Source organism: Malania oleifera, chromosome 5 (assembly GCF_029873635.1).
Source record: "Malania oleifera isolate guangnan ecotype guangnan chromosome 5, ASM2987363v1, whole genome shotgun sequence".
NCBI classification, from domain to species: Eukaryota; Viridiplantae; Streptophyta; class Magnoliopsida; order Santalales; family Ximeniaceae; genus Malania; species Malania oleifera.
In genome coordinates, this window is record NC_080421.1 from 28539523 (window position 1) to 28611611 (window position 72089).

General features: G+C 35.2%; 2 protein-coding genes across 9 annotated transcripts; one reads left to right on the top strand and one right to left on the bottom strand.

The window, feature by feature from the left end:
• Nucleotides 1-15890: 15890 nt before the first annotated feature.
• On the bottom strand, nt 15891-49072 carry LOC131156670 (protein LPA3). Of its 8 annotated transcripts, none has more exons than XM_058110526.1 (10): nt 48897-49057; nt 48276-48449; nt 46649-46696; nt 46504-46543; nt 46291-46391; nt 35330-35522; nt 35156-35254; nt 34681-34798; nt 34399-34539; nt 15891-16088 (listed from the first exon to the last, which is right to left on the bottom strand). In XM_058110526.1, the coding sequence occupies exons 1-9, from the start codon at nt 48963-48965 to the stop codon at nt 34407-34409; spliced, it is 975 nt and encodes a 324-aa protein (XP_057966509.1). In that variant the 5' UTR covers nt 48966-49057; the 3' UTR covers nt 15891-16088; nt 34399-34406. The 8 variants fall into 8 exon arrangements, with proteins under 8 accessions (XP_057966509.1, XP_057966512.1, XP_057966510.1 ...); XM_058110529.1 differs by lacking the exon at nt 15891-16088 and adding an exon at nt 28017-28124; XM_058110527.1 differs by lacking the exon at nt 15891-16088 and adding an exon at nt 31064-31428 and having other exon boundaries at nt 48897-49072.
• LOC131155898 (uncharacterized) lies at nt 25978-26494 on the top strand. The gene is made up of 2 exons (XM_058109347.1): nt 25978-26274; nt 26363-26494. The coding sequence occupies exons 1-2, from the start codon at nt 25978-25980 to the stop codon at nt 26492-26494; spliced, it is 429 nt and encodes a 142-aa protein (XP_057965330.1).
• Nucleotides 49073-72089: the final 23017 nt, after the last annotated feature.

Sequence of the window (72089 nt, forward strand, 5' to 3'; positions counted from 1 at the left end):
AAATAGACATCTAGCCTTGATTCCAACTTATCTACTTTCCTTTTTAGCACGTGTTATGGACTACCCCATATCTGAACATGCCATAAACTAGGTTTGCGCCCAGTCAATAATTCTATGGGTGTAGTAGGTACTGGCTTAGATGTGACTAAGTTTAGAATATAGACTGTTGTTTCTAGTGCGTGCCCCCGAAACGAATTAGGCAATTCTGAATAACTCATCATAAATTTGACCATGTCCATAAGAGTTATATTCCTTCTTTGTGCTACACCATTTTGTTGTGGCATACCAAGTGCAGACAACTGGGATTCAATCTCATCTTCTGATAAGTAATCAACAAATTCTCTTAAGAGGTACTCGCCACCACGATCACATCGCAGTGTCTTGATACATTTAGCCTGACACTTCTCTGCTTCTGCCTAAAATACCTTGAATTTCTCAAAGCATTCGGACTTATGGCGCATCAAATAAGTATACTCATACATTGAGTAATCATGAATGAATGTAATAATATACTCAAATCCACCTCTAGCCTAGATATTCATGGGGCCACACAAATTAGAGTGAACCAGTTCTAATGTCTCTATTGCTCTATAGGCTTTGGCCGAAAAGGTTGCTTGGTCATCTGACCTCCTAAGCAGAATTCACAAACTGGTAGTGCCTCCACTTCTAATGATCCCAATGACCCATTTTGAACTAGCCTTGAAACCCATCTCAGATTAATATGGCCTGGGCATAAGTGCTAAAGATAAGTTTGGTTCAATTCAGAAGGTTTCTTTCTCTTACATGGTTGTTTATTAGTGTTATTCAATTCATTTAGTTGCATTGTAGGAGAAGCATGATTAATAATATAAAGACCATCCACAAATGTACCCGAATAGATTTTTTTAACTTAATAACAACTAAGTTATTAAAATAAACGGAATATCCATTATTTACCAACTTGGAAACTGAAATCAAATTCCTTCTAATGGAAGGTACATAAAGAGAGTCTTTCAATATTAAAATCCTATCTTTATCAAAAGAAATGTGAATATCTCCTACTGCAAGTACTGACACTCTCATGCCATCTCCCAAAAATACGTAAATCTCCCCATCACTTAGGTGGCGGGTTTGCTAGAACCCCTGCAAAGAAATGCAAACATGATTAGTGGCTCCCGTATCTACACACCAGGTACTGGTAGATATCACCACTAAACATGTTTCAACTACTAGTGAATGAGATATACGTGTTGGGTGGTCCAGGGACTTTTCAACCCCAAACACTTCTTTGAGGTTTTGCATTATATCATAGGCAGAAGGCATAGAATGATGCTGATGTTGCAGAACATTCGACATAGAAGCCAAAATGTAACACCGCGCCATCTCCTCAGCCTTACTCCACTTCTGGCAAGCTTGGGTTTCCTCATTAGTTGCCCCTTCACCAGGTTTCTGTGGACATACCTTTGTAAGCACATAATTGTACTCCTCTGCAGTCAGTACAGTATCTAAGTTCCTTTTTCAGTCAATATAATTAGGTCCAACCAGTTTGTTTTCTTTGAGAATAACAGCCAAGGGATTAAAAGTCATTTTAATCCTAAGAATCACATATTACAACAAAATATGGTGAGCAATAATAAACTTTTAATTCCATTAAAAGAATATGGTTCGCTTTACCAATACTTTTCTTTTAAAGAATCTTTCAGCAACTTAGCACACCATGAGTAATATGCCTTGATGGGAAGATTGTCTATTACTCAATATTTGTGTAGACAGGTGAGGACCTATTAATTTTACTATCTAGGCAAGTGACTATGTCAAGAAAAATTAAACTGCTGACTTTGCTTTGGTCTTATAAACAATAACAGTGACTTAGACGGTGAGAATACTATTATTCATAACTAAGTGTATACCATCACATAACACTAAACCTATTGTCTCATAGTGAATCCCCCAGATGGAGAGGTGACACAATTCTAACAATTACTAGAGTTTATCCTTGGGTGAGTCTATAATTAATTCCATCCGATAGGAAGGAAGATACTAATATCAACTCATAAAATTAATTACATCACTTATAAACTAGTGATGGAGACCATGGGATTTATACGTAATAAATTCCCTCACCCACTTAGTTATTTAATTCATGAGGGATGCAAATTTGCACATGTTTAATATTCCAATAAATTTAATATTTCAATATTGGTAACTACAATACACGCAACAAATAAAATTCCAAATTCCCTTAAATTATTTTAAAAAAAATTATAACTTGGGAATTAATTTTATTCTCTAGTTGCACATGCATAAACCAATATTGAAATATTAAATCTTACATGCTAATGACATAACATAAGAACAAAAAACATGTCAAGCAAGCATATATAAACAAGAAATATGATATCATAAAAATCTCGGTTATTATGGTCCAGCAGCTTGCATCATAAAACCGTGATTCCTTGCTTGCCATTACGGAGTGCCGGCGATCGACGGGGTCCTACCCGTAGACTGTGACTACAAGTCTATTTATAAACTCTCCATTTAAATTCAAATTTAAAATCAATTTAAAATTCAAATTCAATTTCAAATTACAACTTCAAATTTAAATTCAAATTCAAATTCAAACTGCAACAATGTTCTAGGGTTTTTCTTCTTTTCCGCCACCACTATGTGTCGCAACAACTGTGACTGTGTCTCGAATGAACTTGCAACAGATTACAGAATCCTATGCCTCCATGACTAGAGTTCACATGCTACGAATCTTATCACAAACAATCGTAATTGGATTACAAAATCCTATGCCTCCATAATCCATAGTTCACATGCTACGAATTTTTAAACAATTGCAATCATAAACCATACATTCGTGTGACCATAATAATCGGACAGAACGCTGCAAAACAGAAGTTAGCACATCCACACGTTATACCCTATGCATGCACTAATTTGAAAACTGGAGAAGATGGTATTATTATCCGTATATAGTATCAGTCGAGGCTCTGATACCAATTGATGGGGCCTGCTGCAGAATAGCCCTAAGATCTGGCTGAAGTGCATACAGATAAAAAAAAAAAAAAATCTTGCATACCCGAGTTAAACAAAAATTCGATCTTTAAAACCTATATCATAATAAAAATTCAATCTTGCAAATCCTAATTACGTGATTAGGATCATACCTACGAGATCTCTCTAGTTTGATCTCAAATCTACAAGCACGAAGAAGAACTCCCGGATCTGCGAGATCGAAGAAGAACTCTTGATGACAACTAGGGATCTTCTACTATATTCCTCGAACACGCCTTGCTCCTCAGAGAGTGGGCTCGTCAGCGACGGCTAGGGTTTGCTTCATACAAAGATGTCTACCTCTATGTGTGTGTTTTCATCTAACCCTCGCCGTTGAATGGAGTGCGTGTATATAGGCTACAGCAAGGACCTCTGGGCAAATATAACTAGGGCTTCCGACGTAATTAAGAATTTCTAACCCGACCCGGATTAATCCTTAATAACGTTAATTACAATTCATACCCCTAAAGAATTATAATTGTACTCTTTGTCATATTCAAAATTAAATTTTGAGTTCCTATTATTAAATGCTTATTTATCTCCCCACGTAAAGATTATAGATACCCATCAATTAAATTAAATTACTCACAATTTAATTAATTGACATATTAATTCTCTGAGACTTTCCATTTAACTTATTTGATGTGTCGAATTCAAAATTTACCTGCAGGGTTTGACACAATTAAAACTTATAAGCTCCCTCAATGGGGGTATCATCAATCCCGATACCAGGACGTGGATTCCATCAATAATTAATGTTTACCATACACATAATGCCATTACCCAACTCACTAAATTTATTGACCCATAAAGAATCTCACTCTTCTATGAATCAAAGTAATAAACACTACATGCACGTGTCCAATAATCATATCAGGATTAAGAGCATAAACACTCATAATAATCATGAAATATTAATTGTTTTATATAGTCAGTATTAAAACAATTACCTCAATATGGTCATATTCAATACACACAAAGTGTACTAGCACAAGGAGTTGGAACTATACCATTCCCCATAGTCGAGACAGACCTATTAAAACCTTGTGCTACAGTCCTACCAATGGTGTGTCCAATTCCATTTAAGACTGTGAATAATAAATTTATATTCTATAATAACTAATGATCTAATCTTTTGTGTGTAAGTCGTACTCTACATACTAGATCACCTACTATATAGAATAAAAGACATACATGCATAATCATTAAATAGATAATGTTAGACAAACATTACTCACAAAGATTCTCATTAAAATGGAATAACTAAAGTTATTAATAAACAATAAAACTGATTACATAAAACATGTTTTTCAGTATAAATCTCTAACATAGGGTACCCAGCTATAGGACGCTCGAGTTCTTCTTCTTCCTCCTTCTTTGCTCTTAGCTCTTTTGATGGTCGTAACCTCCTTCTCACCTTCTTAATTTTTCTTCTTCCTCTTTTATTTCTATCTCCCCCTAATCATAAAAACAAAACATAAGTTAGCTTGATAATAATAGAAAAATGATTACCTTTGACAAGCCAAGCGTCGAGCAGCCTCTACTCTTGGAGCTGCTACTGCAATGAGGTTGTTGTCCAAGGCACAAAAAGAATGTTGTAAAGTTACAAATAATAATCCAATTGGATAGAAATATGAATACTGCGTCATGAACAACTTGGTAAATATTCAGCTTCATCGGACAAGAAATAACCATCCGATCGTCTACTTCATGTTGACTGCGCAGGCACCTCCCATCTTGAAGCTTTTGTTGCAGTGAGACTACTGTCTAAGGCACAAAAATAAAGTTGCAAAACTTCAAATAATAATCCAACTACTCCAAATTAAGAAAAATGAGGCATGAACAATCTGTTAAAATTTCAGCTTCATCAGACAAAAGATTGTCATCTGATCGTCTATATCAAGCTGATTGCATAGACACCTCCAATCCTAAAACTGCTGCTGCAATGAGGCTGCTATCCAAGGCATAAAAATAAAATAATGAAACTCCAAATAATAATCTGACCGGTCAGAATTAAGAAAAGTGAGTCATGAACAACCTGTTAGATTACCCTCCATCAGACAAAAAATCACTATCCGATCATCTAGATCAAGTTGACTACATATGCACCTCCAATCCTCTCTCTTTCTCTCCTTGGGAGGTCGTGCTCCCCTTTGTGTGGTTGTGCACTCCCCTTGCAGATGCCTTCTTTTTATGCTAGGTTTTCATCCATCATTAAATAAAATCAAACCATCTAGGGCAAATTTTTTCTTTCTATGCACGTTCTTTCCATTCGTAGAGAGTTTCTATTATAGGTTTCCATAAGATTATTTCTTTCCATGCAAATATCAAGCAAATCAATTGAATTAGGAAACAAAGTATCACTATTTATTGCAAATCATTCAATTTAATTGTAGATCAATCAATTTTTAGGAAAGAAATTTCTTCTTTATTGCTTGATTTTCCTTTAATTTGTGCATGTGTACAAGCACCAGCTGCTCATGCAAACCGAATATTCTAGCATATTCCCATAACAATAAAATAATAATAAAAAATGTCATTTTTTTTATATTGGGCCCCAAATGTATTCTCCATATTTGTATTTCCCGCATGCATACCCCATTGTATTTGTATCCCCTATACTGTGTATTTCCCCTATATCTGTAATAAATACGAGGACTTGCTCCTTTTCTCTTTTCTCTTTTTTTTTTTTTTTTCAATAATTGGCTTAGGGGACCCAGTTGCAAAAGGGATTATCTTAATTCAAGGCAACAAAAGGACTCAATTAAAGGGACTCAATTAAAGGAACCTAAAACAAAAGGACTCGATCCAAGGAATATGGAACGAAAGGACTCAGTTAAAGGAATATAAAACGAAGGAACTTAAAAGAAAAGGACTTGATCCATGGAATATGGAACGAAATGACTAATTTAAAGGAATATAGAACAAAGGAATCTAAAACAAAAGGAGCACGTGAAAGGACCTAGTTGAATGTTGTTAACCGGGCTCCTAAAAAAAATAAATAACATATTTTTCAAAGAGCCTTTAAATTTTTTGAATGTAAAATTGACCCCTATTTTTTGGGTAAAATTACTAAGTTGTTACAAAGGGTCCTATTTCAATTGAAAAAAACGATTACAATAAAAAGGACTAGAATGATAGCTTTAAGGCTTAAAATTTTATATAGGAGTGAACTTGGATATTATGTATAAATTTTCTTGAATGTTTAATATCAAATTTGGTTGTTGCTGTTGCATAATAATTAATGCTTAATTGATTTATAAATTTCATTTATTCTAGATTTTTAACATGGTTATTGTTTTATGATTATAGCACATTATACATCCCGTAGTTGTCATTGATGCATTTTGTTTACCGCATTTTAGTTCTAAATGTTACATTATTACAGATTCTATGGTTTTCATTAAAAATTTCGTGTTTTGCAACTAATTTCCACCATATTTTATGATTGAAATCGCAATAAAATTTTTCATTTTCAATTTCGTACTTTTAAGCCTCAAACTTCTTGTACAAACATGAGAAGGGTTAATCATCACCTGTTATGACGGCAAGTGTTGATCTTGGTGCTTCCTCTAGATATAAGGGATTAGCCATCTCAGCAAGAAGTTTGGAAATAGAGTTTTCCTTAAGCAACGGACAGTGATACAGTTAGACATGTGAAAATAAAAAATAAAAAATGACAGCAAGAACTTCCTCTGTTTTTCATCTGAAAGATGAAAGAAATCATAGGATTCATGAGTCATTTTTTTCCTTCACAATCCATCTTTTAGATTGTTTAAACAGATCATTTGTAGTTTTATTCAAACCAAATATTTTGTTGCTCTTGCTAGAAGTCAAAAATCTTAGAAAGATGTGACTACAAGTTCCTGGTTGGTGTGACGATTCGAGTCTAAGAGGGGAGCTCAGTGTATATAATATGGAACAAGTTGCGAATCCCACAAAACAAAAACATTAATACCATAGTTATGACTACTGCTCTAGCAGAGCAAAACTATTCTCAACAAAACTGAATGGAGAAGATTATTGCCTACTAGCTTTTGCATTTTAGCTCAAATGCAAAGGAATGATATGAATGGCATTGCCCATGTTTTTTTTTTAAGGTTTCGAAATTGCGAATATCAAAGATAGAATTGATTTTAAATTTTCACAAATTTTGTTGAAATTTCAACCAAAATTTTCACTTTCTACCATCCTCAAAATTGAAAAAGGAGGTCAATGACTATCTTATGAAGTTTCTTCCGAAATTTTCACAAATCATCCAAAACTTATCAAAATCTTAAAATTTCAATGAAAGTTGTTGAGAATTTGACCATGAAACAAAATTTATTGAGAATTCCACTTGTGAGTTTATCTCACATTGGAAAAATTGAGTGGATGATGGGTGCTTATATAAAAGGTTAGGCCCAAGACCCACAAGCCCACCCGTGGGCTCCTCCGGTCCTAATAAGTGGTATCAGAGCTGTCGGTTCATAATTCTGGGTGAGTGACATCGTAAAAGTTGAGACATGAAGCTAATTCTCCCGTGGACGTAGGCACATTGTCAAACCACATTAATTTCTTGTGTCATTGTTTATTTGTTTTCCTTATTATGTGTATGTGATTGTGTTTATGTGTTGTTCATCGTTGGTTGTTGCATTGCACAATCCGAACGGTTTTTTTTTTTTTGCTGCGCATTAATTTGCACAACAAATTGGTATCAAAGCTATTGGTTACAATGGTTGGGATTTCTTCTGCAAAGTTCAACATTGTCAAGTTCAACGGATTAGGAAATTTCAGACTTTGACAGAGGAGGGTTAAGAACTTGTTGATACAGCAGGGTATGGTTAAGGCATCATATGGAAGGCAACTAGAAGGAATGGATGACATGAGTTTGAAGGAATTGGAAGCGAAGACTGTGGCAACTATCAGGCTTTGTTTGGCTGATGACGTGATTATCACGTTATGGATAAGGAATCGCCGGAAGCAATTTGGCCAAAACTTAAGAGTCGGTATATGTCCAAGTCATTAACAAACAAGTTGTATCTTAAGCAGAAACTATATGGGCTTAAGATGTTGGAGGATTCTGATTTGAATCAACACATCAACGTATTCAATCAGATCATCAGTGACCTGAAGCGTGTTGATGTGAAGTTCAAAGATGAAGACAAGGCGTTGATGCTACTGAATTCCCTACTTACGTCTCCTACGTATGAAAACTTGGTTACGACTCTAATATGGAGAAAAGAAACTCTGGAATTGGAGGATATCAAGAGTGTTCTTTTGGGTTTTCATAAGAGGAAGAAGGCCAAGGATGAGAATTTACAACGTGAATGGCTTGTGGTGAAGGGTAATTAGGGATGTGAGAGAAGTAAGTTCCGAAGCGGAGCAAGTAACAATAAGGCCCGGTCCAATTCTAGGAAGAGGAATGACGTATGGTGTTTTAAGTGTAGGAAAAAGGGGCACATAAAACTGGATTGTCCAGAGAGGAAGAAGGGGAATGCAAAAAATAAAAAGGGTTCGTCAAAATTGGCGAATATGGTGGAAGAAGGAGACTCAGAGAACGATGATGGTGATATACTTTTACTTTCATTGGGTTTAGATCGTCTCACGGATTCTTGGATCTTAGATTCAGCGTGCTACTATCACATGACACCAAACAAAGAACGGTTCAACACTTATAGATTGGTAAATTTTGGTTCTATTCTGATAGAAAATGATGCTTCATGCAAAATTGTCAAAATAGGGAATATCAGAATCAAAATGTTTGATGGTGTTGTGAGAACGTTATGTAATGTTAGGCATATACCTGAGTTAAGGAAGAATTTGATTTCAGTGGGCACTTTAAATTGTAACGGGTTTAGTTACAAGTTTGTAAATAGGGTAATGAAGTTGAGTAAGGGTGTTCTAACCGTGATGAAGGGGCGGCAATTTCCAGGGAATATCTACACATTGTTAGGTACCATAGTTGTAGGTGGAGCTGCAGTTGTAGAGTCTGAGTTGAATAGTATTGTCTTGTAGCATATGCAGTTAGGACATATGGGTGAGCGTGAGATGATGGAGTTTCATAAGAGAAATCTTTTGAAGGGTGTTAAAACATACAAGTTGAATTTCTATAGGTATTGTGAGGCTAGGAAACAGAATACGGTATAGTTCATGAAAACCACACACAAGACGGAGGGAATTCTTGACTACATTTATTCAAATATTTGGGAGCCGATAAAGGTAGCATCATGAGGAGGACATATGTACTTTGTGAGTTTTATTGATAATCACTCAAGGAAGGTTTAGGCATACTTCATGCGGCACAAATCAAAGACATTTGCCAAGTTCAAATTGTGGAAAGCCGAAGTGGAAAACCAAACCAAGAGAAAGATTAAATGCCTCAAGTCAGACAATGGTATTGAATACACTGATTCAAGGTTCAAGGAGTTGTTCGAGCAACATGGCATTACGAGACATTTCACATTACACAAGACACCACAATAGAATAGTGTGGCAGAAAAGATGAATCGACCTATAGCTGAAAAGGGTCAGTGTCTCAGGTTGAATGCAAGGCTTGCAAAAAACTTCTAGGCAAAGATAGTAACTATAGTGTGTTTCTTGATTAATAGATCACTAAGGGTAGTACTAGATAGGAAAGTTGCAAAGGAGGTGTAGACAGGCAGCGCGGTAGACAACCTTGGGTTGAGAGTGTTTGGATGTCCACCCTATGTGCACATTTCTTGTGAGGAGATATTGAAGCATGATGCAAAGTATAAACATTGCATCTTTCTGGGGTGTTAGAAAGGGATAAAAGGGTTCAAGTTGTGGGATCCGAAGGCAAACAAGGTGGTGATCAGTAAAGATATGGTTTTCGATATATAAAAAAAAAAAAAACCATGTTGTAGGGTACTCAGGAAGAAAAAGAGAAACGGGTACCAAAAAATTGTAGCAGCACTGAGCATGTGGTGCAAGTGGAGCTAGAGACTCAAGGTGGAAATGACAATATTCGGAATGCAGGTCCAGATGCACTATCAGGCCACCCCCCAAGTATGAATTTGAAGATCTTGTTTCTTATGCACTCATTACTAGTAGCAGGAATCCTACTACTTTTCAATAGGCGGTGCACAGCGAAGAGAAAACTAGATGGATGGGTGCTATGGTGGAAGAGATGAAGTCTTTGCATAAGAAACAGACATGAGAGTTGGTGAAACTTCCAAAAGGGAAGCAAGTGATAGGTTGCAAATAGGTGTATAGGAAGAAAGAAGCCGTATAAGAAAAAGAAGGAGAAAAGTTCAAGGCTCGGTTAGTAGCAAAGGATTACTCATAGAGGAAAGTGGTTGATTATGAGGAGATCTTCTCCCCTACGATCAAACACACTTCCATCAGGGCAGTGTTGGATTGGTTGCACATTTCAATATGCATTTGGAGCACATGGACATAAAGACAACATTTCTCCATGGTGATTTAAATGAGATCATTTACATGGTACATTTAGAAGGCTTCGTTCAACCTGGATAAGAACATTTGGTCTATAAACTGAGGAAATCACTTTATGTGCTGAAGTAGTCTCCAAGGCAATGGTACAAGCGGTTTGACTCCTACATGATCCGGATTGGCTACAGGAGATGTGAGTATGATTGTTGCGTGTACGTGAAGAGTTTGGATGATGGTTCACTTATTTTTCTATTGCTTTATGTGGATGACATGCTAATTGCTATGAGGAGTTTGACTGAAGTCAATAATTTGAAAACCTTGTTAAGCAAAGAGTTTGACATGAAAGACTTGGGTGCGGCCAAGAAAATTCTTGGAATGGAGATTCACAAGAACAAAGCTGCAAGGAGATTGTTGTTATCTTAGGATAACTATGTTGAGAAGATGTTAGAGAGATTTAGCATAAACAATGCCAAACCGATAAGTACACAATTGGTGAATCATTTTAGGTTGTCTACCACCTAGTGCCTAAAGACAAATGATGACGTTCGTGACATGTCCAATGTCTCATATTCCAATGCAGTGGGGTGCTTAATGTATGCTATGGTTTGTAAAAGGTCAGATCTAGCACAAGATATTAGTGTGGTGAGCAAGTTTCTTTCAAATATGAGTCGACGACATTGGAATGCAGTCAAGTGGATTTTCAGATACTTAAGGGGTACTACAGATTATGACATCGTGTTCGACAAGCAATAAGGTGATCCTTCAGTGGTATGATATGTGGATGCAGACTATGCAGGGAATTTGAATGAAAGAAGGTCTACCACAGGGTATATATTCACCCTGCTAGGAGGGCCTATTTTTTGGAGGTCCATGGTTCAGTCACTTGTTACACTATCTACTATTGAATCGGAGTATATGGTAGTGGCTGAGGTTGCTAAGGAAGCGTTATGGCTTACAAGATTGGTCAAGGAGCTGGGTATTCAGTAAGGTGGAGTTCAATTGCATTGTGATAGTCAAAGTGTCATTTATTTGGAGAAGAACCAAGTGCATTTGTATCATGCGAGGACCAAGCATATAGATGTGAAGTTTTACAGAAACAGGGAATTAGTTGCTTCTGATGAACTACTGCTTGAGAAAGTTCACACTTCTGAGAATGCAGCAAATATATTGACAAAGTATGTTACCACAGACAAGTTCAAGCATTGCTTGGACTTGATCAACGTCTCCAGTTGCTAGATTAAAGGCATCCCAACCTACTGTCCTAGGTGGAGCTGCGAGTTATGTTTTCATATTTATCCTAAGGGGTGAATATTCTCCGAGGTGGAAATTGTTGGAGTATATGGCTCATATTGAGTGGAACACATGCACAAGAAAAGCTTGCTGAGGAAAAACAAGGAAGTTGGATTGCAAGAAGAAACAGTTAACAGTTTGATCAACTGTTACAACAACGGTTTAGCTTTAGAAGGAAACTGTCGACGTTTTGTCTAAAATCGTCGACGATTTTAGTCTCAGTAAGAAACCGTCGAGGGTTTTGTTCTTTGCTGTTTTTGAATTTTGAATTGAAAAGATCAGTAAGGTTTGGGATTCAGAGGCATAACCTTCGAGGATTGATACAAGGGTAAATGGGGAACTTCCTAATCCCTTTGTACATGTAAGGTTAGCATATAAATGATGTTGTAACCCTAGTCTGATGAGGATAGTGAAAATCAGCCGCTTGCTCCAGTGAATGTAGGCACATTGCCAAACCATGTTAATTTCTTGTATCATTGTTTATTTGATTTCTTTATTATCTACGTGCAATTGTGTTTCTATATTGTTCATCGTTGGTTACTGCATTGCACGATTTGAACAGTTTGTTTTTCCACTACGCATTAATTTGCACAACATTATAATTCCAACCAACATGGAATACAAAAATACATCGCAATTTTGGAAATAATTACTCCTTATATATCCCACATTAGCTGAAATAACATCAACTTTTAATGTGATCATTTGCATTAAAATCATACTCTCTTTTATAAACTATTATATTTCCATTCCTACTACATTATATTATGCAAACCAAACATCAAACATGTCCTTTGAAATCTTATGTAATACTCAACTTATAGACTAACTATACCATTGTATTTAATTTATAATGTCTGATTAATTTGTGGGTTATTACAAACTAATTCATTAATTTGTTAATTAAATTCAAGATATTTATTATGCTCATCATAGTTATTGGCTATTGTGCCTTATACACCACATGCTTGTCATTTATGCCTTTCGTTTACTATATTTTAGTCCTAAAACATGCATTAATCAGACAAAGCTTCCTAAAAATTCCACACTTACTACTACTTTCCATCATTTTTAAAAATTGAAATCAAAATTAAAATTTTCATTCAAATTTTTGGTAATTATGAAGCCTCACAATTTGAGTTTAAAATGGAATTCAAAACATTCAAATTACCATCTATCTCCACATCAACTTCCTCAAATGAAATTGGTTGTAGCACTACAAACCATAATTTATACGCAATTTTTACATTATATTTTGCAATAAACACAAATAGCACATTTGAGCCAACAGAGACTAATCTTCATATATTATTGTTGAATAATTGGGTAAAATGGAAGACCTAATCATAGAGATAGGTCTCTCCATATATTTATAATATATGTCAAAGTACATCCCGATGACCATAATAACCTTACTAACTCTCATTTATTAACATAACACTAACACATTAATAATGCTAAATGACTAAGATAACAATCAACACTCCCCCCTCCCCGGCCTCTAGTTAGAGCATATATATTATGTGCTCCTAACTTGTTACAAATGAATTTAACACGAGCACACCCCAAATCTTTGGTAAATAAATCAGCAAGTTGCAAATCAGAATTCACATGAGTGGTGGTAATAAATTTCTGCACAAGTTTCTCCTAAACAAAGTGGCATTAACTTCAATGTGTTTCATCTGCTCATGGAAGATTGGATTGGAGACAATATGGATCACGGGCTTGATTATAACACATCAACTCCATAGACTGAGAATGTAGAAAACTCAGTTCTTCCAATATGTTATTTATCCAAACAAGTTCACATATGGTGTGAGTCATGGCCCTATACTCTGACTCAACACTTGAATTAGCCACTACAACTTGTTTCTTACTCCTAGAAACCAAATTTTCACCAACAAAATTACAGTACCTGGTTGTGGATATTTGCCAAAAGGTGATTGGCCCACTCTACATCAGTATATCCCTGAATATGAGCATGACCTCAATGTAATATAAAAGACCTCTCCCAGGTGCACCTTTGAGGTATCTCAAGATGCGAATTACTACATCATAATGACTTGTTCTCGAAGAATCAAGAAGCTAACTCACAACACTTGTGCAAGAGATCTATTTGGCCAAGTGACCATGAAATAATTCAGCTTTCCAACAAGTCTCCGATATCGTCCTTGGTTGGGCAACAATCACTCATACCTAGCACTAGCTTACTTTTAGGACCCACATGCATACCAATGAGTTTGGAGCCCAACACTCCAGTGTCATCTAAAAGATCAATATCATACTTCCGCTATGATAAATTGATTCTCATACGAGATTTTTGTATTTCTTTACCCAAGAAGTACTTCAATGATCCCAAATCCTTTGTTTGAAACTTAGTCTGTAGAAAATGTTTTAGGCTCTGGATACCCTAATCATCATCAACAATAATTACAATATCAACCACATATACAATAAGCAGAATCCTTATGGATGGAGTACGACAACAAAATACAAAATGAACTATTGCACACTGTTGAAGGAAAGACACAAGTACTATAGCACTGAATCAACCGAATCGTGCCCTAAGAGACTATTTTAGACCATATAGTAACTTCTTGAGCCACCATACTAAGCCTAGCTACCTTGAGCAATAAACACATGTGGTTGCTCCATACAAGCCTCCTAAAGATCACCATGTAGAAAAACATTCTTTGTGTCTAATTGGTATAAAGGATAGTGATAGGAGGCAACTAAGGAAATGAACAAGTGTACTAAGGCATGTTTGGTGATAGAGGAGAATGTGTCTGAATAGCCCAAGACATACATATGAGTTTATCCCTTAGTAGCAAGATGGGCCTTCAATCAAGCCATGGAACCATCTAAATTAACCTTCATAGTGCACACCTTCTAAATTAACCTTCACAGTGTACACCAAACGACAACCAATCACAAACTTATCAAGAGGAAAAGGTACCAAGTATCATTGTCCTATAGTGCATGCATCTCTTCTATCATTGCATTCCTCCACCTAAAATGGGATAGGGCTTCAAAAATAGACTTTGGATGGTCAACAGAATGTATAGTACTAAACAAAACAATAGTATAAAGGTGACAAGAAATCACAACACACAAAACTAGAGATTGGATGTTGGGTACAAGTGGATTTACCTTTTCAAGCAGCAATAGAAGGATCAACCACTTGGGGAAGAGGGTCATCTGAAGAGGGAACTTTAGGCATAGAAGTGGAAGCTCAAGGAGGCTCACCTCCCTTGGTTTGTGTGTACACTTGCAGATTGGGGCGATCTAAGTGACAAGAAGGACTCAAAGTAGATGAAGATGCAGGAAGAATGGATAGAGGAAATAACTTAGGATCGAGAAGGCTAGGCAAAAAGAGGGACTCATCAAGATCAATAGAACTTAAGGAATCAGAATAATACGATGCAGACTCAAAAAAAGGTGGCATTAGCAAAGACAAAGAATTGATGTAAAGTGGGGCTATAACATCAATAGGGTTTGAGTGACTTCAAGAACATGCCAATTTTTCCGCTCTACAACTCCATTTTGTTATGGAGTGTGGGCACAGGATGACTGATGGATCAAGCCAAAGTTTGTCATATAGGTAGTGAATTGAGTATTGAAGTACTCAGCATTCCCACCATGAAGCATTCAGTCTAGCACATCAAATTGAGTTCTTATTTGAGAATAGAAGATACAAAAGATATTAGACAACTCAAAACAATCTTTATTAAATATAACTAAATCATTTTAAAATAGTCATTGACAAATGTAACAAGGTACCAAAACCTCAACTTTGACGTGAGATTACCAAGACCCCAAATATCATAATAGACCAACATAAAAGGGCTAATGGCTCTTATATTGACTTGGGAGACAAAGGGAACACGATGATGTTTTCCCAATTGACAAGACTCACTATCAAGGTTAGACAAGGAACTCAAGTAGGAACTAGTTGTTTAAACTTGTCTAATGATGGATGACCAAAGCAATAATGGGTTTGATGTTGTAACGACCTGATATTTCATGCATTTTTTTTTTTACATATATATAACTATAAAATTCCTCTACTCTGATACTTTCTAATAAACCAAACCATCATAACAGCCAGATAAGGATCGTGGAAACTGGAACCCAATAAACTACCTAAGCAGCGAAAAGCAAAATATATACAACCATATTAATATATACAATACCAGATTATTAGAATATTTTTCAAAATACGTATACACAACCATTCCAAAAATACCCTCATCTGGACCTAGGGACTACTCAAAAATGACTTCCCAAAATACTCACCCTACAGACAGGGCAGTACTGTAGTCCCCTCTATCTGCGAGTCTAATCTGCTCGCATAACTAGATTACCTGAAAAATGTTAAATCACTGGGATGAGACAATGCTCAGTAAGATGAAATATGCTATTACTTGTGTGTGGTAGGTGAGTTTACATATTTGTAAAAACTGATTTATAAATACCATAAATAACTGAGTCTAAGAAAACATGTATAAATAATGTGCAGTATAGCTCATACCTATGTTATTTAATATAAATTGTTTTTCTAAATTTTCTATTCATAATACTTCTAATATTCATAGGTATGTCTATGATTTCTGTAAATCTAAATATATAAAATAACTGAGAAAATTTCCCTGAATGAATAATTGAAAGTTATGATTTAACCCCTCATGATAGGATTGTGCGGCTCGAAGGCGAGACCTATCCTGTCTGACCTATCAGAATAAGTTAACTGAACTCCAAAAGTCAGATCGGCCTCTTCAACCCTAACTAGCAGGAAGTCTATCCACAACATTGGCATGATCGACTACTGAATATTCACATACTATTTGAATTATGTTGTTACACTCTGAACTGAAAATAGATACGATACCGTACTCTGCTGACTGAATCTAGTCCATCAGGGTCTGATAATATATATATATATATATATATATATATATATATATATATATATATATAACTGATATTTTTAAATTACTGTTTTACCATGATTTTGAAATAATCATAACACTGTAAAACTAATCTGAATAATATGAAAATCTAAATATCTGACTGAATATTTAATATCTGTATAACTGAAAATCTGTCTAAATATCTGAGTATCTGGGTGTTATGGTTCTAAAATCATGATATTCTGAAATTGCTGAAAATACATGTTTCTGTACAAATACTGTAAATCATGCTTTTAAATATACTGTATAATTTCTATATGTATGTATACTGAAAATTCATCATTCTATGAAATATATATATATATATATCTCATTATATTTTCTACTAAAATACTATAAAATATGGTATTTGTAAACTGTATAATTACTGTGCTACACTATTCCTAGTTCATGCCAAACAATTAAATAAATAGGATTCGTATGCTTTGAAATCTGTATTTTCTATTATACTAATTTTACAATCTAAAAAATAATCTAGTAAAACGTATATTTTATACTGAAAATCATGCCAAAATATCCTAACATAGCATATTTCCCTTACCTGACTATTTAAACACTAGCTGCTATTTACAGTCTCACATGTGCAGCATTTATAACTTCAACATCTTAAGATAATACACATAATTTCCCAATCAAACAACTGAATTCACCTAAATAATTATCGCATACATACTTCCCCAAATCCACATATGCTTAATTCCTAAACTATAATTCATATATCATTTTACCTACGTTCCTAAAATACCACCCACTGGGGTCCTCAACTCTTGCCTGTAGGGTCCCAAAACACCTTATTCTAGAAAATATAATACCTTGATTTTACTTCACAAAACTCTAGTATATTAGCATATAATACATAATCTGACCTCAAATGAACTGGGTAATACTGAAAATACTCAAATAATCTACTTATCCTAATTTTGGGATGGTTCTCAAACTTCTCAAATCAACATTTCGCTCCGGCTATGTTGTAGAGAATTTCCCCAAGATCATCATGGTAGCTTCTGATCGTCAAACCGGAGAGAGACTAAGCCAAATTTCTAAAGAGAAGTCAGAAGAACTGTGTAGAGAAAAAAAAACTAATAAAATGAATTTTTCGTCAAAAATCCGTTTTAGAGCTATATATAAAACGATGCCCACGTGGCCTCGTCGACGAGCCACGTCACCTCGTCGACGAGTCCAAGTTGTAATCTCGTCAACAAACGTCTACTCCTCATTGACGAGATTCAGGCCCTAAAAATGGTCCTCTCGGTAACTTCTCGTCGACGAGATGAATGTCCCCGTCGATGAACCCAAGAAGGATGCTCATCGACGAGTGCTCTGTGTTCGTCGATGAGGCCCTCTAAATCTCCTTTAAAAATTTTCCCATTTCTCTTTTTTTTTTTTTTTATTTAACTACTATAATTCTTCGAGTCTCTACAGATGTGGTGTGGTAGTGACACAACAAGCAATTTAAAAAGAGAGAACTCAAAGTAGTAAAGTCCACTAGCCTCGCATCTTGTGCCAATCGTCTTCCTCATCTTCAGATTCTGAATAAGAACAGAATCAAGAAAGTAGCTTACAGAGCAATTTAGTGACTTTGCAATTTAACAAACATGAGATTAAAAGGGGATTTAGAAATGCACTAAATAGAAGAAAGAGGTATGGGGCGAGTAGGATTTACAATTCCTATTTTCTCAATAACAATAGTGGACCCAAGGTAACTTAAGATAGATTCTTAGAATACTAGAGAGCAAAAAAGAAGCTGGTGACATCTGTCATATGGTCACAAGCAGTAGAGTTGATAATCTAGGGACTAGTGGGAGAGATACCAAATAACATATAAACAAGGAGAGTAGAAGAAAGAGATATGGGGAGAGTAGGATTTTGTAAAGACCCAAAAAATAGGAATAATAAGAAAAACAAAGGAAAAGAAGGAATTTGGTTTGGTGTAGATCAAACCATCAACGGTTTGGTGAGGAAGCAGAAAATCGTTGACGATTTTGTAATTATTGCAGCACGGTTAAGGGTAAAATGGTGAAAAAGTTTGGTTAAAAGCCAAATCGTCAATGGTTTTGTCTGGCAGTAGCTTATATGTAAATCCTACAACTCATTTTATGAAAGGAAAAATCAAATTATCCTCTTTCTCTCTCTTAGGGTTGCGGCTCTCCCTCCTCTCCTCAATTTCTCGCTTGATTTCAACCTGAATCAACTGATAAACGTGACTTCGGGATCCCGGCGGCGATTCTCTGCAGTTTAACCAGAATAATTTTGTGAATCAAGCATTTCAAGCACCACTCCAAAACTAGGGTAAAGAGGTTATTTTTAAAAGTTTAACTAGTTATTGGTAATATGTGGGCCTAGGTATGTTAAATGATTGTTATTCTGAACTTAAGTTGATTGAATTAGGGTTTATGGATACAGGCTTTGTGCGGGCGCCGCATGCAAAGTATTGAATTCCCTGCTGGCATAGTTCTAGGAAACAAATAAGGGGATAGATTATGTCAAGTATTTTTAGAAAGTTTACCATTTAAAATATAGTATTTGATTCAGAAATTATATATATGAATTAATGTAAGTTTTTGGGAAATCTAATGTTTGAACTAAGAAAACCCTAGAAATAGATTTATTGTGATTTTTCGAAAAAATATAATTTTCTTAGACAATCAACATATTATAAAATAGCACTCACTTGTATGACATGAATATAAATACTTTATTGCATATATTAGCATGTTAGATTATTTTATGGTTACACAGAACAAGCATGTTTTTATAACAAAATTTTTAGAAAATCTATAAACAGTACAGAACATATGATATTTTCAGTATATCATGATAATTCAGTTAGCCCAGATGTCGTGATAATTCAGTCGGCCCAAATGTCATGATCATTCAGCCGGCCTAGATGTCATGATATTTCAGCCAACCCAGATGTCATGACTAGATATATTTAAAACAGTTTATTCAGAAATATTATTGTGACAAATTTTACACAGGACCATGAAACAGTTATTGTAGAGACCCGAAAAATATATTTATGAAAAAAATTATAAGGAAAGATGAAGGAAAAGAATAAGAAAGGGGGAAAGAAATTTAAAAGGGGCATCAGCAGGGGTTCGTTAATTAACCTAGAGTCTTCGTCGACGAATGTCCTTATAAGTCTAGTACACGTGTCTCGTCGACGAGAAGATACCGAGAGTCAAGGAACTCTCTCTCTCTCTCTCTCTCTCTCTCTCTCTCTCTATTAAAGCCCGTTTTGACGATCAAAACCTATCACAGGATTCGTGGGGAGATTTTCTACAACTTAACCGGAGTGGATTGTTGATTTGAAGTTCTTGGACACCACTCCAAAATCAAGGTAAGTAAGGTATTTTAGGATTTAGGTGTTTATTTGGAGTTATATAGGGCTTAGGATGTGCTAAATGAGAATATTCTGGGGAATGAGTAGATTGATTTGGGAAAAATGTGAAATTCAGGGTTTTGAGTTTCGAACGCTGCGAGCGTAAGATTTAAGTTTTTACGGGCCTCTCAGTAAGTCAGGTAAGGAGAATAAATTATAATAGCTATTTTTGAGAAATGAATTGTTGATTTAAAGCATGTGAAAATGAAATATGATATTTTTCCTTTGGTTATTATGTTATAAATATTAGAAAAAATTGTTAGCCTTAAGAAGTATAAGATAACATGTTTATACTGAAAATGTAATTGAAATTGGGATATATGATTTGCGCTGAGGAAAATGAAATTATGAAATATATATACTGAACTGTTTTATACAAAAATGAAGTTATGGAAATTTAATTATGTTTTATATACATAATTGTGATGAAATGAGATTTTTATATGGAAATGATGAAAAGTGGCATATAAAATGATTTGATAGAAAAATGAAGGAATGTGATATATATATATATATATATGTGTGTGTGTGTGTGTGTGTGTGTGTGTGTGTGTGTGTGTGTGTGTGTGTGTGCAATTTACTAGGAAATAATGAAATGTGGTATTGATATGTTTTTACTGAGAAATGTTGAAAAACGAGAAATGAGATTTATATTATGAGGAGAATGAACAGAAAAATTATGGGAATACCACTAATGTGATGAGATGAATGTGAATATTGAACTATAAATATTGAACTGTGAATACTGAATGTGAATACTAAATTGTGAATACTGAAATGTGAATTCCGAATTAAGAATATTGAAGTATGAATATGGAAATGAGGAAATGAGTACCTTGATGGGGTTGTTGTTGATAGAGAGCACGGTACCGTTGCTAGTGAGGTGATAGTGCAACTACACGGTCTTGTAGAGAATGTGGCAAGATAGTCAAATAGGCCTGTGAAGGGTTGTGATGCCCTCCTTGGGTCCGAACCAGGATTGGGTAGGTCATTCTTACTATAGACAAGTTCCCCCTTGATCTAACTAGGTAGGTCAACCGCGGTTAGGTCCACCCTTTGAGCCGCACAACCCAATCATGGGGGGAAGCATGACGATAAGATGGGAATATCCTCCGAGCAGCCATGAGTTACAGACACGTTGTGGATTTTATACTGGTGGAAACTCATGTGCTGGGTTATGATTACTCATTACAGATGCGATAATGAACAGTCATGGGTTACAAACACGTTAAGATATATATATATAAGGATACCCATGGGCTGAAATGTGAAAATGAAAATGAGAAAGAGAAAGAAAAACTTACGAAAGCTATTGAGATATGTATATGAGAAAGAAAAACTTATGAAAGAAAATGTGAATATGATTTTGAGAAATAAGAAAGTACGTATATGAATATGAAAATGATAAGAGAGTGTTTTAGAAACACGTTTTACATACATATATGATTATGAGTGCATATATATATATATATATATATATTTTCTCCCAGCTGTTATATGTATTAAAATGGAATGTGATATGGTGTAATTGAACTCATACTACCACACACTGAATAATTTATTCCATCTTACTAAGAGGTGTCTCACCCAAATATTTTAATATTTCAAGGAACCATAATAGACCAGGAGATAGAACTCCGAAATAAAGGGGAGTTGGTACCCTGATAGGGAGGGTAAGCATTTTGTGTTGGGAAAATGTGTTTATGTAATTCCCTAAGGTATGTTATGGACATTTGGGGATGTATATGGATGTTTAGAACTCTAATTATTTGTATTCTGGATGGTATGTATATATGGACATCCGCTGTTAGGTATGTTTTTATATGATGGACTGATTACCCGGTATCCCACTTCGGGTCGAGTTGTATTGATATGGTATTAGAGTTGTGACATGACAGGTGTTGGATTAATATTTATTATTTACTGGTGATGAAAAAAAATGGTATGAAAATTAAGGCGTCACAGTTATATTATAGTTATTTATGAAATGTACTATATGATAGCAGAACTCAGATGACTTAGTTTAGTTTTAGAGCACGATACTGTAGCTATCAGTTAATATTAGTGTCACCACACGTATCAGTAATTAATTATGTTACAATTAATTATATACAATATATGTTTATAACACAATAGAACTCATGTGCCACACACTGATGCTAATCTATCACACTTGCTGAGAGGTGTCTCACCCTAGAATTCAAACATTTCAGGAAACCCAAACAAACGAGCAGAGCGAGCTCTGAGATAATGAAAGTTTTAATACTACCCTAACTATAAGGTAAGTGTTTAAGTTGAAAGAGGGATTTTGTGTGAGTCCCTAGAATATTTGTATGGATTTTTGGGGACGTATATATATAATTATGATGTTAGTAGGACTTTGGTATTGTGTATAAGGTTCAAGTATATCATGTTTTCTGCTGCATAGTTAATATGTATTTATGAATAAGTATATCCCCAGTACTCCACTTTGGGTCTGGGTTGACTTTGTTTATAGTTTGTAGTATCGGAGTTTATTAAGTAAAATGGAAAAAAAAAAAAATATATAGCCAGAATTTTCGGAAGTTATATTGTGGTATCAGAGCTTAGATTATTAGGTTCTGTAAACTTTAGTCCACAGCGGAAAACAATACCAGAGTGTAGGAATATATCTTGAAGAAGACAGGAAATGAGTAGATCAAGATTTTAGTGAGTCAATGTTGGAAGTTAAGATGAAAATTTAGGGTTTTATTCCGCAGTCTGGAGGCAGGAACTTCGTGGTGGTTTCTGTAATTTTCCTGGAATGACGATTTCAGGAAAACTATGATAAATTATCATTGGGTTTTGTTTTTAAATTGTAAGATTGAATCTTAAATTGAGAATAAGAACATTAGGTTAATGGGTTATATGAGGTTCTTAGTTGGATTAATGTATTAGTCATATTATGAAGTTAGGATTCTAAGATTATGTTGTTCTATTTTCAGGATGGACCCTGGGATTTACGATGCTCATGTTGGTGGTAATGATGCAAGGCCCTCTAGTATGGGCAACAGTGATTCTAATGCAGTCTTGCGTAATGTTGTTTAGCAGATTATGACTGAGATAGCATGTAGTTCTAGGGAGCAGGGATGTCCATCAGTGGACCAAAGCTGCACTATAGAGTCGTTCACCAGGACGAATTCTCGAGCCTTTTTAGGGAGTGCAGACCCAATTGTGGAAGAAAACTGGATACAAGAGATTGAAAAGATCCTGACTGTACTACACTGCACCGATGAGCAGAGAGTATTGTATGCCACATTCAGACTGACGGGGAAGGCTGAGCGTTGGTGGTCTGCTGTGAGACTCCTAGAGGAGCAGAGACCAATACCTATAGCCATGACTTGGAGCCGGTTTAAAGAGATTTTTTTTCGACCGATATTTTTCCACCACCATTAGAGAATATAAAGTGGAGGAGTTCTAGAATCTGACCCAGGGACATCTGATAGTTCAGCAGTATGTGATAAAGTTTGTTAAGTTGTCTTGCTTTACCCCATACATAGTTCTAGATGAGGTAAAGAAGGCAAAAAAAAAATTTTGAGAGAGGCTTGAAGCAAGAAATTTATGAGCAGGTGACAGTTTTGAAGGAGTGGGATTTTGCAGAATTGGTAGATAGGGCCGCCGTAGCGGAGACGAGCAAGCAAAGGGGTGTTAAGGTGCAAAGTCAGAGGAAGAGGCTTGCGCCTCCTAGATTTCAGGCGGGTACTAGCTGGGGCCCGTGGAGAAGAGGTAGATATAGCGGGGGACAGAGACTAGAGATGGGAAGCAGTGGGTTTCAGGGCAAGTAGACTTACCCTATTTGCCCTAGATGTGGCAGGAGGCACGTGGGAGAGTGCCGAGCAAGGAGGAATGTTTGCTATCAATGTGGTAGACCGGGTGATTTGGCACAAGATTATCGTCCACAGCCGAGCGATGCTCCCGCTCTCAAACCATTTTAAGGGAACATCCAGGCACCCCGAGGCTGTCAGTAGAGGAATGTCGCGCAGGCGTGAGTCTACGCACTAACACCAAGAGATGCTAAGGCAGCTGGTGATGTGGTGACAAATATTATTACTATGCTTTTAATTAAAACTATTGTTTTATTTGATTCAAGGGTCACACACTCTTTTGTATCTATTAGGTATATCAAGTTATATAGGGTAGAAACTCAGTTGCTAGACACCAAATTATCAATAGCCACACCGCCAAGATCAGTAGTGAGGTGTCAAAGGGTACTTAAAGGGTATCCAGTGGATATTGAGGGGAGAGTGCTACCAGTTGACCTCGTAGTGTTAGACATGCATGGATTCGATATGATATTGGGAATGGATTGGTTAGCCGCCAATTATGTCAGCGTTGTCTGTTATCAAAAAGATGTGATATTCAGACCTCCTGGAGAGTAGATGTTTAGATTTGTGAGGTCGCGAATGCGTTCCTCACCATAGCTAGTGTCAGCTATTCAAGCGAAGAGGCTACTCCTTGATGGATGTCAGGGGTACATAACTTGTATGAAGAAAATGCTAGAGAAAGAATTGAAACTTACCAATATTCTAATAGTGAAGGAATATTCAGATGCCTTTTAAAGGAGCTACCTGTATTACCTCCTGACCGTGAGATTGAATTTGTCGTTGATTTACTTTTAGGGACGACACTGATTTCTAAAGCTCCTTACAGAATGACTCCAATAGAATTGAAAGAACTAAAAGATCAGTAACAAGAATTATTAGATAAGAAATTTATCAAACCTAGTATATTACCCTAGGGAGCACTAGTTCTATTTGTAAAGAAGAAAGACGGGTCGATGAGGATGTGCATTGACTACAGAGAGATAAATAAAGTGACAGTTAAGAACAAGTATCATCTTCCCCATATTGATGACTTGTTCGATCAACTCTAGGGAACACGAATCTATTCTAAGATTGATCTTCGCTCTGGATATCATCAAGTGAGGGCCAAAGCAGAAGATGTTTCCAAGACTGCGTTCCAAACTCGGTATGACCACTATGAATTTTTGGTTATGTCATTCAAACTGACGAATGCTCTTGCTACATTCATGGACCTTATGAACAGAGTTTTCCATTGGTACTTGGACCAATTTGTAATGGTTTTCATTGATGATATACTGGTCTATTCGAGTAGTCTCGAGAAGCATGAGAGACATTTGAGGCTAATACTTCAGATACTTAGAGAAAGGGAACTGTATTCCAAATTCAAGAAGTTTGAATTCTGGTTAGAGAAAGTTACATTTCTTGGGCATGTGATATCCAGGGATGGTATCTATGTAGATTCAAGAAAGATAGAAGCAGTGGTGAATTGGACAAAACCGAGGAATGTTCAGAAGATCAAAAGTTTCTTAGGACCGGTGGGATATTATCTCCGGTTCGTAGAGGAATTTTCTAGGCTATCAGGACCTCTAACACGGTTAACAAGGAAGAATTCTAAGTTTAAATCGAATTGAAACAGCAGCTCATCATTGCACCAATTTTGACTATTCCATCAGGAAATGGTGGATTCGTAATTTACAATAATGCATCTCAAAAGGGGCTCAGATGCGTGTTGATGCAATAGGAGAAAGTTGTAGTATATGCTTCTCGTCAACTTAAAGAGTACAAGAAGAACTACCCTACGCATGATTTAGAGTTGGCTGCAGTGGTGTATGCATTAAAGATCTGGAAGCATTATCTGTATGGTGGGAAGTGTGAAATATTTACAGATCATAAGATTTTGAAGTTTTTTTTCACGCAGAAGGAATTGAATATAAGGCAAAGGAGGTAGCTCGAACTGATTATAGATTACGATTATACCATCAGTTACCACTCAGGGAACGCTAACGTGGTAGCTAATGCATTAAGCCGTAAATCAAGGTGCGCATTCGTATCAGCAATAGTGACTGCACCTTAGATTAGGATGGATTTAGAAAGACTTGGTGTAGAGCTGGTAGAGGGCAGTCATTTGGCAATTGCTCATCTGGAACTTCAGCCGACTTTGTTGGAGAAAATTAAGATTGCGCAGATGCAAGACGCAAAATTAGTAAACATCAAAGTTAGAGTGCAGAGCGGACAAGGAGCTGATTTTAATATTTCAGATGATGAAACTCTGAAGTTTCGTAGTAGGTTGTGTGTACCTAATGACGCCAGAATTAAAGACTATTTTGGAAGAGGCGCACCGTTCCCCATATGTAGTACATCTAGGAAGTACGAAAATGTATAGAGATTTGCAAATATCCTTCTAGTGGAGCAATATGAAGAGAGAAGTTGTTGAATACATAAAGTAGTGTTTGACATGCCAGCAGGTGAAGGCTGAGCATCAAAGACCGGAGAGACTATTGCAACCACTACACATTCCCGAATGGAAGTGGGAGCATATTTCTATGGACTTCGTTCTGGGGTTACCGTCGGCACTTCATGGACAGGACACCATGTAAAGACCTAAAAAATAATAGTAATTAAATAAAAAGGAAAAAGAAAATTTAAAGTAGGCAAAGCAGGCTTTGTCGACGAATGTCAGGCTCCGTCGACGAACTCCCTTATACGATTCGTGGATGAAGTTCAATGTTTCATCGACGAAAAGATACCGAGATGGGGGTGTTTTGGACCTAGTGGTTTGTCGACGAGATCCTTACCTTTGTCGACGAACTACCTTCTTCATCTTGTCGACGAGTACACGTGGCTCGTCGACGAAGCCACGTGTCAAGTCATCTATATATATGCGAAAATCGGGATTTCAGCGAGCAAATTAGTTCCTTCTTCATTTTCTCTCTAGAAATTCAAAATTCTCTGCCTTCTCTCTAGATTTTTGGCTATATATCTTCCCGGTTCGACGATCAAAAACTACCATGATGACCCTGTGGAGATTCTCTATAACTTAACCAGGATAGAATTTCGATTTGGGAAGTTTAGAAATCATCCCAAAATCAGGGTAAGTATGTTATTTAAAGGTTATTTGACTAGTAAGTTTTTCTGAACCCAGATTTGATTTTAGATGTTATACTAGTGTTTGAGATGATTAAATTTGGGAGTTGTGAATTCAAGATTTTTTTTTGGGCTTATACTGCAGGCAGGTTAGAGAATCTAGTGGGTGTTCTCAGGAATCTAGGTAAATGATAAATAATTTATAAATTCAGGAAATATAAGTATGGAAATTATTTTAAAAATTCAGTTGATTAACAAGGAAATATGTATGTGTATAATTTCAGAATTGTGAGATTATGAACACCGTAGGCGTAAGTTAGAAATCAGTAAATGAGTCTAATTTGTCAGGTCATATGCTATGCTAGGAATTTTAAAAATTTTATCAGTAATATACACGTGTTTTGGGGTAAATTCTATAGAGTATAAATTATCTCCATTATCAGAAAATGCAGATTTCAGTACAGAGATTTTTATTTATTTAATTATGTGGCATAAGTTAATATCAAAACAATTCAGAATTTATATAGTTTTTTAGAATATCATGATTTACAGTATTTTTTGTACAGAAATATGTTTTACCATATTTTACAGAATTATGAATCACAGTATATATATAGACACATATTTTACAGTATTTACAAAATACCATGATTTCCAGAATTTCAAAACCATAACACTCAACTATTACAGTTTATTCAGTTCAGATATTACAAATCAAATATTACAGTTTATTCAGTTCAGATATTATAGTTATTTCAGTTCAGATATTATAGTGTTTTCATATCAGATTTACAAAGTTATGATTATTTTAGAATCATGATGAAACAATAAGATAATTATATATATTAGTATTATATAGTATTGGGCCCTGATGAATTATTTCAATCAGATTCAGTCAGCAGAACACAATACTGTTGCTATTTCATATCAGAGTGCAATCACATATCTCAAATAGTGTGGGGATTTCTGTCAACCATACCTTGGAGAGATTGCAGGCTGCCCAAAAATCTGAGTTGAGGCGGCCAGTTTGACGAGACAGAGGTCAGTTACCAAGCCTTTAGAGGGATTGCAGTATAGCTGATCTGATGATTGATAGAGTTTCAATTGACTTATCCTGGTGGGCCAACCAGTGTTAAGTCCCGCCTACAAGCCGCACAACTCTGTCATGAGGGGTTAAATCATGACATACAGTTTATATATATATACAGCTTCACAAGATAACAACAAATATATTATAATACTAGAAGTATAATTAAATAAAATGTTCAAATATTACAGATATATTTTTAAACCACTTAGGTGTGAGTTATACTGTGTATTATTTTACAGGCTATCTCAGTTTCAGCTATTTATCAGTAAAATTATTTACGTAAACTCAATTGTCACACACTGGTAATAGCATATTTCTTCTTACTAAGAGTTGTCTCATCCCAGTAAATTAACATTTTTCAGGTGATCCAACTAGACGAGCAGATCAGGCTCAAAGATAGGGAGGTCGGTTGCACTGCCCTGTTTGTAGGGTAAGTGTTTTCAGGGAAATGTATTTTTAGATAGAGTCCAAGAATTTTGATAGATGAGGCTGAAAAGACATGTATTTATGTACATATATTTTGGAGAAATACTGAATTCTGATATTGTGTATATGGTTGTACAGTATTATGTTTTCTGGTGCATAGGTTTTTTCAGTAATCGTTATAGGAGTATCAGAGTAAATGATTCTCAGTCTATTTATATTTTATTCTATTTTATAAAAAAATGATATGAAATTTTGGGTCGTTACACACCATTTGGGTAGTCATTGATAGAATAACGAAGACTGCCCATTTTCTTCTCATCGGAGTTAACTATTCCATGGGTCGATTAGCAGAGCTATATATACAAGAAATAGTCAGACTGCATGTAGTGCCAGTGTCCATCGTTTCTGATCGGGATCCACGTCTCAGTTCTGGAAAAGCTTATAGAGAGCTTTAGGGTCCCAGTTGACTTTTAGCACGGCCTTTCATCCTCATACCGATGGACAGACAGAGAGGACTATACAAATATTGGAGGATATGTTGTGTGTCTGTGTGCTAAATTTTGGAGGCAATTGGATTAAGTACATGTCACTAGTGGACTTTGCTTACAACAACAACTACCATACCAGTATTGGGATGGTCCCGTATGAGGCATTGTATGGTTGGAGGTATCGCTCTCCGTTATATTTTGATGAAATTAGTGAAAAGCATATATTGAAGTCAGAGAGGGTACAACAAGCTTCTGAGAAAATCAAACTTATCAAGGAAAGAATTAGAATAGCTCAAAGCCGACAGAAAAACTATGCAAATAACCGTCAACGAGTGCTGAAATTTAATGTAGGTGATAATGTGTTCTTAAAAATTGTACCAATGAAAGGGATAATGAGATTTAAGAAGAAGGGTAAACTTAGCCCTAAGTATATTGGGTCACTTGAGATATTGGAAAAAGTTAGCCCAATTGCCTACAGGTTAGCGTTACCCCCAGCGCTATCCAGAATCCATGATGTATTTCATGTGTCCATGTTGAATAAATACATCTCAAATCCATCTCATATAATAAGTTATGAAGCACTAGAGATTGGTGAGACCTTATCTTATGATGAAGTGTCCGTTCAGATCTTAGATCATAAATAGTAAGAATTACGTACCAAGAAAATCCTACTGGTGAAAGTACTATGGAGGAATCATGCAGTTGAGAAAGTTTTGTGGGAGTTAGAGGAGGAAATGCATCAAAAGTACTCATATTTATTTAGTGGGATCCAACATTAGCCAAGGAAAGGTAATGGTTCAAGTAAGAAATCATGTATGTAAGGAAATTTTTGTACAGATTAATTAGTTGAATGTAGTAGTTTTCTGTTTTGATTGATTTTGGGAGAATTTTGATTTAGTTATTGTAATCTTTCAGAACCATATATGTAACCACGATATTTCTCTGCTATAAGTGAGGATAATTAATAAAATTTCAGCGTTTTTTCTTAAGATTGGTACTATAGATAGATAATAAATTTCGAGTACGAAATTTATATAAGGATGAGAAAATGTAAAGACCCAAAAAATATGAATAATAAGAAAAATAAAAGAAAAGAAGAAATTTGGTTTGATATAGACCAAACTGTCGACGATTCAGTGGGGGAGCAGAAAATCATCGACGGTTTTGTAATTACTACAGCACAGTTAAGGGTAAAATGGTGAGAAGGTTTGATTAAAAGCCAAATTGTCGACAATTTTGTCTAACAGTAGCTTATATGTAAATCTTGCAGTTCATTTTCTGAAAGGAAAAATCAAATTTTCCTCTTTCGCTCTCTTAGGGTTGCAGTTCTCCCTCCTTCTCTCCTCAATTTCTCACCTAATTTTAGCTCGAATCAGTTGATAAACGTGATTTCAGGATCCCGACGACAATTCTCTGCTGTTTAACCAGAATAATTTTGTGAATCGGATATTTCAAGCACCACTCAAAAACCTGAGTGAGGAGGTTATTTTTAGAAATTTAGCTAATTATTAGTATCGTGTGGGCTTAGGTATGTTGAGTGACTGTTATTCTGAGGTTAAGTTGATTGAATTAGGGTTTATGGATACATGCTTCATGCGGGCGCCGCAAGCATAGTATTGAATTCCTTGTGGGTATAGTTTTAGGAAACAAGTAAGGGGATAGATTATGTTAGGTATTTTCAGAAAGTTTACCGTTTAAAATATAGCATTTGATTCAGAAATTGTATATATGAATTAATATAAGTTTTTGAGAAATCTGATGCTTGAACTAAGAAAACCCTGGAAACAGATTTATTGTTATTTTTCAAAAAAATATAATCTTCCCAGACAGTTAGCATATTATAGAATAGCACTCACTTGTGTGGCATGAGTATAAATACTTTATTGCAAATATTAGCATGTCAGATTATTTTATGGTTACACAAAACAAACATGTTTTTATAACGAATTTTTTAGAAAATCTATAAACAGTACAAAACTTCTGATATTTTTAGTATATCGTGATAGTCGGCCCAGATGCTATAATAATTCAACCAGCTCAGATGCCATAATATTATAGCCGGCCCAGATGTCATGATATTTCAGTCGACCCAGATGTCATGACTAGATATATTTATAACAGTTTATTCATAAATATTATTATGACATATTTTACACATAACCATAAAACAGTTATATTACAGTTATTTATGAAATGTATTATATGATAGCAGAACCCAGATAACTTAGTTTAGTTCCAAAGCACGGTACCGTAGCTATCAGTTAATATTAGTGCCACCACACATCTCAGATAGAGTGTCGGTGAATAGACAGTTGATTAAGCCTAGTGTAGTAGTGTACTCCCTTGGCAGTCCGGACCAAGCTGGAAAAGCCAATCGTACTTACAGATGAGTCAGTTTTGGCTTGACATAGTAGGTCAACCATTGCTAGGTCTCACCTACAACCTGCACAACCCAATCATGTGAGGATAATACATGATATCAGCTAACTATCTATCCAGGGAAGAATTTCAATATTATATAGATATAGCAGACGATTTATATGCATACAGAAATTTATTATGACACAATATGTTTATGTTGAAATAAAATTTCTTCAGACTTATACAAAACAAATTTTTCCCTGACTTATCAGTTATAGTAAATTATGTTACAATTAATTATGTATAGTATATGTTTATAACACAATAGAACTCATGTGCCACACATTGATGCTAATCTATCCCACTTACTGAGAGGTGTCTCACCCTAGAATTCAAACATTTCAAGAAATCCAGACAGACGAGCAGAGCGAGCTCCAAGATAAAGGAGATTTTAGTACTGCCCTAACTGAAGGATAAGTGTTTGAGCTGGAAGAGGGATTTTGTGTGTCCCTCGAATATTTCTATAGATTTTTGAGGATGTATATGTATAATTATGAAGTTAGTAGCACTTTGGTATTGTGTATAAGGTTCAGGTTTATCATGTTTTTCGCTACACAGTTGTTATGTATTTATGAACATGTATATCCCTGGTACCCCACTTTGGGTCCGGGTTGACTTTGTTTACAGTTTGTAGTATCAGAGTTTATTAAGTAAAATGAAAAAAAAAAATAATATAGCCTGAATTTTCTGGGCATTACAGATTTACTATTCCTATTTGAGCAATAGCAGACCCATCAACAAGGGTAACTTGAGATAAATTCTTAGAACACTAGAGAGCAGAAAAGAAGTTGGTGGCATCTGTCATATGGTTAGTTGTAGTAGAATTGATAATCCAAGGATTTGTGGGAGAGATGTCAGATAACATATAGACGGTATGATTACTCTTCTAAGCAAAAGATGTAATGTAATGAAATGTTTGTTAGGATGCTTGATACTACAGGAACTATGAATAGTCCTCCTCTAAAACAGTTATAGTACCATGTTCACTCGAATAGGCAACTAACAAGGGAGACGCACTTTTGGGATTTAGGAGCTCCATCCCAACACACATACAACCTCGATAGAGCAGTAGATCAAAAATACACAGCGAACAACATGTTTTTCAAATTCACCAACTCCACCCCAACATACACAACCTTCAACAACCAATGCAACCCACAAGCCCACAAAGTACGAATCAAACACACAACATATACCACTGTTGAGACCCAATAAATTCTATAAACATTGACAAACAACTTCGAGAAGCATCAAAGAAACATTCCTCATGTCGAACATAAGCAACTAAAAAAGGTGAGATTTTTGGACAAGAAGCATCATGAAAAAACTTCAACAATATTTTCATAGAGGGATCACTGCTAGATGAATTCAAACTAGAAACATGCTTGAAATTGGCCTTAACACGCTAGCGTGTGGTATCAGTCCTGGCAGCCTTCGACCAGCGTGTGGCAAATCGGTAGTGTCTGTAGATGACTCGTGTTTTTTGCAAAATCTAGTGGATTTTGTCTCTAAACAAACAGTGTTGCCTTCGAAATTTCCTACGACTGCTCTGGCTTCTATCAACTGTTGGCAGTTTTTTAGGGCTATAGTGTTGCTGGAAATTCTTCTGTGATGGTAGACATGCAACGAATTTAGGGTTTTAGGCTTCGGCTCTGATGGTGGTTGTAACAATTAGGTTTAGGTCTTAGAATTATGCTCTAATTCCATGTTGAATAATTGGATAAAATGGAAGACATAATCACAATGATAGGTCTCCCCCTCTATTTATAACAATGTTTTAAAAGGCCAAGGCATAAGGTGAGGCGTTTTACCCCTAACAAGGCGAGACATAGGCCTCCAAGGGAGGAGGTACATATATGTTAATACAAATTTATTAAAATATGTTACAAAATTTATTGCCTGAATTTTAAAACTAAAAAATAGTATGGGAAAAAAAGTTTTAAGGTCAAAAATAAATTAACGAGCTATATGGCATTCACACCTTGTAAAAATGAAAGGAAGAAAAAATGGGGTGGGGAACAGGTCATTAATACCGACTAGACTGGGAATGGAGAGACCCACTTTTTGACGAGAGACAAGACTCGAGTTCGTGTGAGAGAGAGAAACTGCGAATACGCGAGATGAGAGAGGGATTCAAAGACACCAATCAATCCATCAGAGAGAGAGAGAAAATTGGAAATCGGGGTCGGCAAGAGAAATGACGACGTTGGAGGAGTCTCTTGGGAGAAAGATCAACACAATGCCGTCAAAGAATATCAACACGGTTTCGTCAAAGAAAGGCTTCGTCAAGGGTGTAGCTTCGTCGAGGGGGATGGTTCGTTGAGGGAGATGCTTCGTCGAGGGGCTGCCATCATCAAGGAGGCCCAGGAGGGACTGGATCTTTCCCGGCTAAGGGCATTGGCAATGGAGGCATACGCCCAGCTGCAGAGTGCGTACGCATTTGGGAGTCCTGCATTTTAAAATATGCCTAGGGGCGTTTTAAAGCACTGAAGCACGCCTTGAGAACACCTTTTACAATACTGATTTATAATACATGTCAAAGTAAATGCCAATGACCATAATACCCTTATTAACTCACACTAATTAGGATACTAATAATGCCAAAAGATTAAGATAATCATCAACAATTATCAGTCCGTATATTTTAGCAATAGTATAAAAGTGTAGCTACACGCCTACACATAACATTGAACAAAGGAATCTGGCAAAATAATGAACAATTCATTAAGCCTTGGACAAACATATTGGGAAAACTTTATTTTGGCAACAAAAAATTATCAGATACAGAACCTTATCTTTTATGGGTTTTCTTTCACTGAAAGAAGCAGATAGTCATTGTCCAACATTTATGAAGTATAAACTAACAGTTCATTTCACTGGTACAGCAGTTTGATACCTAGGTCTAAAGGCAGAAATCTGCAATGTGGACCGGTCACACAAACAGAATATCATAAATGGATTCCCTTATGGGTAATAAATTGATATTGCTCACCAGCTGAATTAGTTACTGAGTCCAGCTGATGGAAGAATATCCAGGGCAACTTCCTTAAGGGATGGCATCACTTCTTGCTGATGCAAACAGATACATTTATTCTTCAGATTCCTAATGACTTTCCAGGGACCAGGGTAGCATCTAAGAGAATAACAAGATTTAACAAAATGAATTATACAGTTGAATTAATCAGTGAAACTTGTAAGTACCAGACAAATATTACAAAATCTACTTCAGCATGCCTAACACTGGTCAAATTTAGCAAATAATTAACCAGCAAACCTGAAAAGAGTTCCCCCATTGCGTCCTTTGAAATTGTGGATGTAATACACCGTCTCCATCTTGGGCAGAAGCGTCTTTGAAAGTGCAGCTAGTTTTGGATAGAAGAATGGCGGATAATCTGAATTTATCTCATTCTCAAGGACAAATGTTGTCTACGCAAACCAAAAAGAACAACAGTTTTCTCTCAGAGATGCTACTACAACATACAATTTAATGAATCCTTTTTCTTAAGGTAATTCCAAGGAAGTCGATTTAACATCATATCATCCTCCCTAAAGCCTCACTGTACAAGCAGCAGTGGATTATCAACCAAAAAATATAATATGGCTATCATTGAAAACGTTTGAAATAGGTGAGAATGAACTTGTAAACAATGATATTTAGGGGGTACCTCAAAGCTTCAATATAACTTTCCAAATTTAAAGAACCAAGTAAATTTTAACCAACATCAAATATATGTATAGAAAAAGGATACACCCAGATCTTATACGGTCAAGTTCCCCATTGAATACAATAAGTTTTCGAGTAGTTTTCACGACAGCTTCTTTGTAAAGCTCTTCCACCACAAGCATCTCTGAATCGCAAAGAGAATGGGCAAAATAAAACTTATGGAGTGAATATTATGGGAAGTTGGAGAACTTCAGTCTACCATTGACATTAAAATATGGATAAGCAACTAGGAATAGTTCATCTTCTGGCTTTACACGATCTGCCATTTTAATTTTAGACCCAAAGCCAAAATCCTCAAATAATGAAGGCTTTGTCAAATAGTCCAACTTGAATGAAGCTCCTCCAAAGATAGATTTTCTTGCAAATTTCACTTCATTTGCCTCTGGAAAAAACTGCAAGTTTTGATGTAAAATTTTCAGTTTATAAACGACAGCTTAGGTTTTTGAAGTCAGATGAAAATGACAATAGAATCAAAAAACCAGATATCAAAGACTGAGCAAAATATGATTTAAATATGAGTGCAACAACTTTGCAAACTAGTAATCATGCACATGTTGAGACAAAACCTTACACATTAATCTCAATCAGCTGAGCCATCCCCACTTCCAAAGTTCACCCATGTCCCTCAAGATGAGCTTAGGGATTGTTTGGAACCACTAATGATTTTTTTTCTGAAAAAAGTGCTGAATTGAATAAGCATTGATAATAAGTACTGAATGAAAAAAGTGCTGAAAGTTATTAGTGTTTGGTTGTGTTAAAAATAGCTCCTAATTATAAGTGATGATGAAATAAGTACCATTTGGATACTAACTTTTATTATAAGTCGTATATGAACTTAAAGCACTGAATTTAAAAATAATATTGTTATTTTTCAACATACACTAAAATACTATAATACATAACAAAATCATATATAAATGTTAAGTTACATTAATAGTAATATTATAATAATAAAAAAATCTTTTTCATTAATATTTCCCAATTTAATGTTTTTTAACATTATTAATATTTTCTAATTAAAATTTAACTAATATTATGTTAATTGACATTTTTAATTACGAATTTCAATATCTTTGATTAAATAATTTATTTTTATTTTTAACTAATATTTTTAATTAACATTATTAATATTTTTATAATTAAAATTTTAATTAATCTTAGGTTGATTGACATTTTTAACTACAAATTTTAATATCTTCTATTAAATAAATTATTGCTATTTTTAACTAATATTTTTAATTAACGTTTCTAATATTTTCTAATTAACAATTTAATTAAGTTTATGTTAATTGACATTTTTAATTACAATTTTTAATATTTTGAATTAACTAAATTGTTATTGTTCACTAATAATTTTAATTAACACTATTAATATTTTTTGAAAAGCATGCTTCTCAACCTAGATCTAAGAGGCTGGAGGGCACTTGACAAGGAGGAGAAGGTGGTAGCGGCAGGTAGTTGAAGAAGGAGGAGGTGGCGACAATGCACAAGGAAAGAAGCAGCAAGGGCAGGCAGGGGTGGAGGAGGAGGAGGTGAGTGGAAGAGGAGAAGCAGGAGGCAGAAAGCAGAGCAGGAGGATGTTGCAGTGTGAGGAGAAGGAAGCAGGTGATGCGGAGAAGGAGGTGGATAGTGGTGGGCGAGGGTGAGGAGAAGGCAATGGCGGCTTGAGGAGGACAATGACGGCAGTGGAGGAGGGGGTGGCAGAGACTGCAGATGAAGGCCTGTGCACAACAGCAGGGATAGAGGGAGAGAGGAAGAGGGGATGGGCGAAAAGAGAGAGGGGCGAAGTTCTTTAAATTTACAAAATTGCCATTAAATGTCATGGGAGCTACAATTATGGCACCACCTCTCTACTTATAAGTGGCCCAAAAGCTATTGCCTTTTGGAAATCACTTAAAAAGTTCTTGAATAAGTGGTTCTATAGTACCACTTTTTGCCATAAGGATTTAATTTAGTGCAAGTAAAATCACGCCTTTTATAAGTACTTATTTTAAAGTGATAAGTGTCATAACACCTTTTTTAAGTGTTCCCAAACGTAGGCTTAGAGTTTAGATGGACTTCAGAATTAGACCTAAACCTATACACACTCAAGGGGGTGCAGGAACTAAGTTTGAGGTCCAAGAACTAATTATCAGACACATTACCACATTTGTATACCATTTTGTTGTCACTATAATTAATTATGAAATACAAAATCACAATTTCAATCTGAATAATATCCCAAAGTCATAACTTTTCAATTACTTCTAACAAAATGTGAGCATGACGAATTAAAAAAAAAAACCTAAATTATACTTCTTGAGATACTTCTTAGATACATCCTAAATCCACGAATACCCTTCTCTGTTAGAACTTAGAACCCTGCCATCAACTTTGCTCTTCCTATAAGACATGCCACGATGCAGGATAGCATTAGCTTCTCTATTTTTCTCTTCTTCAGCTATTCCCTGCAATTAGTTTGCAATGCATTCTTCGGCAACATGTCTGTCTATTTTTATATATTTGTGTATATACAGTCAGATATACTAAGATGTGTGCATTAACTGCTTGCTTCATGGATTATAGGAACTATACATTCTCTCACCTACATATTTTATTTGTACACTAATATTTGCGTAGTACATGGAATTTATAATTTTTTTCTTAACATTTTATATCTCGAGTTTGATTGGAATTTTTTTTTTTTTTTAAGTTGTAAAAAATGATAAATGTTTCAGAAAAAATATTTAAATTATCCGAACAACAAATAACTAAATTATGAGAGTGACGTAGGACAAGAAGCAAGACTTTGAGAAGATTCATGTTGGTACTTAAGAAGAATTGTATCAAGAATTGTTGGGTTTAATTAGTAGTTTATTATGTACTTAGTTTAATTAGTATAGTATTATGTGTATTTTGGGGGCTTGTTTGTAGTATTTGTTGTATTTTAGGGGTACCTTTGTAATGTAATTTAGTTTTAGGCATATGTGTATAATTTTATTGTTTAGGATTTCTTATAAATAATGTGTGAAAGTCATGTTGTAGGAGTTGTTGATGAATTTGAATTGGAATTGAACCTGAGTTTTCCCCCCAGGTATCTCCTCTCTCCTCCCTTCCCCTTCCTTCCTCTCTCTTCTAATTTCTCCATGGCTGTAGAAATTTGATGCAGCCCCCGCATCTATTAGAGCCCAAATTCAATCTCCATTCTTCCATTTCATTCCAACCATTTCCCCTTCACTCTTCTCCTCTTCTCTTCTTCTTCATCCTCTCTTCTTCTTTCTTTTCTCTGTTCTCATCTCTTGTCCTGTCCCTAATCCCCCGCTGCCCAGCAGCATTATGCCCTCAATCTTTTTTACTATTTCTCCTCTTCTTCTTCTTCTCTTATTTCTCTCCCATAATTCTCTGAACTCTTTCTGATGTCTGAGTTCTGTTGCTCTTTCCTCTACTTGCAGCAGTCTCTGTCCAGCAATTTCTCCAATCTTCCATCCTCTTCATTCGTCCTTCTTGCCTTCTTCTCTCTGTTTCCCTTCCATCATTCTCTCTCTGATTCTTCTTGTTCTGAAATTTCAATTTAAAAAAAAAAAAAAAACAGTCCTGTAGTTTCTGAAATTTTCAGAAAATTTCAGTCATGTCCCATTTTTCAAAACCCTAATTCCCAGCCGAGATTCTACAACACCACCCATATCAACAAAAACAGAATCCCCCCCCCCCCCCAAAACCCTTCCCCTCAATGTTCATTGCTGTCTGACCACCGGAGGACCCCCACACGCTGTCCAAAATATCTCCAGCCATCAGCTCTTCAAAAACCCTAACCACCTGTACTTTTTCATCACACCACCAACACCATTGAACTCCTCAACCTCTGATCTCCCCTTGACCAAAGTTTAATAGCCAGAATCTTGCCGCCAGTGATCCACAAGCCCCACAAGCCAGCAACCTGCAAGTGGGACTCTGCTTAAGTCTTCTCTTGCTTCCAGTTTCGAGAGAAATTGCTTCAGTCGCAAGATTTTGGACTCTCTCCACAATATTTTGGCCTGCAAGGAGATATTTTGATTGTGGACACTATATTGCAAGCAAGTGCAATAATTTTTGGCACAAAACCCTGGTAATTGTTACTCCAGCATTAAAAATCTGATTTTGTTCCTGTAATTTGAAAAATCAATATCAAGGTGAATTGAACATAGTTTTTGAGAAATTGGGAGTAAGGCTTGTGGGAGACTGTGTTACAGGACAGTTGGTGATATATAGCTACAGCATATATATGCATAAATTCAGCGACATTGTGACAAATTATGGGTAAAAGGAATGCCATTTGCCAAACTTTGGGCACAATTTTAAGCTTTTCAACACCTTTCTCAAATGCAGGGAAAATGTTGGCAAAATAATCATTGAATGTGGTCTCCATAAGTGGAGTCACTTGAATGCAGCTTCATTCAGAACCTCACCCAAAGCCTTATGTGATATATTGGGTTGATAACTATACCTTACATGTTTATGAAAGATGTTTAGTTCCTATCCAAATGGGTGACTATTTCGACAATGTTTGGTGTAACATCATACCTATGAAGATTAGCCATGTACTCCTTGGTTCGCCTTGGTTGGATGATTTGGGTGTGACTCAAGGACATGAGAACACATATGTCTTCCACTACAATGGTAGGAAGATCATCTTGAAGTCCACACTACCAGTCAACCAAGACAAAGAATCTACCATAGTTACTCAACTTGAGGACATTACAAGGAAGGCAAAATGTATTTGAAGACCAAAGTTCTTTAAGCATTCCTATTGTAAAGCTTTTCATCCTGACAAGCTCATTGATGCTAATTCTCAAGTCAAGTCTATGGTGCTACCAATGGAACGTGGTCTCTTGTCTCATTCAAGCGCTAGCTTTCGAAGAGTCCAAGTTTGCTTCTCCCTTTTGATCTTCCAACAATTCAAAATTCGAGGCAGAATTTTTTCTAACTAGGGGAGAGTTGATGTAGGACAAGAAACAAGGCTTTGAGAAGATCCATGTTGAAGCACTTCAAAAAAACTGTATCGAGAATTGTTGGGTTAATTAGTAGTTTATTATGTATTTAGTTTAATTAGTATAGTATTATGTGTATTTTGGGAGTTTGTTTGTAGTATTTTTGTATTCTAAAGGTATGCTTGTAAGGTAATTTAGTTTTAGGGGTATGTTTGTAATTTTATGTGTTTAGGCTTTCATACAAATGGTGTGTGAAAGCCATGTTATAGGAGTTGTTGATGAATTTGAATTGGAATTGAACGTGAGTTCTTCCCCTTATATCTCATCTCTACTCCCCCTTCCTCTCTCTTCTAATTTCTCCATGGCTGCAGAACCTTGATGCTGCCCCTGCATCACCATGCTACTTAAATACATCAATTAGGAAGGGTAGTATCCACTTTTAATCACTTCTAATTGCATGTACAGTCTAATAGCCAAACGGTCATCATAATTACCTTTGATTATTAAAATCACTATCAGAATTCATCATCCACAGTTAGACCATATTAATTGTGTGAAAAAAAATTGATCATGGTTCCCCAATCCCAGTCCATATCTCTCAACTATGAATCCACCAATCCTTTGGCCCCCAACCTAGCAAACCTTCCTATCTCAATCATGCTAACAACAATACCTCCTTACTATACATCATTCAATGTGGGAACTGGCAAGTAAATTGTTTCCACCTAGGCTCACCACAGATCAGGAATTGTACACTAAAGTGTTTTTCTAGCTTTATTAGGCACCATTAACCAAAAATGCGCAGCACCATTGGCAGACCTAGGCAGCACTCACAGAACACCAAAAATAGTCTAGAGAAGAATCCATTGTTCATCAGGAACTTGGCAGAGAACAAAAAAAAGATTGTTTGTCCTCTTTTGATAAAAAAATAATTATTAAAAGAAGAAATAAAATCCAAGCCTTAAGTCCCACAAGGTGGGATTAGCTACATGAGTTCTTTTCCGCCAATTTATGTGATCATGGACAATATCTTTCAACAAATTAAGGACTATTAAATCTTTACTCACTATCTCATTTCAAGTTATTTTAGGTCTCTCCCTATACTTTCTACTTCACCTCACAATAACTAACTCACTCTTCCTCACTGACGAGCTATGTGGTCTATGTTGCAAGGGCTCAAACCATTTGAGTCGTCTCTCCCTTATCTTATCTTCTACAAGAGCTACGCCTAACTTACTACGAATATATTCATCTTTTAATTTATCTTTCAATGTTATACCATTCATTCATATAAGCATTCTCACCTCAGTAACTTTCACTTTTTGAATAGGTTGTTTCTTAATTGTCCAACATTCTGATTCATATAGCATAACTAGTCTTATAATCATACTATAAAATTTTCCTTTTAATTTTAAGAGTATTCTATAATCACAAAGCACACTTGAAGCACTTCTCCATTTTACCCAACCTGCTTTAACTCTATGCATTACATCCTCTTCAATTTCTCCTTCAACTTGCATAATAGACACAAGGTATCCAAATCTACAAGTACTATTTATTTCTACATCATCAAGTTTAACTTTGTCTCCAATATTCCTCCTACTATTATTGAAATCACATTTCATATCTTCTATCTTATTTTTACTTATCCTAAATCCTCTAGATTCTAAAACTTCTCTCCATAATTCTAACTTAACTTCTACTCCACTCCTAGTTTCATCAATCAATACAATATCATCCGCAAACAACACACACCACGGAACCTCATTTTGAATACTCCCAGTCAGATGACCCATCATTAAAGCAGAAAGATAAGGACTCAAAGCAAATACTTGATGTACACCTATTTTGAATAGAAATTCTCTAGTCTCTCCACCTATAGTCCTAACACTAATCATAACTCCATCGTACATATCCTTAGTATACCTATTACATGCACCCTTTTTTTCTAAAACCCACCATAGAACTTTCTTAGGGACACCCTATCATACGCTATCTCTAAATCAATAAATACCATATGCAAATCTCTCTTCTTTTTCCTAAACTTTTTCATTAATCTTCTTAAAATATATATAGCTTCTGTACTAGATCTCCTAGGCATAAAACCAAATTGATTTTCTGAGACCTTCGTTTCTAGCCTTAACCTTTGTTCAACTATCCTTTCCCACCGTTTTGTCATATGATTCATAAGTTTAATCCCAAGATAGTTATTACAATTTTAAATATCTCCTTTATTTTTGTATATGGGTATTAAAGTGTTTTTCCTCCATTCGTCTAGAATTTTCTTAGTTTTTATAATTGTGTTAAACAAATTAATTAACCATATAATTCCATTATCACCTAAGTGTTTCCAAACTTCAATTAGAATGTTATCCGGTCCTATAGTTTTCCCATTTTTCATCTTTTTTATTGCAAATTTAACTTCATTAACTCTAATCTTGCGAATAAATCTCATATTTTTAGTCTTTTCCTCATTTGTCAATTCTGAATTTAAACCTTCTATTTGATTTTCATTAAATAGCTTACTAAAGTAACTTTGTCATCTTTCTTTAATGTCTTCTTGCTTAACCAAGACAATATCGTCATCACTTTTTATACATTTTATATTATCTAAGTCCTTACTTTTTCTTTCTCCAGCTCTAGCATGTTTAAATATATCTCTTTCCCCTTCTTTTATATCTAATATATCAAACAAATTATTATATGATCTATGTTTAGCTTCACTAACGGTCTTTTTGACATCTTTTCTCGCCTCTTTATACTCATCAAAGTTATCCATGTTTCTATATTTTTTCCGTCTTTTAAACCAAATTCTTTTTGTCTTTACAGCTTTGTGAACATCTTGATCCCACCACCAACTTTCTTTACTATTTGAGAATCTTCCTCTTGACTCACCTAAATTCTCTTTTAGTGGTTTTTTAATAGAGCAAGCTATCCTATCCTCCTAAAATAGAACTAAAAATCAAAAAGAAAAAAGAAAATAAATAATATAAGGAGAAAAAAAAAAAGAAATAAAAATCCGGCTAACCCAATCACACTAAAGATCAAAGAAACAAACACTACCAAAAGAACCTAAAATAAAAAACACATAACTCAGAGCAAAAGACACAATCCTGTCCGAAATTAAATCAATAGACAAAGTGTGATCATGAAAAATATGAGCATTTCTTTCCAGCCAAACCAACCAAAAAAACAGTAAAAACTACCAACACCATAATATCGTGGCATCTTTATGCCTCCCCAAACCTCTAAAATGAATCAACAAAAAAGCCTCCAAAAACAAGGATACACCCAGCACTCTCTGAATAAGCCAAAAAGCTTGTTTCATAAACTCCACACCATGCGGCGATGAAGAAAGAAATGAGCATGAGACTCTCCACTAGCAAAGTACACCATCCATCAAGAGGCACAACCTTATAAGGTTTTCTAATCTGCAACACATTTGTGCTGGTAACTCAATTGTTTCCAACCAAATGATTAATTCATGGCATCACCATACACCTAATTTAGAGAACTTAGTAACTCACTAAACTAGACAATAAATTAAAATAATAAACTTTCATACAGTCAAAATTTCATCACTGAGGTAAAATTGACTCGCCGAATCAACAAGACCAGTTTCACTGGGATTCCAAAAGAAAACACCGTAAAAAAGGAAACCACAGTTCTATGCACCATTTACATCAATGTTCTCAGCCCCTAAAGTTAGTAGCTTCACCAAACAGTCTGTAGTTTGCACCCTAAAGTCCTGCTAAATTTGTAGAATTGCACATCACTTATTTAGGTTTTTAAGCTTAATCAGGAAAAAAAAAATTGGAATTTTTTTACATAAAAACCCTGTTCCCCAAGTCCTACTAGCTTTGATTTGGAACTGCTCTCACAGCCTACACTGAAACAATGTTTTACCCTTAGATGTCCAGTCAACTGCTGCGCCTCAACCGATAGCCGAGAGAACCAGCTAGCTCTGGTTCAAGTAGCATTTCACACCTAACCACAACTCATCAACTGGTTCTTCAACATCATTTGGTTTTTTAATGCATATTTTCATTGTCCACTGGATTCAATATAGATTTTTATAGTTACAAATAAGTACATTATTTATCACAGAAATTTTATTCTCATAAAAAGATGGAAAATGCATTCAACTGATTGCAAATTATGAACAGAAAGCAAAAAATTAAATAGATAGATTGTGGAAAATATCAAATATGCAAACGTGAAATTTAGCAGATAAAATATACAAGCTCATTCTATGTACATGATATAATTTATAATGTGCATATATTTGCAATATATATTTAGACATGTCACAGCATTAAAGTGGTTTGATGCCTCCTATCACAGTGCACTCTAGAAATAGATTACATGTTCACTACCTGATAAGCTTACGTCTAGCAGGCAACAATCATCCATGTTGACTTTTTGAGTCCGATCCAGTTTTGATAATAACAAATCGTAAGAATCTCATTTGTGCATTTAGTACTTGAACAGGTTTCTATTTCAGAAAGCACAAATGGTCAAGATAAAATGGAAGCCATAAGACACTTAAAGAACACATCATGTGGTCCATTCCATGGAAATGTGAAGAGCAAGGGTGAAGACACATAATTTTTCAATTGTATTGTATCTAGTTTCAATTGTAAATGTATGTCTTACTTGATATGATTTGAAGCTCATCAATGACCTTAGATTGACCCTAGGAAATCAATCTTTTCATGAAAAACCTTTCAATTAAAAAGTTATAACTTATACAAAAGGTTTGAAGTGTTTGTGAAGTCAAAAGAGGGCTTAAAACTCAAATTTCAAAAGGGGTCAATTGACCGGCTCATAAGCCCGGTCGACCAAAGTCAAAGAATGGCTGAAGGTCAACTTTTTCAAAGGGCCCAGTTGACCGGATCATAAGCTTGGTCGACTGGCATTCAAAGGAATATGATCCGGCAAACCGGATCATTTGCCCGACAGACCGAAAATCGCGAAAAAGGAAAATTGTCCTAGGTTGACCGAACCATGGGTCAGTCAACCGAATCTCTCAGTTTTAGGCATTTGTGGGCTCCCAGCGGTCAGAATTTTTGAAATAAAATTATATTTTATTTCCCAATGGCCATAAAACAGCCATATTTTGAAATTGGCTATAAATACCAAGCCCAAACACCTTGAATACACTTTTGCACATGTATTTGCATACTTACATATTTGGGCATTTCATTCACTCATTTTCTTAAATCAAAGAGCATCTACTCTCTCTTATACTCTTTATTTGCAAAAATCATTTTGAGAGTAAACCCTAGCTTCTCCTACTCTTATTTTTGAAAATCATTTTTGGATAAATCATTTATTGCTCTTGAATCTTTGAAAAAGCATTTATTTGTGCATTTATTTTCACATCAAAGATCAAGTACTCTCATCAAATCACATTTATTTCAAAAATATTTTTCAGAGAAACACCCTAACTCTGTTGAGCTAAAATCCTATCTTGTGAAGAGTGCATTAGGTTTTCATTGTACAAACTAGCTTTTTAAGAAGCATTTCATTGTACACAAAAATATCATTCTCATTTGTATTTTTTGCGGTTCGGGTTTTGCACCAGGCCAAGCGAGAGCATATCGCTTGGAGAGGTAGCTCCGCCTACAAAGAGTGGTTGTAACAGGTATCTCCGCCCAACTTAAGGAGTGTTATATAAGGTGGCTTCGCCTTGGTTGAAGGAGAGTTTAGTGGAAATCCTCAAGTGGGTTGTCTTGAGGCGAGGACGTAGGCGGGTATAGCCGAACCACGTAAAAATCTCGGTGTTTGTTTTCTCTATCCCTACTCTCATTTAAATTTTCCGGACTTGTTTGTATAAATTGTTTTAGTTTTGTGTTGTTAATTTTACTCTAGATTTGTGATTGATTGTATGGTTAAATATTTGTAGTATTTACACGCTTTGAATTTAATTTAGGCATTGCTTGAAAATTGGGTAAATAATTAGCTAACCTCTTGGGATTACACCAAAACTCACAATCCAGTGCCCAATGATACACTCCAATCGAAAGACTAAAGCAGAGCCATCAGTATACAATTTTTTGTCTAATTTCTAAGATCATTGATCACTTTACATGTATGATTATTTCAATAACAGTGTAAAATTTGATACACAAGCTAAAAGTGTAGTGTACCAAGATGGTGAAAAAACGAAAACAGCAGACCGTAAACACTGCTCCAAAACATGCAGACTCACTATTCTGGTTCGAGGAGCTTTCTCTGGATTTACTAAACGATCACAAAACTCACGAATTAACTGCATACTTCCAGTCATTTCAATACCCCCTTCACCATCGCCTGATAATGCATTTCTAAAGTGAGAGATGGTATAAGCTCAAGGGAATATAGCCTGTGGAATTATAAGGGCAAGATAGGGTGGAAGAAGTATTGGAATTCAACTACAACAAACCTGGAACAGACTGAAGTCCAGCCGTTGGAAATTCAATCTCCTGTAATAAAATTGTTTGTCACAAGCTACAACAATTCTAGAGATGTTGCATACCTTTATCAATTCCACATTTCAAATTTTCAAAATTTTCTCCATACTAACTCACCATCAATTGTTTTTTATCCTTCAAGGCCAATTCAGTTGCTTTTTTCGCCTGTGATTATTAAAGATCAAAGGAAGCCAACATTAGAAAAGCAGTAGCAAGTAACAAAAAGGAAGACACACACATCTTGATACATCCATATAAAAGAAAAGCCCCATGCCATCAATAGCAAGTTACTAAATCAAATATTGTGTCATCTATACAAAGTCAAACCTTGTGTCTTTGCAGCAAAGACAAACCTTTTGCAATACAAAGACCTAAAGACGAGAGTCATAAATGTAGTTTTTGAGGAATTTTGGCTCTTGAGTTCATTAAGCCAATGATTAACATCATTCACAATTCATTAATAGTGATATGGTGTTGGTTGATAAGAATTGAAAGGTAATTGAAAAGCTAAAATAGGATCATCTTGAAAAGTGGAGGTTTTAGATTAATTGGATAAAGACACGATAAGAAGTCACTAGTAAAGTAAAGTTTGGATTGATTAAACATTACAAAATGCAAAATGCCCTAGCAACAACATTTGTTTTGCTTCAAAGAAGGGAAAGTTAGGAAACTCAAAAAGATAAAACAACAACTAAGCCTTGACTCTGCTAGGATGGGTTGACTATGTTAATCCTCTCTTGCCACTTTGTACAATCAGGAGGCAATGCCCTCTAAAAGTTGCACTTCTCTCAAATCCTTAATTCCTTAATATCTTGGCCCAGGTCATTCTAGGTTTACCTCTTCTCTTTCTACTAACTGGTTCACTTCTCCTTATTTTTATTGCAAGCGTTCAATTCATCTTAATAGTTCTTCCCCTATCTTATCTTCTAGAGGTGTTATGCCTAACTTACCATGCCTTCATTCCTTAAATTATCTTTTAAATTTATAATCCTCATGCACCTCAGCATTTTCATTTTAGAAACTTCCACTTATTAGATATATTGTTTAAATGATCCACATAGCATAATTTGTCTTAAGCCAAACTACGAAACTTTCATTTTAATTTTAATTGTATTCTAGTATCATACAACATACCCAAAGCACTTCTGCAATTTACCAAACCTTCTTGTATTGCATGTATTACATCCTCCTAAATTTCTCCTTTCGCATACATAAAAGATCAATAGTATTGAACTCTATAGGTGCCAGGGACTTCTTGACCATCAAGTTTATTATTTTCTCTTATATTTTTCCTAAAATAACTAGAATTACAATTGTGAGAGGATGTATGTCCCTCTTACAAAAAAATGTTGGCACAAATGGGTCCAATTGCATGAAAAATGCTAACAAGGTGCAAGGAGATTGGTGTGCAGTAAATGGGATGTGGTGACCTCGATCCATTTAAGCTCCCACCCCCACATTTCTTGATGTTTTAGATTCATTGTCCACACATGCATGCTCTAGTTTTCTTCCCTCATTTTAGGAAAACGTTTCAAACTTCAGTATTAACTTTTCCAAACAAAAAAAGCAAGAAATTAGCAAACTAAATACCGTGATATTGTGTTTGGGAGCAGATTTTGAACCTTGGATTTGCATGTGAGTGAGTTCAGACAAAATTTTACAGAAATTTGTATTAAACTTCGTCCAAATCTACGAATCCAGATCTAAGGCTCCCAAACATGGGGTAAGTGAAGCACAAGCATACTTGTTCAAGAAGCTCGGAATAATCACTTGGAAATGGCACATCATAGTTAAGGAAATCGCTGTCATCCCCTAAAACGGAATTAGCCATAAAATTAAGATTTCCATTCATCTTGAATGCACCGAATCTCTGGCCGCCGAAATTTCCATCCTTTTGCAAACTTCTGCAGTTAAAAACCTGCAATTTGAGAAATATAATCATCAAAAACCAGAATCCAGAAAAATAAACATAACAATAACAGGAAAAAAAAACATATCAAAGAGTACTTTTTATTATTTTAAAATAAGAAAGGGCATTTCAAACAATGTCACATTATACAAATTTCGATTATATGGTAAATGGGATATTAACCAGGAGAGATCACGGAGACAGTACAGCCAAATCGATTTCCCTCATGGCCACTCGGTTGCCGAGAAAAGAAACTCAAGAAAATAATATTTGAAATGCCTCAGCACTACGGTTGCTTTGACTCCTGAGAGCGAAAAACTGAACTGGACTGCACCAGTGGAGTTCGGGACCACAACACATTTTGATTTACTACATTTTCTCGGCAGCTAAACGAAGGAGAAAAGGGGGAAAATGACAATAAAACTTGAAACTAAACCTGAGAAAAGCTTCCAATACCGTTTGATTTGAAAGAAGGGGAACTCCGATCGGAACACCGGAAGCCACTGGCACAATGGATAACGCCATTCGACAACCGGCGTCTGCTCAGTATGCGAACGAACCAACGAGTGGCGCGGAAATTTTGTCTGGATCGTCGATTGTGAACTCGGCCGAAGCTGGTTCAGATAATAATGAATTTTGATTGGATAAGAGTATGATTCTTTTTCTTATTTTTTTGTTTTTTTTTTAATAAATGTTGTAGAAATGGAGTATAGGATGAGCAGAACATGTAAATTGCAACAAGCACCAAGACACAATTTATGCACAACCAATATATATATGAAAGCAAATAAATAAAACAATATGAGAATATACGTGGTTCAATAAAGTCTATATCCACGAGAGCAATTGACACAAGATTTCATTATGAAAATAAAAGTACACAATACACTTGATATAATGATCTCTCTATTGTCAAAATATGCCTAGAAGAATATATAACAACCCTTCGGAGGCTTCCTTCTAAATGACCAACCATCCTAACATTCCAATTCAAAATTTGAATTATTTCTCATAGTCCCGTCAGCACTTGTTGACGAGTTTCTGAATTTTTTATTTTTCTGCTCTCGATATCTTAGAACTTCTACATTTTTAGGGCTCTCAGTATCTACTCGTCCACGAGTCACTGCTACGCTGCACAAGACTTCAGCACATATGTTTTTCATCTTTTGTCTATAAGCCCTACTAAGTTTAAAAGTCACACACAAATACAACAATCTCTACCTTGATAATTATAAGCCCCTTAGGAGAACCTGAAAAACATATCTGATTACTCTACCTTGATCTTAGAACGTCCGATTGGGTTTGTCTCCCTTCTAGGACTTGGAGACATTGAGTAAGTTCAAGCAATGCTTGAACTTTTCACTAGTGACCGATTTTGTCAAAATATTCGCTGCGTTTTCAGATGTATGAACCTTCTTCAATATTAGTTCATCCGAAGTAATCAATTCTCGAATCCTATGGAACCTCACATCAATATGCTTGGTTCTAGTATGGTACACTTGATTTTTTGTTAAGTAAATAGCACTCTAACTATCACAATGCAGCACAACCCTATCTTGGTGTAAGCCTAGCTCTTTGACCAAACTGGTAAGTCGTAAGACTTCCTTTGCAACTTCGGCAACTGCCATATATTCAGCTTCAGTTATGGACAATGCCACCAGAGATTGAACCATGGATCTCCAACATATAGGTCCTCCTACAAGGGTAAAAATATAACCCGTCGTAGAACTTCTGTCATCCATATCCCCTCCATAATCAGCATCTACAAACCCCACAACTGAAGGACTACCCTGTTTGTAAGAACCCGAACCGTGAAAAAAAAAAGAGTTTAAATGGAAATTTTCCTTTGCTTCTTTATTTAGAAATCCAATTCTCTCTCTCTCTCTCTTTCTAAACCTCTCCCTACTCTCTCCTTCTCTCTAGATTTCTTCGTCGATCGCTGCGGGAATCGAAAATCTGAAGTTACCATGAGGATCGTGGAAGGATTCTCTACAACTTCTATGGATCGGAATCTCATTTCGGAGATTTTTGGGTTTCGGCGAAAAATCAAGGTAAGGCTCGATTTTCAATTCTAATCTGGTAGTTTTGTAGGTATCAGTCTTGGAGTATATTCTGTACTGTGATTTGTAGGTTTTGGAACTCGGTTCGCTGTTTAGGGACCTTGGAGTTTGGGAGTTGTTATCCAGGGAAAAGATAAGGGGAACTATGTTTATATTGGTTATTTTCGAAATCGGACTTGGTGGAACTGTGGTCCACGGTCCTGTGTGTGTTTTGGCTACTCATTTGGGGGGATCTAATGGGAAAAACTATGGATTTTTCATTATTACAGTTTTGGGAAAAAGGGGGCAACGGGCTGAATCCCGGGTTTTGTTGAAAACCGAGTATATGTGTGATTTATACTGTGATATTGGGATGACCGTGCCTTGACTTTGTTTAAACTGTATTTGTTTGGAAAACCGTGATTTAGATTACCAAATGAGTGTGGTTTGTTTGGTTATATGAGCATGCATGTGTGTGTGATATGTTGAAATACTAGTAGGAACTAGGTTCCGAAATTGTTCCAAGTACTGAGAGTGTCCGGCTCTATATCCGAGAGCATGTTTATCGCCTGCCACGTAAGCAAGAGTGTCCGGCTCTATATCTAAGGGTGTGAGCCTATACCAGAAGATCAGGCCAAATGGTGTGGATCCACCCAGTTATGTGCCAGTACGATGCCATGGGAGTCGGGGACTAGTCTTGTGCCAGTGGCGCCGTGCATCGCGGGTTGGTCGGGCCAACGCCGCATTGTCGCAGATCGACTTCGGGCCGATGAGTGTGACGACACTGTGGATTACTAATCATGTGTATGTGTATGTGTGTGTGTATGCACTATGTAAACTAGTACTGGAATGCATTTAACTGCATGTATGTTGTATAATAATAACACTCAAATGCCACACACCGATATAACTTGTTTTCTTCCTTACTGAGAGGTGTCTCACCCCTGCTGTACGTACATTTTTACAAGTCCTTCGGGTAACCGAAACTAGCGTCTTGGTGTAGGGAGCGTAGTGGTCGGTGTATCGCGTTTAGCGCTAGGTAAGTGCTAGGACTGTAATTTTGGTGGGTTGCCATTTTGGGATGTGTTGGACACCCGTCGTACGTTTTGATAAAGCATTGTGTCTGCTCTTGTATAGACTCTAGTATGGCACTGCATATGTATATATAAAATGACATTTTTCCGTTGTGTATATGATTGTGTTTGGATGTGTTTAGGGTGCCTGGGAACCTCACGGGGTCAGACCCTCATCCTTTGTACTGTATCTGTGATGATTTGTATGATACAGGGACAAGTTAGGTCACTTTCTCTCCCCCGGGTCCCATTTCCAGGTTCGGTGTGTGACATTGTTGCTTGCCAAACATGATGTCATAGTCCAATGTACCCCATAAGTATCTAAAGATCCATTCGATGGCTTCCTAATACTGTCTACCTGGATTAGAAAGAAACTTACTCACCACACTCACAGTATGTGCCAAGTCTAGTGATTACGCATCAAAGTTGCGTAATTAAGTATTTAAATGCATTAATTAAGTGTTACCATTTTAATTAAATACTTAATTATGTCCAATATTTTAATTTTAAGCTCATTCGATAATTTTAAGATAATTATCCTATTTTTGTCATAAATTTACAGATATTCATATTTTATTATTGCAGGACTATATGCACGCATTTGTTTGAAGTCGTGTGCGTGTGTAAAATTGAAGAGATCGAGCCATGCATGCATGAGCTTGAGCCCATGAAGAAGTCATGCAATATGTGAGCATTAAATAAGATTACGCGTCTGTTGGCCTAACATGGCTTACATCTTATTTTGATGATAACAAATCAAGGGTATTTAACATGTTTTGGTTAAAGTGGTGATGTTTTAGGAATCAAGTATATAAGTTCAAGATTAAGTAATCACAAGCCTTATTGAAAGATTATACTCCAAGGATAAGTTGAAAAATGAAAGCTTAAAGAGTATGAAAGCATGGATTCAAAGATGATTTGATGAAAGCTTAAAAGAGTATTGAAACTTAAAGTGAAGATGGACTCAACAAATGACAAACATGGAGACTCTGAGCTTAGAACGTTTTTAAGTCTTAAGAAAGTCTTTATGTAAGTACTTCATTCAAAAGTCAATATAGATTCTTTGAAACTTATTAGGATAAATCATTGACTTAGAGACCATATTTTGAAAAACCCCAAAAAATAATTTCAAGAGTCTCAAAGTGTTTTGACAAGTATAAAAGAACACAAAAGATGTTAGCTTTACAGTGATCCCAAGAGGAGGGTGAATTGGTACTTTTAAAATTAATCCCCTAGGTCAGTAACCTAACAGCAGTATATTTACAACCCTATGATCAATCTAGTGTGGGTAAAGTAAATCAATTATAATATGTACCAGAAATTAAATAATGCAATTTAATTAACTACGCATGCACCAGAAAGCAGCAAAGAGAAGTGACATGCAGAAATGTTATCGAGGTTTGGCAAATTGCCTACGTCCCCGCATTGGCTAACAAGTATAAAAATTACCACTATAATGCTCACTTAAACGAGTAGAGCGGCACCTAAACAAATTAGGTCAATTAGCACAGGGCTGACCTCAACCTTTACAACCAATCCTTATCGGACTGGATTACCGCCCCCTCAGGCCACGTTTGGAAACACAACAGAATGTTCACAATAAAAAAGTTGGTACAGTGATTATGCTTTCATGCAAAGTAAATGTGTACCCAATATAAGCAATTATATACACCACTAAATGATATAATGAAGTAAGCTCAATGTGGTCTTAAATGTCTACTCTCAAATATTTATGCAAGGGTTGCAATTAGTGCGTGAGAGTGCAAATAAAATGATCTTTGTATCACAATATATATTCAATCACAATGCTCAAACAAAGATATGAGCCACACTTCAGATATCTCAACAGATGATTTTTCTCAACGTATAAAGTTCAAGAGATGTATAGATTTTGTTTTCAAAAAGGATTTGATCTTTGTGTTCAAAAATAATATTACTTAAGGAATAATGCAACAAAGATCTTTAGAACATAAACAAATATCTCCTCAAGAATTTTTCTCAAAATAAAACACACGAGATATTTGAAAATGATTTGAAAATATTTTAGCAACCAAAATCGAATGAGAACTTCTTAAGATATTGTTATGATAGTGCAATACTCAGAAGCCCAAGTGAAGTCTTCTTAGGAAAGACTTATTAATAAAGTCTCCTAAGAAAACTTGAGGTCTTGCTCTCAAACAAAATAATATCAAATACTCACAAATTTGAGAGAGCAAACCTATAAGACAAGAACACTCAATTTAAACTTACAAACGGATTTTTGGCAATATGGCAAGGTAAGTATGAGTGTAGGATACTTGGAAGTAAAAGAGAATGATTTTGGAATTCAGAGAAAAATCACCAATCAAGTTTGCTAATCTTGTCCTAATTATTCCAAATAAGGGGATATATATAGACATCCCCAAAAATATAACCATTTAGGACACATATGGAATTATTATAAATGTTTTAATACATTTTAATCAAAATAACTCCGTTTTATTATTTTAACCACAGTAAAAATATTGGGGCAACTTGAGAGCACCAGTCGACCGAAGGCAGGTTCGGTTGACCGAGTTATGCAAGTTCGGTCAACCAGGTAAGAAATGAACTAGAAGTTCGATCGACCGGTCAACTAGGTTCTAGAGGCGATTTTTCTTTTTAGCGCGGTTCGGTCGACTGGGAGCTTTTGAACTAAGTAGTTCGATCGACCGGAGTGTTGAGTTCTCACACGTGGGAACTCGGCCGACCGGGGTGTTGGCTTAAGAATTTGGTTCGGTCAATCGTATGGTCCAAGTGTTGACTTAGAGGGAGTTCGATCGACCTGGTGAGAATGAGCTAGCATGTCTCGGTCGACTAGGCAGTGGTCAAATAGTTGACCCAGTCCCGGTTCGGTCGACCTGGTGATATTGTACTTGAGCAGTACAGTCGACTGAGCATGCAACTTATGTGCATTTCAGTTCTATTTAATCATGTAATCACCCATTCCATTTAACCATATATATATATATATATATATATATATATATATATGCATGTGTGGGTGTCCTAGGGTCATTCTAGGCCTTTTTTCGTTTGAGCTTACCTATCATGTCATGCAGGTGATGCATACAATTATTACAATCTAGACACTATTTACTATTACAGATCCATAATAAATAATGCATTTAAATACAACATAAATAGGTTCTTCAGGGCCTTCAACTTCTCCTTGTGCCATCATTTTGATCTACCAACCGTATACATGCACATGTCCTTAAACATCCATCAAATAATACAAGTATTTGTCATCATCAAAACTGGGTGTGACCTATGAGGTCAACATTCTCCCCCTTTTTGATGATGACAAATACATCATGCAAAAAATATGGGTATAGCCATAAATGGCTCCCCCTAACAATATGCATTAAGTGGAACCTAATTTCAACCCAATTTTTTTTGCCTCTTCATCTCCCCCCTTTTGGCAACAGCAAAAAGGGCCATAAAAACTATAGCTCTAGGTAATGGGTAAAAAACATTTTTGTACACAATAAGTTAGGAAAATTTTTGAAAAATTTCGGCAGAGTGTCATTTGAAAATAGGACATTTCAAAACAATTCTTGTATAAAAATGCCTATTTTGAGTTTATAAGACCTAGCAATTTATTCACAACTACTCAAATAGTTCCAGTATGATCAAAATGTAAAACATAAATACCATTATTATCATGCACTAGATATGAGAATTATGCATCACAAACCATAATCAATTTTCACAAAGTCTAAGCCAATACAAGATATCAACAGTTATATTAGTTGTTAGACTTGTAAAATTATTTGAGAGCTCCCCCTAAATTTATGCAAACTATGAAATATCTAGGAAGCATCTCTACTATGCATGAGCCCTAATTCACATCTAATTTGTATGAACCTATCCTCGGGAAGTGGTTTAGTGAAGATGTCTGCCCACTACTCATTAGTGTATACAAACTCAAGAGCCATATCCCCTTTCTGCACATGATCATGAAGGAAGTGATGTCTAATTTCAATGGTTTAGTTCGTGAATGTGAGATATGATTTTTAGAGATGTTGATCGCATTAGTATTATCACATTTAATTGGTATTATATCATAGTGCAACCCAAAATCCATAAGTTGTTGTTTCATAGAAAGAGTTTGAGCACAACAACTTTCAGCCGCAATATATTCTGTCTCGGCTACGAACAAGGCAACTAAGTTTTGTTTCTTAGAGAACCAAGAAATGAGAGATTGTCCTAAATAGTGACAAGTGTCACTAGTACTCTTTCTATCAGCCTTACTACTGGCAAAGTCAGCATCAATATAACTCACAATCTTAAAGGTAGTATGCTTGGGGTACCATAAGCCTAACTCTATAGTTCCACTTAGATACCTAAGGATTCGTTTAATAGCTAATAGATGAGACTCCTCAGGAGTAGCCTGAAACCTAGCACACATACACACACTAAACATAATATCAGGCCTACTAGCAATGAGATATAGAATACTCCCAATCATGCCACGATACAGTTTTACGTCAACAGGGATTCCTTACTCATCTTTATCAAGTTTAAAGGAAGAACTCATAGGGGTACCAAGAATTTTACAATCTTCCATATTAAATTTCTTTAGCAAGTCCTTGACATATTTAGATTGGCAAATGAAAGTTCCATATTTAGCTTGTTTAATTTGTAGCCCTATGAAGAAATTAAGTTCACCCATCATGCTCATTTCAAATTCACTTTGCATGTATTTGGCAAACTCATTACACAACTCATCATTAGTGGCTCCAAAAATGATATCGTCCACATAAATTTGAACAAGGAGCATATCATCATTTTTTGATTTGATGAAAAGTGTAGTGTCAATCTTACCACGAGTAAACCCATTTTCTAGCAGAAAACCACTAAACCTCTCATACCAAGCTCTAGGAGCTTGTTTTAATCCATATAAGGCCATAGACAACCAGTAAACATGATCTAGATATTTATGATTTTCAAAATCGGGTGGTTGTTCTACATATACTTCCTCATTAATATAGCCATTTAGAAAAGCGCTTTTAACATCTATTTGAAACAATTTAAAATTTTCAAAAGCAGCATAAGCAAGTAGCATACGAATGACTTCTAATCTAGCAATAGGAGCATATGTTTCATCAAAGTTGATCCCCTCCTCCTGATTATAACCTTGGGCAACTAGTCTAGCCTTTTTCCTAGTTACTACCCCATTCTCATCTTTCTTATTTCTATATACTCATTTAGTTCCAATAATGGTATGATTATTAGGCCTAGGAACTAGGGCTCACACTCTGCTTCTTTCAAATTGATTAAGTTCTTCTTGCATGGACATCACCCAAGACTCATCTTCTATAGCTTCTTTAATACTTTTAGGTTCTTTTTGGGACAAGAAGGCAGAATGACTCACTAGGTTTTTCAAAGAGGATCTTGTGGCTACACCACGGGATGGTTCACCTATGATTTGATCTATAGGATGGTTCCTAATAAATTTTTAATCTCTAAGCAACTCCTGAATTTCATTTTCATTATCTTCAGATGATTTATCATTTACTTCTGAATTTTCACTTGCGTTGTTTTCAATAGATAATTTATCTAAGCATTTTCTAATATCAATATCATCTTCATCCTCTCTTCTTAGAAAATGGATTAGATTCATCAAACACAACATGGATAGATTCAATGACAGTCAATGTTCTTTTATTGAAAACCCTATATGCTTTACTATTAAGAGCATAGTCTAGGAAAATGCCTTTATCAGATTTAAAGTCGAATTTTCCTAGATATTCATTATCCCTAAGCACAAAGCATTTACAACCAAAAACATTGAAATAGGAAATATTAGGTTTAGGTTGTTCCACAATTTATAAGGGGTTTTATTAATTGATGGTCTAATCAACACCCTATTCATTACATAACAAGCAATATTTATGACTTCAATTCAAAAATATTTAGGTAAGTTATATTCATTCAGCATAGTTCTACCCACTTCTTATAGTGACCTATTCTTTCTTTCTACCACACTGTTTTGTTAAGGGGTCCTAAGTGCAGAAAAGTTATGTGATATGCCGTCTAGGTCACAATAGTTTTCTATGCCTTCATTCTTAAATTCAGTGTCTCTATCACTTCTTATATGAGTTGTCTTATAGCCTTTTTCATTTTGAATTCTCCTACAAAGCTTGGTAAACTATTCACATGATTCATTTTTATGTGAAAAAAATAACACCCATATGAATCTAGAAAACTCATCAACAATGACAAAAGCATATGATTTACCACCAAGACTTTATATAGAATTAGGACCAAACAAATCCAAGTGCAGCATTTCAAGTAGTCTAGTGGTGGATATGAATTTCTTTTTCTTAAAACTAGATTTTGTTTGCTTACCCATTTAACATGCATCACAGATTTTTTCTTTCATAGATGACATTTTAGGCAAACCTTTTACTAATACTTTTCTTACTATTTTTGACAATAAGTTCATGCTAGCGTGTCCTAAGCGCCTATGCCGTAACCAATTAACTTCATTTATTGCAGAAAAACAAGTTACTTGTTGTGAAGTTAAGTTATCAAAAGTGGTAGTTTAAAATTTTCATGGCGATCAGTAGTAAGAAGCACTTTGTGGTCTGATTTATTTTCAACTATGCATTTATCATTTTCAAATGATACTTTATATCCCTTATCACACAATTGACTTATGCTAAACAAATTATGCTTCAGCCCATCAACTAATAAAATATTATCAATAATAAGGGAAGGATCCTTACCAACCTTACCTGCGCCAATGATGCGCCCCTTTGCATTGTCGTTGAACGTCACATATCCTCCATCCTTGGGAATGATTGACGCGAATTTTCCCTTGTCGCCGATCATGTGTCGTGAGCACCCGCTATCCAGGTACCACCTGTCCTTGGAGGAGGACGATCTTAAGCACACCTCATCACCATGTGTCATTAGGCACAAATTAGCAACCTCTGAGTCGCTGCGATCTGAGTTTGAGTCACTGCTGCTCAATTTATCCCATAAAGTGCCTGCCTTCATAAGTTTCTTATTTTCCTTAGCATCCTTTTCTAGTAGTGGGCAGTCTGGCTTGATGTGCCCAACTTTGTTGCAATTGTAACACGTGGGAGCATTTGATTTTTCTTTTCTTTTACTAGACTCTCCCTTCTCGAATGTAGACTCCCTATATCTTTTGTATTTCTTTCTATTCTTTCTGAAGAATTTGCTAAATTTTCTAGTTAGCATGGCTATATCATCATCAGTGTCAAGTTCGCTGCAATCACTAGATGTGTTAGTGGAGGTTTTCAATGCAGTCACCTTTTTCGCCCTATCATTAACTCTCTCATTTATATTTAATTCATAGGTGATCGGGGAACCTATCAATTCATCTAGAGTTAGCTTTAAGGTCTCTACCCTCAGAAATGGCTATAGCCTTGGCTTCCCACACAGGAGGCATGTAACACCCCGAACCCGAAAACCCAGTCCAATACGTTATACCTGATAAAATCCTGATAATCCATAATCCATAATACATACATAGTGGAAAACATAAACATAATCTCCATATAACATATACCATAATACCGTAATACTAGAGTTTACTATTTTCTACCTATAATCCATAAAATTCATCCATCGCCTGCATTTCCATAGATACATACATCTCCAAAACATTTCATTATTTTCACAACCATCACTTACTCATCATCCTTAAAACATAAAGACATAAAACATAAACATTTACATCCCCAAAATAGTATCTACATATACCCTTTCTTTTATAGTCCTTAAAAATGCTAAAATACCCTCGAGCTCCTAAGCCTGACCTCGAGGATGTCCAGAAAAATAAACATTCATATTCGGGTGAGACACATCTCAGTAAGGGAAGAAACATACATATTAAAACAGTGTGTGGCCAGCATGAGGTAAAAAGATATCATTTTAATTACATTTGCAAATTATCACATAATCATTGTAATCGTTTTCTGAACCTAATCAAACACATGTAGAGATTTAGCCCACGATATTACCCAAGGATAGGGGTGATTACCCGCCCATACAAGTAGCATCCCTCTGCTCTGATACTTAGGTAACCCTAAGGTCACAACTAAAGCATACCAGGGCACTCACCTTACTCAGTAAGCCCTCTAGTGTTAACTTGATCTCGTACTCACGCATTCAATAATAGTTTACCGAAAAAGGCCCTAAGGATAGGGAAATCTACCCTCCCATACAAATAGGTTCCCTCTGCACCAGTACGTTATGCAACTACTGCCACATCTGAAGCTACGTGCACTCGCCTTTCTCAGCAAGCCCTCGGGTAAAGAGTTTGTCTCACCCAATCGTAACATGTTCTACATACATAGATATTTCTAATGTCATAATACTTTATTCCTGTAATGCCCCGAACCTTTATACCCGGGTTCAGCGCATTATACCTGATAATATCTTGATATATCATAATCTATAACATAAGCAGCGGAAAACATAAATATAATCTCCAATTATATAATACCAGAGTTTTCTACATCCATCTACACACCATAAAAAATCATGCATCTACCTGTATTCCCATATATACACATATCTCCCAAAAATATTTAGTATTCACAATACCAGTATGTTTCACAACCATTCATAATATCTAGAAGACTTAAAACATAAAACATAAATTTTATACAACCTAAAATTAACATAGAAATATACCCTTTTATTTTTCTATTTCCCAATAATGCTATAAAAATCTCAAGCTCTCAAAGCTCGATCTCGAGGAAATCTTGAAAAAGATAAATTCATATTCGGGTGAGACACATCTCAGTAAGAGAAGAAACCATATATTAAAACAGTGTATGGCCAACATGGGTTTATATAACAACAGAATATTTATCATTTGAAAATCATTAACATAATTTCTGAAATCATTCTCTGAACCTACTTAATCACATGCAAAAGATTTAACCCACGAGATTACCTAAGGATAGGGGTGATTACCCACCCATACAAGTAGCAATCCTCTGCTCTGATATTTAGGCAACCCTAAGGTCACTAATAAAGCATACCAGGGCACTCATCTTACTCAGTAAACTCTCAAGTGTTAGATTGATCTCATACTCACACCGTTCAACAATAGCTTACCGACAAAGGCTCCCAAGAATAGGGAAATCAACCTGCCCATACAAGTAGTTTTCCTCTGCCCTAGCACGTTATGCAGCCTACTGCTACACCTAATACAACTAGGGCACTCGCCTTTCTCAGCAAGCCCTCAGGCGAGAGTTTGCCTCGCCCACACGTATCATGTTCTACTAGCATAAATACTGATAATACCATTATACATTATTTTGTCGATCATTATTCTGTAATTCTCATCTGTTCATGTTCTCAGTTTGACATTTTGTAGCATTTCACTTTATGTGGTTCTTTCCCATTTTACATCGTTCACATTTCACATTTCATTTTCATTTCATTTATTTCCATTTTCATTTCATGCTTATTTTTATTTTAATTTATAAATACTCTGTAACACCCCGACCCCGAGGGGCCTGGGATATTAACTTTTTACTACTAATTTACAGCGGAAGCAAATAAACTCAATTTTTATTAAACCAGAGCGCTAATTATTCATGTTACAATCACTTATTTCAAAAGAAGAAAATTACACAAACGTAAATATCTGAAATCATACTCATGTTTCTAAGTAAATCTTTATTTTTCTAATCCCCACCCGCATGCTTGCTAAGCCTGATTTCCGACATGTCCTTCAGAGTTATCTGAAATAAAATATGATTGGGGTGAGACGACGCTCAGTAAGTAAATAAGATTATTATTAGTGTGTGGCCAAAATGAGCTTTAAAAAAAATTTCGTAAAATAATATTTAATACTATAACTTCAAGACTGCTTTTAGAATAAACATAAATTTAAAAATTCCTGCATAAAACTTTTGTCATCAATTTTAACAGTAAATTTTTACAATCATATACTATAACTGTTAAATTAAACTTTTAACTTTAAAACTGTAAAAATATTTAATGATAAACATACATATACTTTTCCTTATACGTTTTCCTTAGATCGTCATTTAAGCACCAAAATGATCCTTTTCACGTAAACTTACACTTTCCCTTCAAATCATTAGTAACTTTGTACACGTAATTAAATATGTATAAACATATATTGTAAAAACCACCCTTAGGCCTGTTTGCCGTAAGTCATGTTTACCCCCATGACTGGGTTGTGCGGTCCGAAGACTAGACTTAGCTGGCTGGCCGACCAAACTAAATCAACGTACGTAAACTTTTAGTGAGATTTTCCTTATTAAGTCCTGGTCCGGAACCAGGTGTGCACTTAGGAGAAATCCACTAACATAAATAACCACTCTGTAAACAGTGTGGGTGCACTCTGATCCGTATAAACTTTAAGCTGCGGTACCGAGCATCTGTAACTTTGAACTTTCGTTGCCATAAGGGGTTTTAAAATCACCTTATTATAATTTATACAATTTAAAATAATATCGTGAAAATCTCATCTTTACTCATATTTTCATAAAAAAAAAAAATGTAACATAAAAATAAACTCATGCCACACAATTTTTGTGTTAAAAATATATAATTTTATTTTTGAATAGAAGTAAATGCTGAAAATTTACCCGAGGGGATTAGAACATTTCTTAACCTAAAATAGATGCAAGTATATTAAAGATAGAACTGGTATAATTAAATACGCGTAAAAATAAACTCATGGAAATTTTGTGGAACTAATTAACATAATTGAAATTTACTCATAAAATAAACTCGGGTATGAATTTAAAATAAAAAGAAACTAACATAATCAAAATTTACTTACCTTCTTCTTTTACCGTGTGCTACGAACACAATAACTATCTTTAAGATATGAGATCGGAAATAGTGGGTGAGTGAGAACTTACTCAAAATTCTCACTCCACCACAAATTCTTTCACTCACTAATCCTTCTCTTCCTTAGAAAATTGTTGTGAAAAATGAAGGTTGAGAGCTCCCTATTTATAGGAAAATTTTGGGGAAGAAATAGAATTTATAAAAGTGTGGGGAGATGGGTGAAATTATAATTTTTTAAAATTAAAGAATGGGCAAGGGATGGGCAAGGTATGGGTTGAGTATGGGATAGGGATGGAAGCCATGTGGGAGTGCTTGCCACCATTCCCACTAAATAATTTTTTTTTAATTAATTACTTACCTAATTAATTAATCAATAACTTAATTAATTATTCTATTATTTTATTATTTTTTTTCTAATCATTATTATCATTATTATTATCATTGTTATTAATTTTAAACTACTTTTAGTATTTATTTATTTTATTATTTATTTTTGAACAAGAATTAAATTTAAATTTTAAAAACTCATGTGGGCCCCACACAACTTCGAGACCCGAATGGATCTTACGTAACTCGAATAACTCTTATACGATTTTATGCATCCTACATAACTTTGAGACTTGTGAAAACCTCCATATGGCTTCGGGACTCATGTGGGCCCCACACAGTCTTGTGGGCCCCGCATAGGATACCTATATTATTATTATTTTATCATATATTTCTACAAAGTTAAAATATTATTTTATGTACTTATTTACATATATAAACAGTGTCTTGTGGCTCCGGGACTCATGTGGACCCCACATAGTCTTGTGGGCCCCACATATGATACCTATATTATTATTATCTTATTATGTATTTCGACAAATTATGTCTGTCAAAACACTATTTTATGTATATATACTTATTTACGTGTACAAATAGTGTCTATCCTGTTTATCCTATGAAATTCCATTTTGACTAGGCCAACCTCCAGGGAGCGACTGAGCCGCAATGGTCTCTGAGCACTCGCTAAGACAAGGTCTTTCTTAGGCATCAAACATGGAATCAAGGATCCTACAGAAAAACACTTCCGTATTGATATTAACTTAATGACTATTTTTATTATTTTATTATTATTGTACTTTAATCATATATATATATATATATATATATTTGGGTCATCACATACTCGGTATCTTTTCAGCCGTGGTTGGTTAGTTTCGGCTTCCTTTCAGTCATGGTCGGCATCTTTTCAGCCGTGGTTGATTAGCTTCGGCATCCTTTTAGCCGTGATCAGCATCTTTTCAGTCGTAATTAGTTAGCTTTGGCATCCTTCAGCTGTGGTCAGCATCCTTTCAGTCGTGGTTGGATAGCTTCGGCATCCTTTCAGCCGTGATTGGCATCTTTTCAGCTATGGTTGGTTAGCTTCGACATCCTTTCAGCCGTGGTAGACATCTTTTTAGCCGTAGTCAGCATCTTTTCAGCCGTGGTTGATTCCATGATTGCATTAGCACTCATATGCAGCATATTTCATATATCATTTTTATACTCAGTTCATTTTCTGTATATCTTGCATCTCGTATATATAACATAATTTCACACAAAATTCTATTTACTCATGCCACACAATTTAACAGTAAAAATCATACATTGCTTGAAAATAAGCCAACCCACATTTAACATTCATATACTAGAAAAATATCCTTAATTTCTTACATAATTATTCTGAAAATATTTTTTCACTTTCATCAGTTCATTTTGGCATATACGTATCTAATAAACAGCCTTAAACTCGGAAAAATATAATTTAAACGGTTGACATTTTAAATCCATACCGAAGCATATACATGTATATATAACACAATTTATTTTCCATTAAATTCATAAAAATTCTAGTTTAATATATATTTTTTCTCTTATCTAGTTTCTTGAACTACGCCAACAAAGACCTCGAAAAAAACATGCAGCGCTCACCCGGACCCTGAATCAAAAATCCTAGTTCCATGTAATTAATTATGAATAAAATATTATTTTAATATTTCCTAAATCCATAAATTCTAAATAAATAAATATACCTTTAAATATAGCCAAATTACTAAATTTCTCAAATCCCACTCTCGCTTTGGAGTGGAGCCCAGAAAATCCCAATTGAAAAATTCCTATGTCAAAATGACGACGATCACGACTAGGACCCCATGATGGTGCCTAATCATCGATTTAACAGCAGATTTAATGACAAATTGAGAAATTAGGAGAAATATACCTTTCCCCAGGAGTGGAACCTATGCCGCTCCCACGACAAATCCGCTCTAGTAGAAATGTCGGTGGTGGAGTTAAGAATCCAATAACACCTTTCATTTCCTGATCGGTTAAATATTCGTTGAAAAATGAGGGAAGAGAGAGAGGTGGAGACGGAGAGGCAACGGAGAGCCTGAGAGAGGCTGACTGAGACGCAGGAAGCCTCTAGCTTCCTTTTTTTTTTTCTCCTTTACATACTTTACATACAATATAATAATAATAAAATTATATATATATATCATATTATTTATATAATACATCAGATTTAATAATACTTAATTAATTAATTAATTCATAATAATTTTTTTTTAAAATTATTTATTTATTTAATAATGTTTAATTAATTAATTACAAATTACTCTTAATTAATATTTTTTTTCATACTATTTCTTTTTATTTGTTTATTTAATACATTAATTTAATAATGTTTAACTAATTAATTGATTAATAATTTTAATTAATTTATTTATTTTTATTTTATTTTTTTGGTTATTACATTCTTCCCTCCTTTAAGAAATTTCGTCCTCGAAATTCGTTACTTAATCTTTCATTTCCATAATTCTACGATTTACTATACCTTATACCATTCAGTAAATATATCTCCCAAAATAAATTTTTGCATCATCAATAATTAAATAAAATCATCTTCAGCTTCAACATAAATTCATATCTGTCCCCTTGACTTTATCTGCCTCATCCAAGACCATCATATAAACATGTGCTGGTCCACTTCTGCCTAGTGGTATCTGTTGGTTTCCCTCGATACCATAGCCTCTTAAATCAATTAACCTAATCCTCGAATTCAAATCCCAAGTTCGAATTTCTCTGCTCAGAAACATCACCATCGATGGATTTGCCATGATTTTCTAAAACTAACTACTTCTTCAGAAAGCACAGAAGACCATCAAGAGATTTTTGCCCCCAAGATTACGAAACATAGCCTAGAATTCCTAACGGTATCTTAATCTACCCATCACTATCCGTATCGCAACTCAATCTTATACTCTGGTATAAATCATCCCTAACCTAATACTCTAATATTTCCATATCCAAACAATGTGAAATTAATCACACTTCCGGCTGGACATTGCTCTGATACCACAATGTAAAGCTCCGAATCCTTAAACCCGAGTCCGGCGCGTTATACCTGATAAAATCCTTGATAATAAATAATCAACATATACGCAGTGGAAAGCATAAACATAATCTCCATATAATATAATACCAGAGTTTACTAATTCTAACTATAATCCATAATAAATCATGCATCCACCTGTATTCCCATATATACACATATCTCCCAAAAATATTTAGTATTCACAATACCAGTATGTTTCACAACCATTCATAATATCTAGAAGACTTAAAACATAAAATATAAATTTTATACATCCTAAAATTAACATAGAAATATACCCTTTTATTTTTCTATTTTCCAATAATGCTATAAAAATATCAAGCTCTCAAAACTCGATCTCGAGGAAATCCTGAAAAAGATAAATTCATATTCGGGTGAGACACATCTCAGTAAGGGAAGAAACCATATATTAAAACAGTGTGTGGTCAATATGAGTCTATATAACAACAAAATATTTAATATTTGAAAATCATTAACATAATTTCTGAAATCATTCTCTAAACCTACTCAATCACATGCAAAAGATTTAACCCACGAGATTACCTGAGGATAGGGGTGATTACCCTCCCATACAAGTAGCACCTCTCTACTCTGATATTTAGGCAACCCTAAGATCACTAACAAAGCATACCAGAGCACTCACCTTACTCAGTAAGCTCTCAAGTGTTAAATTGATCTCGTACTCATACCGTTCAACAATAGCTTACCAGTAAAGGCTCCCAAGAATAAGGAAATCTACCCGCCCATACAAGTAATTTCCCTCTACCCTATACAGCCTACTGCTATACCTGATACAACTAGGGCACCCGCCTTTCTCAGCAAGCCCTCGGGCAAAGAGTTTGCATCGCCCACACGTAGCATGTTCTACTAGCATAAATACTGATAATACCATTATACATTATTTTGTTGATCATTATTCTATAATTCTCATTTGTTCATGTTCTCAGCTTGACATTTCATTGTTTCACTTTATGTGGTTCTTTCCCATTTTACATCGTTTACATTTCACATTTCATTTCCATTTCATTCATTTCCATTTTCATTTCATGCTTATTTTTATTTTAATTCATAAATACTCGACATCTTTTCAGTCGTGGTTGGTTAGCTTCAGCATCCTTTCAGCCGTGGTTGATTAGCTTCGGCATCCTTTCAGCCGTGGTCGGCATCTTTTCAATCATAATTGGGTAGCTTCGGCATCCTTTCAGCTGTGGTCAGCATCCTTTCAGCCGTGGTTGGTTAGCTTCGGAATCCTTTCAGTCGTGGTCGACATCTTTTCAACCGTGGTTGGTTAGCTTCGGCATCCTTTCAGCCATGGTCGACATCTTTTCAATTGTGGTTGGTTCCATGATTGCATTAACACTTACATGCAGCATATTTCATATATCATTTTCATATTCAGTTCATTTTCTGTATACCTTGCATCTCGTATATATAATAATTTCACACAAAATTCTATTTACTTGTGCCACACAATTTAACAGTAAAAATCATACATTGCTTGAAAATAAGCCAACCCACATTTAACATTCATATACTAGAAAAATATCCTTAATTTCTTGCATAATTATCCTGAAAATATTTTTTCACTTTCATCAGTTCATTTTGGCATATACGTATCTAATAAAGAACCCTAAACTCGGAAAAATATAATTTAAATGGTTGACATTTTAAACCTATACCGAAGCATATACATGTATATATAACATAATTTATTTTTCATTAAATTCATAAAAATTTTGGTTTAATATATATTTTTTCTCTTACCTGATTTCTTGAATTATGCTAACAAGGACCTAAAAAAAAACCTGCAGCGCTCACCCGGATCCTGAATCAAAAATTCTAGTTCCATGTAATTAATCTTGAATAAAATATTATTTTAATATTTCCTAAATCCATAAATTCTAAATAAATAAATATACCCTTAAATATAACCAAATTATTAAATTTCTCAAATCTCATTCTCTCTTTGGAGTGGGGCCTAGAAAACCCCAATTGAAAAATTATCTATGTTAAAATGACGATGATCATGACTAGGACCCCATGGTGGTGCTTAATCATCGATTTAAAGGCAGATTTAATGACAAATTGAGAAATTAGGAGAAATATACCTTTCCCCAGGAGTGGTGCCTACACCACTCCCATGACAAATCCGCTCCAGTAAAAATGTCGGTGGCAGAGTTAGGAATCCAACAGCACCTTCCGTTTCCCGATCGGTCGAATATCCATTAAAAAATGAGGGAAGAGAGAGAGGTGGAGACGGAGAGGGGACGGAGAGCTTGAGAGAGGCTGACTGAGACATAGGAAGCCTCTGGCTTCCTTATTTTTTTTTTCTCCTTTACATACTTTACATACAATATAATAATATTATATATATATATATATATCATATTATTTATTTAATACATCAAATTTAATAATATTTAATTAATTAATTAATTCATAATAAATTTTTTTAAAAAAATTTAATTAATTAATTAATTATTTAATAATGTTTAACTCATTAATTAATTAATTACTAATTACTCTTAATTAATATTTTTTTCATACTATTTTTTAATTTGTTTATTCAATACATTAATTTAATAATGTTTAACTAATTAATTGATTAATAATTTTAATTAATTAATTTTTTTTAATTTTTTTTGAGTTATTACAATTTCTTTCTATCATTATTCATTCATACACATTTGTTCATGTTCATAGCTTAAACATTGCATTTCATTTCACTTTAAATGACTCTTTCTCATTTACATCGTTCACATTTGTTATTTCATTTCATGGTCAATCCATTGTCATTTCATTGCATAATATTTTCATTTCATTCCTTCGTACTACAATTGGTCTTTAGTCATCATCAATTAATCCACATAGAAATGCGCTAGAATCTGCTAACAGTTAGTTCACATAGAAAATGCACTAGAATCTGCTAACATGGTTGTCTTTCAGCTATCTTACATTTAAATGGTTGCATTTAACATACACAGGCAATATAGTCCATGTCTTATTTTATTCATAATACTTTACTTGCTTAACCTGCATCTCATGCATTTAACATATATTTGCATAGAATCTCATACCATACAATTTAATAGTAAAATTCATACATATTCCTGTAAAATAAGTCAATCCACATTTAACATTTGTATGCTGAAAATATATTTCATTTCTCACATAATTCCTCAGAAATTACTTTTCACTTTCATCCATTTACTTCACATATATATAGCTATCTAAACAATCCCATGCTCAGAAAACATAATTTTACATGGCTGACATTTTATACCCATATGGAAACATATATACTTAAATAAACATAATCCATTTTAATTCAAGAAAAAATTGGTTTAATATGTAATTTTCCCCTACCCGACTTTTGAACTACGCTGATAGGATCCCCAAATTGATACCACAGCGTTCACTTGGACCCTGAATTCAAAAATCCTATTTTAATTAAAATAAATTCCAATTAACTCAAATCTTAAGAAAAACACTTATTTACTACTTCCTAGGTTCCAAATAACATTATTCGTTAAGGAAATCCCAAAATAACTCACTTACCCTGATTTTGGGATGTTTCCTAAACCCCTCAAACCAACGATCAACTCCCACAACACTGCAGAGAATGATACTACGAACCTCGTGACGGTTCCGGATCTTCAAACCGGGTCAAATCTAGCCCGAGATCGAAGAAAGAAGGTGGGAAATCGTCCTAGAGAGAGAGAGAGAGGTCGTGAGTTCTCGTTGAAAAATGAAGAACTCTCTATTTATAGGCAGGGTTTCGTTGACGAGACATGTGGATTCATCAACAAGGCACTATAGAGACTTTGTCGACGAGAAAATACTCTCGTCGCCGAATTTTAGAGTTCCAAAATATACTCTCTTGGGATTCCTTCGTCGACGAGACCTGCTGTTCCTTCTAAAATCCTTCGTTTTCCTTTTATTACTCATTAATCCATTTCATTTATTACATTTTCTAATTATTTTAAATTCCGAGTCATTACAAGGCAAGCCTCTAAGGATCTTCATAATCATCTCATATGTGGGATAGGTCTTCCCTAATGCATGCAGTGAGTTTATGATGTGTGTGAATCTAGTGTACATGTTCTAAATGGACTCACCTACATTCATCCTAAAGGCCTCATATTCACTAGTCAACATATCTATCATACTATCTTTCACATCCCTAGTACCCTCATGTGTGACTTCTAACCTATCCCAGATTTCTTTTGTAGTAGCACATGCCATAATTCTATTAAACTCATTTACTTCAAGACTACAATACAAAATGTTCATAGCAGTGCCATTCAAACTAACAGCTTTCATATCATCATCATCATATTCTTCCTTAGTCGTAGGAACTCTAATTGCACCCTCTGTTTTCATAAGGACATAATTTCCCTTAGAGACGATCCTCCACACCTTCCAATCTGTATTTTGGAGGTAGATGCGCACCCTCTGTTTCTAGAAGGTGTAATTAACACTACTGAAAACCGAAGGTCGTGTGGAAGATGGTCCCTCAAGGAAAGGGATCACGGAGTTATGAGCCATAAAATATCTTTTGCAAAATAACTACTAGTTTATGCTACATGGCTCTGATACCAATTGTTAGTTTTATCATGATCCCAAGAGGGCGGGTGAATTGGTACTTTTAAAATTAATCCTTTAGGTCAGTAACCTAACAGCAGTATATTCACAACTCTATGGTCAATCTAGTGCAGGTAAAGTAAATCAATTATAATATGTACCAGAAATTAAATAATGCAATTTAATTAACTACGCATGCACCAAAAAGCAGCAAAGAGAAGTAACACGCAGAAATGTTATTGAGGTTCGGCAAATTGCCTACGTCCCCGCCTTGACTAACAAGCACAAGGATTACCACTATAATGCTCACTTAAACGAGTGGAGCGGCACCTAAACAAACCAGGTCAATTAGCACAGGGCTGACTTCAACCTTTACAATCAATCCTTACCGGGCTGGATTACAACCCCCTCAGGTCACGCCTAGAAACACAATAGAATGTTCACAATAAAGAAGTTGGTATAGTGATTATGCTTTCATGTAAAGCAGATGTGTACCCAATATAAACAGTCATATACACCACCAAATGATATAATGAAGTAAGCTCAATGTGGTCTTAGATGTCTACTTTCAAATATTTATGCAAGTGTTGCAATCACTGCGTGAGAGTGCAAATAATATGATCTTTATATCACACAATATATTCAATCACAATGCTAAAACAAAGATATTAGCCACACTTCAGATATCTCAACAAATGATTTTTCTCAACGTATAAAGCTCAAGAGATGTATAGATTTTGTTTGCAAAAAGGATTTGATCTTTGTGTTCAAAAATAATATTACTCAAGGAATATTGCAACAAAGATCTTTAGAACATAAACAAATATCTCCTCAAGAATTTTTCTCAAAATAAAACACACGAGATATTTGAAAATGATTTGAAAATATTTTAGCAACCAAAATCGAAGGAGAACTTCTTAAGATATTGCAATGATAGTGCAATACTCAGAAGCTCAAGTGAAGTCTTTTTAGGAAAGACTTATTAATAAAGTCTCCTAAGAAAACTTGAGGTCTTGCTCTCAAATAAAATAATATCAAACAATCACAAATTTGAGAAAGCAAACCTATAGGACAAGAACACTCAATTTAAACTTACAAACGGATTTTTGGCAATATGGCAAGGTAAGTATGAGTGTAGGATACTTGGAAGTAAGAGAGAATGATTTTGGAATTTAGAGAAAAATCATTAATCAAGTTTTCTAATCTTGTGCTAATTATTCCAAATGAGGGGATATATATAGACATCCCCAAAAATATAACCGTTCAAGACACATATGAAATTATTATAAATGTTTTAATACATTTTAATCAAAATAACTCTGTTTTATTATTTTAACCACGGTAAAAATATTGGGACAACTCGAGAGCACCGGTGGACCGAAGGCAGGTTCGATTGATCGAGCTGTGCAAGTTCGGTTGACCAGGTAAGAAATGAATTAGAAGTTTGGTTGACTGGTCAACTAGGTTCCATAGGTGGATTTTCTTTTTAGCGCGTTGGCTTAAGAATTTGGCTCGATCGACCGTATGGTCAAAGTGTTGACTCAAAGGGAGTTCGATCGACCGGGTGAGAATGAGCTAGCATGTCTCAGTCGATCGGGCAGTGGTCAAATAGTTGACACGGTCCCGGTTCGGTCGACCGGGTGATATTGTACTTGAGAAGTATGGTTGATCGAACATGCAACTTCGTGCATTTCGG

Coding starts and splice junctions, on each gene's coding strand:
- LOC131156670 (XM_058110526.1), bottom strand. CDS start 48,965: ATGGCGTTATCCATTGTGCCAGTGGCTTCCGGTGTTCCGATCGGAGTT. Junction 46,697..48,275: donor ATTCCGAGCTTCTTGAACAA/GTATGCTTGTGC, acceptor TAATAATCACAG/GCGAAAAAAGCAACTGAATT. Junction 46,392..46,503: donor TGGACTTCAGTCTGTTCCAG/GTTTGTTGTAGT, acceptor ATGCATTATCAG/GCGATGGTGAAGGGGGTATT.
- LOC131155898 (XM_058109347.1), top strand. CDS start 25,978: ATGGATTTAGAAAGACTTGGTGTAGAGCTGGTAGAGGGCAGTCATTTG. Junction 26,275..26,362: donor CATCTAGGAAGTACGAAAAT/GTATAGAGATTT, acceptor ACATGCCAGCAG/GTGAAGGCTGAGCATCAAAG.